At 31.6% G+C, this 60,471-nt stretch overlaps 4 protein-coding genes across 5 annotated transcripts; 2 read left to right on the top strand and 2 right to left on the bottom strand.

Annotated features, from left to right (window-relative positions):
* Positions 1 to 10,945: 10,945 nt before the first annotated feature.
* LOC132293607 (uncharacterized) lies at positions 10,946 to 14,675 on the top strand. Of its 2 annotated transcripts, XM_059791147.1 has the most exons (3): positions 10,946 to 11,276; positions 11,399 to 11,871; positions 14,118 to 14,675. In XM_059791147.1, exons 2-3 carry the CDS (start codon positions 11,414 to 11,416, stop codon positions 14,353 to 14,355), a joined length of 696 nt encoding a protein of 231 aa, XP_059647130.1. In that variant the 5' UTR covers positions 10,946 to 11,276; positions 11,399 to 11,413; the 3' UTR covers positions 14,356 to 14,675. The 2 variants fall into 2 exon arrangements, with proteins under 2 accessions (XP_059647130.1, XP_059647129.1); XM_059791146.1 differs by having other exon boundaries at positions 10,947 to 11,871.
* A 1,051-nt stretch (positions 14,676 to 15,726) lies between these two features.
* Positions 15,727 to 21,352, bottom strand: LOC132293605 (phosphatidylinositol:ceramide inositolphosphotransferase 1-like). The gene is made up of 12 exons (XM_059791145.1): positions 20,702 to 21,352; positions 20,492 to 20,581; positions 19,437 to 19,523; positions 19,225 to 19,293; positions 18,571 to 18,651; positions 17,369 to 17,440; positions 17,072 to 17,132; positions 16,878 to 16,980; positions 16,571 to 16,666; positions 16,415 to 16,461; positions 16,166 to 16,305; positions 15,727 to 16,055 (listed from the first exon to the last, which is right to left on the bottom strand). Exons 1-12 carry the CDS (start codon positions 20,732 to 20,734, stop codon positions 15,975 to 15,977), a joined length of 960 nt encoding a protein of 319 aa, XP_059647128.1. The 5' UTR covers positions 20,735 to 21,352; the 3' UTR covers positions 15,727 to 15,974.
* A 7,738-nt stretch (positions 21,353 to 29,090) lies between these two features.
* On the bottom strand, positions 29,091 to 34,911 carry LOC132293604 (uncharacterized). The gene is made up of 3 exons (XM_059791144.1): positions 34,656 to 34,911; positions 29,781 to 32,341; positions 29,091 to 29,679 (listed from the first exon to the last, which is right to left on the bottom strand). The coding sequence occupies exons 2-3, from the start codon at positions 32,193 to 32,195 to the stop codon at positions 29,389 to 29,391; spliced, it is 2,706 nt and encodes a 901-aa protein (XP_059647127.1). The 5' UTR covers positions 32,196 to 32,341; positions 34,656 to 34,911; the 3' UTR covers positions 29,091 to 29,388.
* Positions 34,912 to 42,764: 7,853 nt separating this feature from the next.
* On the top strand, positions 42,765 to 46,399 carry LOC132293603 (TPR repeat-containing thioredoxin TTL4-like). The gene is made up of 5 exons (XM_059791143.1): positions 42,765 to 44,248; positions 44,603 to 44,798; positions 44,877 to 45,043; positions 45,509 to 45,839; positions 46,014 to 46,399. The coding sequence occupies exons 1-5, from the start codon at positions 43,119 to 43,121 to the stop codon at positions 46,137 to 46,139; spliced, it is 1,950 nt and encodes a 649-aa protein (XP_059647126.1). The 5' UTR covers positions 42,765 to 43,118; the 3' UTR covers positions 46,140 to 46,399.
* Positions 46,400 to 60,471: the final 14,072 nt, after the last annotated feature.

Here is a 60,471-nt window from a genome sequence, read left to right as displayed (position 1 = left end):
GAACAGTCCATTTTGAACATTGTTTATCTACATTAAAAAAATTATTTTCATTAATTTGAGTTTGACCAATTATATGGATCGGAATTGCTTTCCAAATTAATATACCATCAGGCTTAATTATACTTGTATAATAGGTTTACATGCAAGGCTACACAACCTTAGAACTCTGGATTAGCACCGAATTAATTAACGAGGCGCGGACCTATTGTTCCTTTACCAACAATTAAAGTGATCATCATCATTAATAAGTAATTGAATTGTTCAACTTCAACCAATAATATCAACAATAATGATATATAATATAGTATAAATAGATAACTAAAGAGTAATTGAATTCAACGATCTAGCTCACAACGATTCAGCTACTGCCGTTTGGAAGTCATAGGGAGGACAGGCTGTTTCTTTTTCTTCTTTTTTTTCTTTTTTTTTAATTTCTTTAATTTTATTTAAGAAGATATATTTGATCCGAATAAGTATATCGATGTGTTTCTTAATCAATGTACGTAAGGACGTTGACATGTCAATGATATGATGTGGATGCACTCGTATTATGAAACAAATTTAAGCCAAGGAATTGAAAGCAACTTTAAGGAAAAATGTGTATTATTATAAATGGGGGAGGTGATATTCCCTTCATGTTAATTATTTTTCAAGTTTAAAGAAAATAACACTTCTAACATTAATTTTATTAATAGATGATTACGAGTAACTTTTTTTTTTTTTTTTTTTTTTTTTCAAATATTACAATCATACTTTCACGTACATATTGTGCTAACAAGAACTAAGCATAAATAACATTTCAAACTAAATTTGTATCCATATTTGACAACGTATCCATTTATTGTAATGTAATCACTCTTTCGACAAGAACTATGAACTCTTTTTATTCAACACAAGATTGAGATAATTTTTTTTTGGATTTGTGGAATTCTTGCCAATCCTAGAGTCAATAAAAATAAGAAGAAATTATGACATACTTTTTGTAAAGAGATGGGTTGATAACATTTGTCAGATCAAATATGAATAAAATCTGATACATTTTATTCATTAATAGGATATTGTTTAACAAAAGTAATATTAACCGCATGACGAATAACATAAAGCAAATGACAGGCTTCTGAAGTTCATTTATTTTATTTTATTCCTAAATTGGAAGTGTCACTCCTACTAATTAATTAGAAATATTAATGCAATTCTCATCCTTTCTTTTTCAAAGTCAATTAAGTAATTATTAGTTAAACTAGAATGTTTGAGCATTCAGTTTCGTATTGCATTCGTTTTTCAAAGTCAATTAAGTAATTATTAGTTAAACTATAATGTATGGCATTCTTCGGAGTTGGAATATGGTTGCACTTTCCTTCTGGCTAGCTACTCAACAAATGAAACCTCCCCATTTCCAAAAATAAAAAATAAAAAAATAAAAAAACTATCATAACGAATTAAACAAAATAAAAACTTACCTTACATACGCAAAGCATATATATATATATATATATATATATATATAGTATACTGAGCAAAAAATAATGAAATTAATGTTTTCAAAATCTCATTCTTATATCTTCACTCATTCCAAACAATATAATTATAGACAGAGAAGGAGGTGCTGAAGCTAGCTGGCAAGATTTGATATCTAGAATCCACAAGATTTGCTATTATTGTGGATTCATCAATAATTAAAAATGAGAAAATAAATAAATAAATATAGCAATACTTGTTCAAACACACTTTTTGGTTGATGACTATATTGCTTATAGTTTTTTTCAAATACTTCATTTGTCTTGCGAAACCACACTTATGTCCTCTTCAAGTTTGTTGGGTCTCCCTCTAATGAGGCCCACGACGGTCGTTCCTCCTTATACAATATATATATATATATATATATATATATATATATATATATATATATATATATATATATATATATATATATGTCCCTCTGTTATTGTTTTAAATAATACTTTCCTATGCTTAACAGAGAGATTAATTAAACGTTTTGGAGTTGTCTGTCGTAATGTGTTAGGTAGAAGTATAGTTGTATATCACATTCTGGTTGAAGATAGATGAAGGGTGGTGATCACTTAATTGCCTTGTGAATCAATGCCAGTACAGTAGTTAACATTATCACTTACCACTTAATATATTAGAGTAATTTAGTAGACCCTGAATACGTATTATTGTGATCATAAAATGGTGACATATTTATATAATGTCCATTTGACACTTTCAAAATTCACAAATACATGTAAGATACAATACAATATTCATAATTATATATATATATATATATATATATATATATATATATATTATTTTTAACATATACCTAATACTTTTAACGCGTATCCGATGTTGGAGAAAATTTTATATATTTAATTTTATACACAATATATGAAATACTAACAACATGAATTCAATAGATAATATTAACAAAGAATTCATTATCTTCAACAACCAAATTAATATATTCACATGATACAAGACTACTTCAAAACTAATACATGTAAGATACAATATTCATAATTTTTAGAATGAACATTAGACAAAATGCAATTAGATTGAAATTGCAAGAATAATATAAGAGAAACTATACGCTTACAAATGATACAAGAGTACTTCAAGTAACCAAATTGGTTGTAATTAATCTCAAAATAAAACATATTGTATAGAATAATATAATGAAAATGACAATAATAAAGTAAATAGAAAAGAGGTTGCCTGATACAAAGGTATTGTAAACATATTGACCTGCAGGTAATAATTTTTTCTTCGGTAAAAGTATAGATGACATTAGTCAGTTCCAAAATACATACGATTCAATTAGCTCACATCAACATTTACTCTATGTGCATGACTATAGGAATACTAGGTCTAAGTTTATACGTGTCTTGTTAGCCATAAACACGTAATTTAGATATACTCGTACACATATATAAGTATACAAAGAATATATATGTAAAGGAACAAAACAGTTGAGTATCATAATTCTGAAATTTATTGATTGTTGAGAGGTTATTTAGTTATTTATTTATTTTGGGGGAGGGGGTATACATAATGTAAGAGGGGCAAAATGAAAAGAAAAAAAAAAAAGGCAAAATCGAATTTTAATATTTACTTTCGCCAAAAAGTGATGGGGTTTGTACTTTTTTTGAAAAATAAAGAGCTCGGTGGGTTACGCGCGTGCGCGTGCGCGCACACACATATATATAATGTCTTTGCTGTATTCGTATCATATTCCTTAACAATCTTGTGTGAGTTAAATTGTTAAAAATGTGTTCCTGCAGCTTCTTGTATTATCTCAAATAGAGTTTTGCAAGAAATACATTTATTAAAATAAAAGGTAGATGGTTCAAGTATAAATTAGAAATGCAATACAAAGATTAACTGATTTTTTTAAAAAATAAAAAATAAAAAACTAGACCTATTCGTGTACAATATTGCAAGTGTTTATATATAAATCAGAACTGTGAATATTGGAAAATCTTTTGGATTGGTAGACCAGTGCGCTGCAAGGCCTAATGGGGTGTTAAAAAAATGGGATGAGATTTGGTCTCAATTAATATTTAAATAAGATACTATAATATACGATGGCCCAAACTCCGCGTTTTTGTCGACATAAATTGGATTCATTCTTAGTGTAAAAAAAAGAAGAAGCAATGGTGCTTAAATTCACAGGTTTTTAGACATTTGGGAAATGGTGGAAATTATTTCATATAAAAAGGTTGAAGAAAGCAAATCACATGGCATTTCTTTTGTTTTAAAATAAGTGTCTGTCTTAAAAATTGTGACAATTTTTATATCACCAAGTTTTTAGATAATTTTCAACACAGACACTTATTTTAGGACGAAAAAAATATTTATAATTATTTTTTTATAGTTAATTCAGAATATCCGAAAAATAACGAATCCTTAGGGTCCCTCAACCCGACTAATTTTCGAAAATTCAGAAGAACGTCTATCTCTACTCGGGCCGAATAAGACGTTATAAAGAACAATCAACTGAACTCGAATCCCATACCCTTATACCTTAAACTTGTTAAGTTTTAAAGTCCAAATAAATCGGCATATTTAATTGTCACTTTGTGCATGTATTTCAATAACCTGACGTGGGTGATATATATAATTGGGTAGTTTAAAGGTTATTGTAGCAGAAAACAACATGATTGAAAATGAACAAGCCTTCAAATATCTACCCCACGCGCTAAATATGGGCTGTAATAGTCGGTGAAAGTTAGGCTTATCGTGTAATCAGTATGACATTTGTCAACCATAAATTATCTTTCTCAACATCAACCATGGGGTAAAATTCAATTCTCAAATTACTTTTTGAAAACATCAGTTTGGGGTGTGTACGTTCATATTAAGCAAAAGGCCTGATGATGTCAGTCACTTAAAAATTAAAAAGACTATAATGACATTGATCTTATGTACGTATTAGGTAATATATATTGACGCGGGTCTAAAATTTACTTCTACTCATCTCATATTTTTGATGTGGCACAATTTTGATCATTGGATGAATACATACTTAGCGAGGATTTAAATTTCATTTTTATTTTTGCTGTCAGTTTTAACGCTTGAAAAGTGTACATAGCATATGACTTGATAGACCCATATAAGATTGGATTCTCTCCTGTCATGATTTGTAGTATTTGTCATGATGTAACGAACTCAGACAAAATAATTATAAATTGGTAGAAGTGCTCAGTATGGGATTCTTGAAAAAGGCGTATCCACTGATACAACGAACCACGTCTCCGGCCTTAAATTTTCAGCCTATATAATCATTAAGGCTATACAGTAGAAAAGAAAAGAAATGAAAATATTATTTACAAGATAAAATAAAAGAAAGAAAATGTGAGGATAGTTGTAAATACTTATTTTATTTGGTTGATTAATGAAGAAAAAAAGTATAATAATCATATTTGGAGAAAGAAATAAAGAAAAACAAATTATAAAATAAGAGTAAATTTGGTATTAACAAAGTTCCATTGAAAATATTAGCCGTTCATTTCATTTTCTTCCAGTTTTGAAAGAATAATAAAAACAAACTCATCAGGTTTTAATATATCCCTCTAAATCCTTTCATTTCCTTTCAAAATTTTGTACTTATCACAAAAAACAATATCCTCCATTTTTTTTCTTTTCTTTTTCTTCAACTTCATTTCTTTCCAACCAAACTGACCATAAATATTTTATCACCCACTATTATTTTTTTCTTTTCAAAATGTTAAACAACTGATATAAATTGTAAATATTTACAATAGTGGGCCTTTCCTCAAACAGTTCGGTGAACTGGAAACAAGAAACGAGCGTAAGCAGGCAATTACAAGGGAGAAGTCCAGCCCAGTGATACAAAATGAATATAGGACAAGCCGAATTTTTTTTTTACATACAAGTATATAAGTTGTAAAGTATTACTTTGTGTCTGGTAAAATTAAAATTAAATCTTGACTTCGTCCCTGTTCATTCATTATGGATAACATGAAACTATCACTACATTTGATATAAAATTCTTTTAAAAATCAAGTGTTGGTGAAGTTCTACAAATATACAAACCTACCAAACGAAACTATTGTCTTCTTGTTGTTTCAATACCTACACTCAAATCTAGGGGATGAGAGAAAAGATGGTATAGAAAATAAAACTTAGGATTAAGATAAGGACTTGATAGTCATTTTGTGTTATAACCCCTAAAATAAACGCAGTTTGCTTCAGGGATCAATGTGCTTCATCTTAATAATTTGAGAGTTTAATTGCTAAATTTTATAGATGAGAAGTGTATATTATTAAGTTGTAACTTGTAATATATTATTAGTTTAGGGTTTTTAGTGCAATTTAGTCCATTTATTTATTATTATTTTTTTTTCATTCACTACACCCATCCACTACATTCACTCACACACCCATCCACTTTGCTCTTTTGAAGATTCCAACCCTCACCATCTATTTTGAGAGATAGATGAGATACCAATGAGTCACAAAGCTCTTAGTTAGTCCATTAATATATATATATATATATATATATATATATAAATGCATACAGTTGGAAAGGATAACCAAAACCACCTTAATTTGGAGATGAAAGCGAGGAATATTGTGACATTGCAAATGTGAATAAACAAGTAGACATTATTGATTAGTTAAATTCCAAGATAAGTGAACATGGGTGTAACCGTGTAGGGTATAATCTTAAAGAAAAAAATGAGGTCCTTCTCTTTGTACCTTTAAACAACCACCATAAATTTAAGCTAAGAATGAAGAATTTGTGGACCAAGAGATGATGTTGAGTTACAACTAGTGCTGTCCGGGGCCACCACCTTAACATCTAGCCCATAGCCTCAAACAACACGAGAGAGAGAGAGAGAGAGAGAGAGAGAGCATCGTTATTGTATTTGAATAAATGCGTATTTGTCAAAATCACATATACTTTCTTCATTAATATGCAAAATATGAAAGATTAATGTTTGTTTATTTATACATATTTGGAATGTTTTAAACATCTTTACTTCGTAAGATGTGTTAGGTATAATATGTTTCACGGATCTGTTTTTCGTTATACTAGCTGATTCACCTAACTCAAACAACCCAACTAATTATCACATGTTTGTTCTTATTTTTCAAATTAGAAGTTTACCATGGTGCATTTTAACACAAGATAAGCCGTGCATAGTATTTTTTTTTAAGTTTAAGGAAAATTCGCATACATATTTAATATTATTCATGTTAGATTCGAACGTTCATTTTTCTAAATATATTTTTTAAAAAGAGAGCTCATATCATTTAAACTATTAGCATGTTTAAACAAAATTAATATGAATTAACAACAACAATATTATTTATTTATTATATATATATATATATATATATCCAAAACCGGACCAATATGGTTAGCTACAAGTTACAGAGTGAAAGATAGAATTGTAGCATAAAATAAACTCGTGTCTGGGGATGGGAGTTGGGGTTATGGTTGGGATGGTGGTTGGCTAAAACCGCGAGCAGAATGGGCCACTAGTGATGTTAAGTGAAAGAAAAAGTTTGTCTGGAGATCTATATATATACATATATATATATATATATATATATATATATATGTAATTTGTTATGACTATTTAAAAGGGAAGAGGATTAGATGTGACAATGAACTTAAGGGTGAATACTCAAGATTGTGGTCCCTTTCCATTCTGTTTTCTGAAAACGAAAATAATTAAAATAAGCAAAAAGAATGAATTTTAGCAAATTATATACTATATATATATATATATGATGGTTTCAAGAATTTAGAAAATGATAAGTAAATAGCTAGAAAACAAACAGTACTATACAAATAAAAAACAGAAACATTTGCATGTGACACTGAAGTAGGGCCCATATGATATAAATGATCATGTTCATAGAGAGAGGAGTGGGAGAATACTACTCAGAATCTGGCAAGGCCTTGGCCTACTACTTTTTTGTTAGTTTGTTGCCAAACAGCCCTCGTACAGGATGGAAAAGGCAGAAGTGGAAAAGGGCATTGACAAGACCCAAACAGATGATGATGATTCTACTGTGCTGCCTCTTCTCCAACCACTACAACTAAAGAATTATTAAATACCAGCTCCTCTTAAAATCCTTTAATGGATGAGAGAAAATGTCAGTGTTCACACCTTTGACATGTGAAAAGTGATCACTTGAACTTGACCTATCTCTCTATATGGGTTTGGTTGTTAGATATTTTTTCTTATTAATGAGGGAAAAGGAGTGGAATTGGTAATCGGGGGATTTGGGCCAGGTCTTTTTGTTTTGAAAACATGGGAAAGAAATGAATCTCACTAGTAATATTTAAGGTTGGTTGTTTGATGGAAATTGGATCTACAAAATGTGTATGGATTTGAGTAATAATGTTAAGTGACACTGGTGATTAATGTTATGTTCGTTTGGATGTAAAATATATTTTTTTAAATAAAATATTTTTAAAAGTTTTTATTTTTTGATATTTAACAAATGTGTAAGTCGAGATTGAATCTATAAGGCGTGTAAAATAGCTTGCTCAAAATTAATGAGTAAGTTATTTTTGTTAAATTTTAATTTTTTTTTTCGTAAATATTTTTGTTAACTTATAAAATTGTCTTATATCTTATGTGGCCAAAATCACTCCTTTTTGGTTTTCTTTTCTTCTTTCTGAAATTTTAAATTCTTTTTAAAAAATGATTTGCTCTCCAGAATTTGAAAACGAACTGTTTCCCTGTTCTTTTCATTGTACTAAATCTCTATTTGTTTTTTACGTTGTAGATTTTGTGTTCTTAACACAAAAAAAGCTGAGAGATCTGTTACATATTGCTCATATATGTGAATATGTTATGTTATATGTCACTGATGTGTCAAAATTCTCTCCGGTGACTGTATTTAATGGTGTAATGGAGAGAATTGTAATCTAAGTCGCATAATCATCCTTAATAGATATTGTTCAAATGCTTTAAACACGTTCTCACTCGTGCGACTTAAATTTTGTCATTTTCGTGCTCTCTCTCTTGAATTCACTCTTGGTCCTGCTCTGATCTTATGTGACTTAAGTTATAATTAATCTAATAATAAATAGCAGGTGCACCGTCTAAAATATAGGTGGAGAAACTATATAAATTCATTTTATATTTTTATAATGACATAATTATTGTTGAAAATTACTCTTATACTTCATAATTATAAATTATTTGAAAAGTACTTTATACTCCATTATCAAGTGGGAGGGATTCTTACTCTGGATGTACGTAGGTAGTTAAAGGTTAAACAAACTTGAAACATGTTAATAAGAGAATAATTTATGAAAAAACTAATCAAATTACTCAACACACCCAAAAATAAGGGCCAAAGATGATTTAGTTCCTGGGATTGCAAGTGAATGAAGTCAAGAAGGTTAAACAAATTTGAAACATGTTAATTAGATATTACTTACAACTTGCTTTTCTTAAAGAGAAAGTAGCCTTCTCTTTCTAGGAGTACTTCACATTTTGTTTAGAGTTAGTGTTGGAACTTGAAATAGAGAAAACGCTTTTATCAGTAAAAAATTGCAGTTAGTAAAAAATATGTTAGGCATTTGGTGAGACATTATAATTTAACATTATATTATTTATTTATTTATTTGGTAATAATATTTTTTTAAGCCCTTCTATTGATAATTTTACGATAATATTCTTTAATAAGTTGTTACCATATTTGATAATAACAACTTTATTAAACAAGAACTGTAATTGTCTTTATTAAAAATAAAAATGACAAAATTATTTAATTAAAATATTCAATCTATACTAGTGACTGTTTTGGAAGCTTCAAACTATAGTTTCATTCAAAAGCATTTTTAATGATTACCAAACAGATCTAATAATATTTTTTTGAATTCTAAAATAATATTCTTATTATTTTGGTTGTAATTTTTTATTTATTATTCTTATAATATTATTATTTTGAGTTCTAAAATAATGGCATTGCACAACAATTTAATATACTACAAATATGCATAGCATGTTAAAGCACACAAATTAAGTTGCATTCAAAACATTCGTATCAATATAATGCTCCATATATCACTGAATTACAAGATCATTGGACACTCCAACCCTCACCAATCACGGTATTTAATTGTCACAAAACAATGACTAACTTGACGTGGGCCCGAATTTTGCGATCTCTGCCGTGACATGCGAGGCTCAAAATTTTTTTTTTTTCAACCATCCATTGTTTGGCTAACTGGGCAACAGTTAAGGCTATGTTTGGCCTCCACCGTTACCCAAAACTTGGTTTTTTGTTTGTTTTTTTTTTTATTATTTTTTTTTGTCTGCAATTTACAGAAATTAAACGGCTTTTTAGGCCTAAAAAATTTTGGAAATTTTAAAATTTTATTTTTAGTTTTTCTGCACTTTTTACGGGCAAATAGGGTTGTTAACACTGTTTGGCTGACATAAATAGTGCCTGCTATATTGGCAAAAAATATGTATATATATAGAAAAATAGATTTTGAATTTTATTATTATTTTCCTAAAAAAATGATTTATTTATTTATTTTTATTTTTATTTTTTTTCCTTTTCTTTTCACCTCTATAAATACATCCCGAATCACCATTCACCTCACATCATTTATAATTTTATTATTAAAATATTATTATTTTTAAAGGGCAAAAGCACACAGTTGTGGTACATTCGGTAGCAAATATTTAAAAATTCAAAACACAAATGTGACTCTTAAAAACACTCACGTGTCATTTTAAAAATTACTAACGCGGTGTTAAATTTAGTGAGTCAAAATTTAAAATTGCCAATGAAAATGCTACATATTTTATGTCAATTTCTATGCTTCATAGACTTCTTATGAGTCATGAGGCCATGATAAGTCCCTCATAATACAGGGGATGTATTTATACTTATGAGGTTCAAACTTTAGTTGTTTTCAAATTAACTAAAACATAGTAGTAAAACACAAAAATTTATATTTGATAAGACGAATGCTAAGAATAGTCTATATTGGGACTTCTCATTCAGAGTTGATTTTCAGATTGGATGTAAAACTAATCATAAAAGAAGAATGTTAATAACAGTGACTATAGCGATTGTCTATCACAATCGCCTTCTCTAATTGGATATAAAATTAATCATAAAAATACATTAATTGTATCTTTCCTATTTGTTTAAATATTAAAAATTATAATTTTTTAAGGAAAAAATTACCTTTCAATATTTAAATCTTTCATGCGCCTTTTCTTTGTGAAAATTACTGTATTTTCAGAAACGTCTTACACAATTTCTGATAAATTATTGAAAATATTTTGAGCAAAGAGATCCAAAATTTCACCGTCTTAACATTCGTTAGATCATTATCAATCCATCACCGTCTGATCTTAATGGTTTCACACATCACGAACTGGACAGCATCGAATGGCACAAAACGGTGGTAGATGACGTGCTTCAAAAAGCTTCCACCTTTTTTTCTTCATCTATCATTACAATCATCTTTCTCAGTTACCCTGTCTAATCTCTCAAGCTACCCCGCCCGACACCTCTATCTCTCTCTGTTGCAGTGTGTCTCACTCCAAACACCTTTTGTATCTCTCTCTCAATCCACTCCTCTTTACGTCCTTAAACCCTTTGTTCTCTTCTATTCTCTATCCGCGTTTCACAAATAAAACACTATTAACTTTCACATTTTCTTCATCTCTCTCTCTCTCTCTCTCTCTCTCTCTTCTATACCCACTTTTTCTTTTTCCTCTCAATCTTTGCTAAATGACAGAAAGGTGGAGATAAAGGTTCACCGAATCCTCAACTCACCCATTTAAATGCCCTTTACTTAATCTCTATATATACATGTTTGCTCAACAAATTGAGATTATAACCTGCTCTTTACTTGCTTTGAATTGAATGTTTTTAGTTCTTGGGTTCTGAAATGGCGGGTGCAGAGACGTCTCACGTCGATTTAGAATGTGGTGATCGCCGCCGCTCCTACGCCGCGAGCGACGGAGGTAGCAGCGAAGACGAAAGCGTCTGTTTTTCCGACGCCGACGAGGGCTCCTGTTACTCTCAGTTCTATTCAACCCACGATGGTTCATGCGACGATTACAGTTTTGTTTGTGTCGCTGATCGTGAGATTGGCGGCGTTTCGGAATCTCGGAGAGCATCGTCGGCGGCGGAGTCGGATTGCTCGGTCGATGTCGAAAATGGGGTTCGTGAGGTGAAGGTGCATTTGGAGAAAGTAGAGAGAGATTGTAGAATTTGTCATCTCACTTTGGAGAGTACTAATTCTGAGTCTGGGATTGCTATTGAATTGGGTTGTTCTTGCAAGGATGATTTGGCTGCTGCACACAAGCATTGTGCTGAGGCATGGTTCAAAATTAGGGGAAATAAGTGAGTACAAAAACCCTAATTTTATCTGTTTTTTCTGCTGTTATCAACTGATTTGATGCTCAATATAGAGATGAATTTAAGAAACCCATCTCGTATTGCTTTGCATTATACAAATTAATATCTTCATAAATATTGTCTCAGAGATGCCTGAGTTTGTAATTATATCTTGTTCTGATTTTATTTGCTTGATTTTTTTTATCTATTGTACTGTTTAATTTTTTTAAAAAAATTGATTGTATGGATGCTTAAATTGGAGCTTTTAAGTTTAAAATCATTTTAACTAAGAGAAAGTAACAAGTTTCTAGGTAGAGTATAGGAAGTTGCTCTCTTTTAGTTTGGATGTGGATACAAAACTTTTGATTAATGGAAGGAAAAGCTAAAGAACATTGCACTAACTAAAGATGGTGAATGAAAAAAGCAAGATAAAGAGTAAAGCAGTAGGCAGGGTTGGCATACATCCAATTACACACCGACAATTCCTTCCTATTCATTTCTTTCCTGTTTCGAAGTTTAGAAATTTCTCCGTCTCATCTTTGAGATTCCCCTTTTCTTTATCAAAGTAGAGATTTGACCTTTTATTGATATATTCATTCTCTGGGTTGAAGATTGTAACTTGCTGCTATCTTTATTCCACATATGCAGATTCTGTTTTTCTGATTTTTTATATATGATAGCAACCTTTTTTTTTTTTTATGCGTACTCTGGGGTTTAAGTATCTTTAGATGCTGAATTTACAGTAAAAAGTGGTCTGATACTTGCTCTGACCATCAAGCTTTGTTTTGGTAGTGCCATTTGTTTCGTCTGTAATAGTATAAGTGTTGTGAGTCGTACCACTGCTGCTGATACCATTCCTTCATAAAATCTCCCAATGCAACAAAGTATGCTATCTCATTAATGAATGAGACCTTCACTATTAACTGGGAAGCTCTTAAGTCTGTTCTTCTAAATAAGAATGAAGAAGAAACCAAATGGACCGTACTTATGATCCAAAAAAAACTCAATTGCATCAATTCAGTCGCTTGTTTTGATCTGACAACCTGAAGAAATATAGACCCATTAGATTGGGTATTCTGTCAATTAATCTGGACCTACCCTCATCCGGTCCGGTAATAGTTTGATCCTTTTGAGGATTTTCAGATGACCTTGAACTCCATTCTATTTAATAGCATTTGAAGGTACAATATCCAACATCAAGAACGGGCCACTAAAAACATAGGATCTATGTCTACAACAAAAGGATACAATTTCTGACTTCCTATGATTTCTTTGTATGAGATCATGCCTTCATATGTGGGTTAGTTGCTGTTTCTCTGATGGCCCAATTCAAGGTTATGCATTTCCACTCGTAGAATTTACTTAAATGACATAAAGATTACCTGTAAAAATAATTATGAAAAAAAAAAAATGTTAAAGATAATTTGCAGTTAAGAATATAGTTTTCTACCGTGGATGAATTTGATAAGCATCCGTGGATTTACTAGAACTATAGAAGATTTCTTTTGCCGTCCATGTGTGTCATGATCTGCTAATATTGGCTTTTGATAATAGCCTGTCTCATTTCTTTTGTGTGTCATGAGCTGCAAAAATGGCTTTCGTACCTGGCATGTGTCTTTGTTATGTTATTTTTATGTTCTTAAAACATTCTCTAGCTTAAGATAGTTGTGTCATGAATCAAGTACCTGTGAGTTATTCATGAATGCGTATATGCTTTTTGGTTTTGTAATTTTGATAAATTATTCAAACTGGTTGTTTGAACTTCAGTCACTGTATTGGAAATGCCAGTTCCATTAGAATCTTTTAATGACTCAATCAATTTAAAGGATCTGAAGAGAGAATAATCTTGTTGGCAAGCATGTTTACAAAGTTTATAGACACTTCCTCTATTAATTCGTTAAACACCATGGTTCCTAGAAATCCGGAGGTTTGAGATACAGCTTTTTATCAGTAAAGTATCAGCCAATGGCCCAGTTCGTGAGTGTTTCGTAGTGCTGGTGGCTATTAGGTTGCGTTTTGGCAGTAGATGAACTAGGAGTGATTCACAAATAAAAGAATGCACGCACAGCAGCCTACGTGAGCTTCATTTCATTGTATATATTCCCAGTTCACCTCATTTAGAATCATTTGCTTTTGGAATTAGTTCCTTTCATTCTTTTTTTTTTTTTTTTTTTTTTTTTTTGGTTCTGAAGTTATACTCTTGTTGTCTTGATTATTTCTCTACTTCTCTGAGTCTTGCTTTACACTTTCAGGACCTGTGAAATTTGTAATTCAGTTGCACGCAATGTTTTTGGCACAACTGAGATTGACTCATTACAGCAGACACGTGAGGCTAATGTCACCACAGCACACGCTGTCTCAGTACCAATATATTCGGCTGTAGAGACCCGAAGCTGCTTGAATGGCCACCGCATCCTGAATTTTCTGCTTGCTTGCATGGTGTTTGCATTTGTTATATCTTGGCTCTTTCACTTCAACATACCGTCTTGAGATCCTTCACAAGAGTTCTACTGTAAAGTGGTGTGGAAGGATAGGGGAGAGAACTGTGAAAGGATTGAAAATTTCATTGACACGATAATGAGCAATGAGGTAGTTTAAAGCCTCCGCCATTCATTTAGGTATTTATACTGTCCACTGTTCCTCCATCTGTCTTGGTTAAATTCATATTTGCATGTTATAGTAATTATCTGAGTGATACCAGCCTTTTTTAATTCCTTCTTGTAGAAATGCTCTCTTGTTGTACTATAATATAATGAATGTATTGAATTACTGATATTGGTTTCTGATCATTACAATTGTTCTCTTGATTATATTTCATGTCAGTGACCAGTTGCCCAACTTGCCCTTATGATTTTTCCCTTCCGGGTTTACGATCCCTCCAAGTTATTCCATAACCTAGGTTATTAAAATATAATATAGAAATTTATAACCTGTAGCTGCTGATAATCTCTTGATTTCAAGAAATGCAGGTCAACATAACCGGCCCTTATCTACCACATCCGGTAACATTCAACATTGCACGCTGCATTTTTTCCCAGTTTGGATAAAACAAGGGGCTTGCTTACTTGGTTTGGAACTGAACATAAAACTGTTTGAATTCAGAGAACAAGAATTCAGAGAACATAAACTGTTTGAATTCAAAGAACATAAAACTGCTTTTAGATAACTATAAAAGACGGTTCCTTTGAAACAGGTTTTTTTATAACTGAATTTTAAAAAAAGTCTTTAGAAAATTGTTCTCAAACTTATAAACCAAGCACACCCATGATTTCACATTGATTTAATCCGAGGATAAATGTTCTTTAATATTGTTTTTCAGTGGAGTTGTGCTCACCATATCTTCCCCCACCCAAAAAAAAAGAAATTGTGAAAATGGAAAACAACCAGTCTTCCCTACTTTTAAGTACTGGTGTTGATGATGTTCAGAAAAAGGAATCACTGCATCAATGCATCTTGTTGACTAGGTAGAGTTTCACATCTAGTAGGAAATATACAGTTAGCCAAAATTTAATTGCATCAGCAGCCCGTATTACGGTTGCATAAAGAAAAATCACATGCTCCTCCGACACCCACATGATCCTCAACCAAACACCATCTGCAACCACAACACATTAAGATTCTCCAGTACATTGCGCAATCCTTCATCTTTCATCTTTCATCACCAAACCAATTCGTCTCTCTCACTTTCCTTTCCATAGACTCTCTCTTATTTCCCACTCATCATGGCCGTACTCTTTTATGATCTAACAGAGAAGTTCGAAAAACCCTGGATCAATGGCCCCATAAATATAAATATGTTTATATTACCAAGTTAAATAAGAAAACAGTAAGAAAAATTCACCAGGAACACAAGTACAGAAGTAGCATAATGATGGAAAATGATTATAGAAGCATTGAGAATTCCATGGTACACACTGATGCTGAATGGCTTTAACCATAGGAGCAAGACCTGAAATGTTTGAAAGCAAAACCAAACTCCATTTCCAGTGGATGGAATACAAATCAAATTACCATTTTTTTTCCCCAAAGAGGACCACTCCTAAAAACAGATTGAAGTAAAAGTTCTTTCCAGCATCTCAATCTGTCCCAATTGACATCATTCCTATTATCTACACACCGTTCATCCCTGCATCAACATGAACTGTGTTTCCATCTTCCAAAATTTTGCCATTCACTTGACTTCTCGACCTCTGGACAAACAGAGCAGTAAACAAAGTCAGATGCCATCTCTTCCAGCAGAATAAAAACTATGTTGTTGTTCAAATAACATGATGAAAGAGAATTCATTCAGTCATCGTACCCTATCTACAGGATCTCCAGAGTTTCCGTTTAAGAGCTTGTGATTCTCTGAAGGAGTCTTGTGCTTCTCTTCTTTCGTCCTACTATCCTTGGTCAACGGCAGCAACAATGCTCCAGCTCCACTAGTGCGGTCAGGGAGTTCTGTATTGAGACAAATCAAAAGTCACTATGCAGTTATAAAATGCAGCATGAAATTAGAGCAAATAATGAAGATATATAACTTTTAAATGGGTAAAAATAAAATCCAAACCTGGCAATTTCTGGTCGATAAAGAAAAACACCAAATTGACAGTGTACCTGCAGAGTCATATCGTGTTAACTACATGGGACAATGATGATAACATCAGATGATGGCAGAAACGTGGTAGTCAAAATTGGATACTGAAACTGAAATAAAATCCTATACCATGCCACAACGACATCGACAGTGTAATGCTTGCGGGATGCAACAATCAACAAACTTTGAACTACAACCATTAACCAAGCACACTGCTTTATAAACCTGCATAAGCCCATCAATATAGTACGAGGGTCAGAATAGATCAGGATGGGCTGAGACATTAAATCAAGTCATGATTTTTAATTCAAAATTTGACTAAATTGATAGCAGTCTCTAGATATCTTTCAACACAAATGCTTCTTGAAAACATGTCAAACATGGGTTTCCTTCCTCACATGAGCCACATCTATTGAGTTAGAGCTTTTAGCATTACCTCCATGTGCCGTACTTCTGATATGTGCGCACAAAGACTAGAGAAAAGATCATGTGAGATGAAAATATCAAATCACCACAACCATATAATACACCCCGAGGAACTGCACATTCAACAAATCAGATGAGCACACAATCGACCATTTGCAATCTACTATGCCACAGGCAAAAGGATTAAAAAACAAGGTCACACACAATTAATTAACAAAACTTCAAGTACACTATCTGGACGGGGCAGCCTAGCAAGCTTTGAACCCTGCATGAAGAATAAAAGATATTGATTTCAATGTGTGCATGAAATACTCAACAAATAAAATCAACAATTTCACTATGCTCAAAATAGCTCATAAAATGAGAGAAATTTTTTTCCTTTGATTACATTACATATATATAAATATAACTCGTAAAATGCCATAATTTCAAACAGAGTATCACAATGATATAACTCTTTCAAACACAGTCACATAATGATATAACTGTTCATAGAGTTACCTCGCGGCAATGATAGTTTGGACCAGGAAGCTGAGTAGAATAGAATGTAATGATCCGAAGAAATTGACAGCCCTGGAACAAAGAAATATACACAAACCAACTGTCAGAAAGACATTGGGTTTTTTGCTTCATTAATCAATAAGTCCATATGTTCTGAGAAGAATCATTAATACACAATAGTTTACTATCCCCCATACCCCACCATATATACATGTAAAGTAGTTTTAAACTTCGCCTGTACTACGGCAAGTTCAGTACAGATAGTGGTTTATAATTTCCACGTCATTGATTAATCAGTACACCTATCATAAAGTAAAAATCACAGAAATGTGTATTTAATTATTTACACATAACTAATTTATGTAGCATATTAATGCACACGTCTCACGTTCAATTTTGCCAAAATAATTTCTTTTAAAGAAAACTTGCTACTTTTTTACTCTTATCTCTTCCTATGTGTTTGTGTGTCAACATACAGAATAAAGGAATGAAGCTAGAATTAACTGGTTCTTCAATAACTAGCTTGAAATTTAAATACCTCGACGTATATACATGGATTATTTGAGCTAGTGGTATGCTCAGCCACATCACCAGCCACTTTTACCACACAAAACAACATTAAGAAAATATTTGCATCCGTGAAAAAGAAAAAAAAAAAAAAAAAAAAAAAATTTAATTAACCCACTGAATTTAACATGACATTTTATACAAGTATATTACGGTATGAAAACTAACATAGTCCTTTTTTTTAGCATTTCAATCAATCACTATCTCAGTTAATTCTGTGATTATAGTGTATCTCCTGGTTCAAGAGAAATGGCGTGTCCCAACATTGTGAGAAGAACATATCATATCTGACATGCAGTACAACAGAAGAAGTTCTAAGCTATAGATGGCCACAAACTTGATCGAAAAATCCATAAAAAACGAAAAAAACCTTTATTATAAAGTTCATCAAAATACATTCCAAGACACATCAACATATATAAGTTCATAAATCAAATAACAAAACAATAGTTCTAAATATGTGAAATTTTCTTTGTACTCAAATATCGTAATCATTGCTAGCTTCCATATTCTCCCTAGATTTTCTAATTACTCGTCCAAATAAGCCCCAATCCCTAATTACTTAATTTGCAAAATATTACAAACATAAGCTAATATTATAAGTATGAAACCAAAAAAATAAAAATGGCACTTACAACCAAAAATGCCAGAACCCTGCACCATAGTAGAACCGTGTAGATTTTTTTGCTCTTGAAAATGAAAGGATGAAAAGACCACTGCACCGAGACATAATTCATACAAGGGAAAACAATAGATTAAAAACCAAATTTAAAAAATAAATAAATAAATAAATAAAACAAAAATAGAGAGGCTATCCACAGGATAATATTCCAAATTGTTTTGCAGTCTGCCACTCTTACTGACTGAAACTCAAGAACAACTCCTGGAAAGTTTAGCCAATCTATCCAACAAGGGCTCTCCCACAATGACACTATACGCTGTGGGAACATATACTGACGTGTATTTGTGTAACCACAAACCACTTCAATCACCAGCATCAGCAATACATTCTCATTTCAGTTTGAATCAGTTACTACCCATGTCAAAAACTTCATTGGGTACTTTCTCATTTACATTTTATAATAACTCAAATTTTCATTCGATATAAACCAATCTACAGAGAAATTGAAATAAGCTTGTTCTATATAACAGTTATCACTACGTAGGACGTACAGGAATTCAGTGAAAATTCCCTCGTAAATGTTCCATAATCTAACTTTCAGGCTATAATCAATTCCCAACATACTTTCTCCAAAACAATAACTATTATCAACCCAGGAGAACCTTACCAAGACAAAGGATAGAAAGATGAAGGTGAATACAGTCTCACTGATGTAAGCATTGTCTTGTCCAAGCTCCTGTAATAACAAAAGTTCAAATTTTAAAAAGAATTGTGTTATAATTTTTTTTTTTTTTTTTTTTGATAAGTTAAAAAGGGATGTGTTATAATAAAAAGTGTATTTCAAAGCTAAGCATGGGGAAACAACAAAAATACACCAACCGGAAGAAGAAAGAACCCAACATCCTGAAGAGTTGGTCCTGGCCGATGAAAATAGTGAACTCCTCGAGCAGCCAGCCCATGGATGTACTGAAGAAATGAGAGAGAGATTTTACATCTTAGGCATCTAAAAAAATTAGCGTCACGAAGAAAACCAAGAAAAGCGGAATTAAAAAAATATTAATAGATATTTAATCAATTTTAAAACAATATATCTATGCAAGAAACATTCATAATACTGTAAAATATTATATAGCAATATGTAAAACAGTTAGAAACAACTAATGATCTTTCAGCCATTTTGAAATTGCACTTTGAGCTGTTACATTTCCATTCAACGGACAAAATATATATCAATGTCACTATGAAAAACTGGGCTAAAGAAATGCACGATGAAGTGTTAAATTCCACTCTGATGAAAGAATACTAAAAGGATCCTATCTAAATGCTTAAAGAGAAAATTGAAGATGTGATGTATTCAGCCCAGATAAATTCAATGTATGCAAACTAGTATCAAACACTCCGAAACACGGAAATGCAAACAGTAATAAAATTGCTAGTCTTATCGGCGAGCAAACACTACATTTTATGCATTATTTTGAAGGACAGTACTTTTGTAAAACAATGAATAGTTAAAAATTAACAACAAAATCACTCCAAAAGAAACTATTTAACCAAGGGCACCAATTTGACACTGATAAACCCAATAATACATGAACAAAACAACATAAGTGTAACCCTTTTAGGATGCATCTGATTAAATAAATGCTCATAACTAAATGTTTAGCAAAGCAAAATCTTAAAACACAAAGGGAAAAAAATAAATAAAAAAATCAATGTGTACAACTTAACAATTAATTTTCAGTCTAGGCGTCAAACAGAGAAAATTTGAACCCATGAACAGTGAACGCTAATCAACTGTTTCTAAGAAATGCTCTATTTAAACTAAGTAACTATTCTCAATCCAAAAATGAACTAATTAGTTTTTTTAATTTAAACAAGAAACATCAAATACTTGGGAAATTAAAAGATAGAGATATTTAATAGAAAATAAGAACCTGACAGATGAGACCAGCAAGAAGATACTTCCAATTTTCTAGAAGAAGGATGATTTCTGTTGTTATCTCTGCGCAAAATCTCTTCCATAGCTTCTCACCAGAACAAGAAACCAGATAGATCAACCAAAAAGCCACAAACAAAGTAGAGTAAAACGAAAGGCTTTACGCGTAAATCAAAATAAAAGAGGCAAATAGAGAACAGAAACGAACCTTTGAAGCCTCGCGACCAATGTAAAGCGACATATTTGCGAATGTCAACCAGTGCCATATTACATCATAAACCACCAGTTGAGGTCAACATCATTCATCAGAAATATTTGTTAAAACCAGTCTTCAATGAATATTAACACACTAATTACAAGTTCAAATCACTTTTCCTTCACAAATCACCAATTATCAGCAATCAAGGGCTCCAAGATTGAGGAATTCTTGTAACTCTGTAGTTGCAGAATCAACGAATCACCAAAGAAGTCTGGAACTTTTCTCTCGACGGTTCGAATCGCGATCAACTTGCGATCTCAATTAAACCTAATTGTCAAGATAAAAATATATTCAAAAGAACAATGGTTTATAATATAACACCAAGAATCTGAGATTTAGGAACGAAATCGTTCAAAATGGGCAGCGCCGAACGAACACTAGTTGATTATTCTACTCGGTTTCTCTCTCTAGAAAACTTTCTCGCTCTAAAACACGCTCTCTCTAGAAGTCTTTCCTCCTCTTTCTCACTCTTATTTGATTTGTCTTCTGTGTCTGCTAAAACGCGAGTTGAACACGGAGCAACGGTTGAGAAAATAAAACCAAGAGAAAAAGAGCTTTTAAAGAAAGAAAGAGAAATATCGCCGCCACGCGACTCCATGTGAAAATGTTAGAGAGGATATAGAGTCCCACCAAAATACTAATTATAGGAGGAAAAGTCCAATTCGGAGTTAAAAGAAAAAATAAAATTCTCAATTTCTGGCAAAGAGAAATTTCTAGAACTATAAAAAAAAAAAAACTACAGTAATAAATAGTAGTGTTTGTCCATGTGTCATTTTCACAATTAATTTTCAATTTAATATTGGTATAACGTTGTCATTTGCTTGCATTGTATCATCCATGTTATACCATTATTGATGAAACTATGGAAACGGGTGTAACTTGAGTTGGTAATCTAAACCTAACTTAAGTTTAGTTTAATTTTTTTATGAGTTTGGATAATTATTTTTATAATTAGGATTGAACTTGAATTGAAAAATCTCAACTCAAATTTAATTAGGGTTGGGCTTGGATTGAAATGCTAACAACCCGAACTAACTCGAATCTGAATTCTAATATTACTTTCACATATATTTTTACTTTTAAATACATTATATATAATATTTAATTTATGATTACTTTTTTTCTTTTCAATTTTTTTTTTTTGTTAAATCTTAACTTATTATATGTTATCATTTAGAAGATTTAATTTTCTAAAAATTTGTTTGTAATTTATTAAAAATCTACCAAAAAAAAAAAAAAAAGTCTTTAAACTTTTTCTTGTTTAAGAGTAATTTAATCTAAAGCTAATTCAAGATCATATTAAATTTTCGGTATAAGGATTAGCCATATGAGTAACCCAAATTAACCAAAACTTTTTACCCTGAATCTAAACCCAAGTTGCAAGCTCAAATTTAAAAGTAGAATGATGGGTTGGGTTTGGGTTGAGTAGTTAAGATTGACGATAGGGTTAGGATTGGGCTTGGGTTTAACATTTTAAATAGTGGGTTGGACTCAAATTATACGTCAAACCTGCTCAATCCGCCCGAGTTGCAGCCCTACTATGCAAGCATATGACAATGTAGATATAAATCCTGCCTATGTGCACATGTGGAGAGATATTAATGGCCAAATTCTTGATATGCAAATGTCTCAGTTGTGATTGTGAGGAGCACAACATTAGTTATTGTATAATTATATAAAAATTCTATGTTCAAAGTTTTAATTAGCTTTCACAATGAAGAATTTCCTTTTAATTCATGAGTTTTATAATTGAAAAATGTTGTTCAATTCAAAAACTACTTACAGTAATGATTTTTAAATATGTGTATAGACCATAATGTACAATCAGGTACGGAGCATTGTAGGTCCAGTGGGGACAATTACCCTCACTGAATTTTTTATTTTATTTTTTATGTTTTATACCTACTAATTTTGTGCTTTCGATTTATATACTTATAAAATTTAAATTTGGTTCTCCTAAAATTATAAAAAAAACTTCAATATTGCGCTCATAATATATTTTTGTTAAAAATCGCTCCCACTCACACTAGTCCGGCCTGTGCACAATGAATATGGTCCCGATTGTCTTGTGATTTCTAATTAGAAAATAGAAAATATAATTTTATTATTATGTTTAAAACCTAAAATTAAAAAGATAAGATAGTACACTTGTTTTGAACTTTTTGAATGTCACACTGTTATGATGGTAAGGAACTTAAGAATTCTAATTATAAAATATGAAGAAAAACGAAATTGTTTAAAACAAAATAAAGATAAACAAGAAAAATAAAAGATATTCTATTTATGGTTAATAATTGTTTAAACTTGTCATGTGAAGGGCGGGCAATGTCTAATAAAAAATGACATGAGGGAAGGTGGGTGTGGTGGACAGTTTGTAAAAATCTTTATGTATGGGCCAATCTCTCCACTTTCTCTCTCTGTATCTATATATATTAGTAGTAATATCTTATTATATAGTCTCTAATTATTTGTTGAACGGAGTCGTAAGTTGTTAGGGGCAAACAGTGTTAGGAGGTTAGAAAAGGTTAAAATGGATATTTTATTTTTTTCAAAAAGCATCCAATCTTTGTTGGAATATTATTAGTATTAATATCCAAATGACTGGAGTGGATCCAAAAGTCACGAGAGAGAGAGCATGGGTTATATTTAAAATTCAAATGTTTAAAGTTGGAAATTGGAATCTATCAATAGCAACAACCTTGCACGAAGAGACAACTGGACTTGTAATAATCAAATCAAACAAAGTTAATGGGGCCCACATGGGAGCATCATTTGCCTACATATTCTCTTGGATTAATCCTCTAATATATATATACATATATTAGTACGTTGTTTTGTTACTTTTGTATGTGTGTCCAAGGATTACAAATGCTAAACCTTTTCATAGCATTGGTTTGCATCACTCATTAGTTTGTGGATAGTGGATATTATCTATTTTTTGAACGGTTAAAAGAGTTTTGGTGTGACGTGTTTCGTTGAAATAGGTTAGGTTTGTTTTTTTGTAGTGATATTCATAATTAAACCTGATATGGTACATTGCATGTTATCATATGAGTGCCGCTCATATTTTTTTAAAATAGTGGTGGACTTCAATTGCAAAGTAGTCCATCAATATTGTTTCCAAAGTCAAATTGAGATTTGTGGCCGAGAGTTATTGGAGGAATCAACGGATCTTAGCTCAAGAATTTATAGAGCTTTGTTTTCTTGATTATTTATTATCGAATTTTAGAGTACTAAATCGAAGATTTAAAATTAAAATTATAGAATATTTGGTTCAAATTATTCTAATACATATTTTAGGGTCCAAACGTGTTCATGAATTTTAATACAAAATTGCTCTTGCTCTAATCTCGGCTCATGGGACTACACTGTGGATTGACAATTATCAAAATACATTTAATGTGGTGTTTGATAAAATTAAAAATTGAAAATTTTAAGAATTGAATTTTAAGTTATGGAATTTTTAGTAAATATTTGTTTAATATCTTTTTAAATTTTCAGTATTAAGTGATTTTCATGTCATTTAAAATTTTACTTCTTTTTAAGTGGCACTTACAATTTTTAGTAATATTCAAATTGCGTAATCAAACGCACTTAATTGAAATAAGTGTTAAAATTATTTAAAATTAAGTACTAAATTGGGTTATCAAAGTTCAAACAATACATTATTCTGTAATTAGATGATGAGCAAATGTCTCGATAGTTCAGCGGAGTTAGTATCTTTAGTGAATTTTGGAGTAATTTTGAACCCCGCTTATCCTTTATCATGATATATTTTAAAAATCTAAATTCAAGGTTGGGGCAATCTTTAAAAAAAAAAAAAAATTATTCGAGGAAATCCAATACGTCAACAAAATTTGTGCAGAAGTTGAAATGAAAAATTCAAGAGAAAAATAAATGAAATATATGAGAAATTATATTAAATCAACATATCGAGTTGGTTAAACTCTTAATTTTTTAATTAAATGAGTACGAAAAACATGCAATCCAAAGTTTCAGCCCAAAAATTTTCCATTTTATTTTCGAAAGTCTCTTGGGCTATCATCCCAAGTACTTGGCAGTTTCGTGACATTTGGCTCAAATTATATTTTAACATTTCTTGCATATAATTAAAAAGCATCCTCTTACAAAGATATTTTATTTTAACTTTACTATATGTGTTTGTTATTTTGTGACAATTGATGATTGAAACAAACACGAAAATAAGATATAAAATTCCTTTTAAGCGCTGATAAGAGTGTGAGTTATATGTAGCGGGATGATTTAAAAAGTTTTATATTTTTAAAAACAGATTTGTATTTTTAATTTTATTTATTTTAGCAATTAATTAATTTTAGAGAAAATTTCAATCGGTAAACAAATTCACAATGTTTAAAACAAAGTACATTGAATTTTGACCCTATCTTTCTACCAAATACCAATCGCTCACAATCCTATGACTTTGCGACGTCCGATCCAACAGCACTTGACCTCAGGCTTACTCCTAATCTCTATAGGGTTGCTGATAGATCAAACAACACTCCTCGAATATTTTGACTCTTTAAAGTGTGATCGCTTTTATGTCTGTTTTTCAATATCTGAATTCGATGTAGAAGTAGATCTATTTTTTTCTGATCATTGTAAATACAAGACTTTGATCACGATCAAGATTTGAACAACACTCACTCTTGTGTTTGTGTGTGTTCTATAAAGAATGACAGAAAAATCAACTTTGATTTTCTGCAAAAATATCTCTTTAAGACTTTTATGAAATATGAAGTTATAATGCAAAAGTCATACCAACCTAGATGAAAACCAAGATTTATGTAGAATATTTAAAGACCTAAAAATTACATTAAACTGTATCAGCAGTGGTACACTATTACCGATTGCCAACCTTTGAAATCAGTTCCCAAATGACAAAACTGAATTCTTCGAAGTTAAGGTTCTTGAACCGTTCCCAAACTTGGTATTGGTTCTCACTTGACAAATCCTGAAGAAGGGGTTGAAACCAACTTGGAAAACTCTGTTTTTGCTAACTTGAGGAATATACCATATAAGTATAGTGTCCTAACTCTTAAGCGGGAAATAACTTCCTAAAGTGTTGTTCTTTCCTGTTTCGACGATTTCAATATATAATCTTCGAACAACCTTCCAATTCCACAATCGATCTTAATCTTAATATGGTAACTTAAAATTACAATTCCATTAGACTTGTTTTGACATCAAAATTTACCAATTACAAAAATTATATCTCACAAAGAGTTCTTATTAGACTTTATGTATTGAGGTCGCTATTGAAGACACATTTATTTTTGTAATTACTCAAAGTCTTAAATTAATCCTAAAAAAAATTTCAAAATATGGTCCATAAAGAAATTTTATAGATATTATGATTTTATTTTGGGAAAAAATACATGCACTATTCAAATCAAGAATGTGATTCAAAAGCGAAATTTCAAAGACTTATCTTTCGACTCCTACAACACTGCTATGTCCATAAAAACGATATAATTTTTACATTACAAATACTGCATGACTAATACACTATAGTTTTGTAGATAAATAATTCATCCTATTCTATTAAGATATTTAATACAATTGTGTATATAATATATATATATAGACACATGTAGTGCCAATTGGTCAATGGTCGTTACTAGTTATTGGCAACGAACCGACAGAAGTATAAAACAAAATGAGGGAAATGTATGGAGTGAGGTTTGTAGAGGTTGACATAACATGAAGAAGGCGGGTTGTTCAACGTGAGAGAGGAGGAGGACGTGTCATGCAACTAACAACCACATATATATATATATATATGTATATATATATATATATCAAACAATAGTAACGGTCTCCAAATAAACTGTATATCAATTTATTATAAGACTTGACGCGTTCTGGGAACCACAAGAGTAAATTCTGATGGGCCTTGTTGTATCAGAGTCAGGCCCGTACATACCCCCATTTTCATTCATTTTTCTACCTGGGGTTTCTCTATTTCATCACTTTATTTATGTGCCCACCACCTCTTCTGTTTTTTAAGTACGCTTTTTATCAAACTGCATGTGCCTTGTCACGTGACACAATAAATGAATATCCCCAGACCTACAATAATGTCTCCACTCAACTTTTAAAGCAAGCCGTATGTATAACGTATGATACAGTATATTTTATTTGTGCACAAAACATTTGTCACGCCTTTGAGTCCAAATCTTCTTTAGTATAACTGTTATTTTGGACACATGTCTTACATTGATTGGTTCACTTCACCACGTTGAATGCCGTTCTTCCAACCTGATTTAGACGCAAATATTTTCCACATACATATAATCGTTTTGAACCTTATAGAATCAATCAAATCGAAAATTGTAAAATTCACAAAATGTTAATTGAAATTGATTGGAGGACAAATAGTGTGTTCTTGTGGGATCAAACAAACAAACAAACAGGGTTGTACCGGTAGTGGTCAATTTATTTAGAAGCGCATGGCACGAGAAATAAAAGAAAAAATGAAAAATTCTGAAAGCGAATCTGCAAAAAAATCCACCATGGTCTGTGGTGTAAGATCTGAAAAACACGAGGGCCCCTGCGAATATTACTCTGCTGAAAAACAGCCAATAAGGTTAGGTTACTACTCTCTCCTTCACTTACACACTAGATGAGCAAAATGTCAGCACTTGCTGCTTTCTTTAATCTCAATTTCCAACGCTCTTTTTGGGTCATTGCTGCTTGGATGCATGCACTCTCATCCATTCCTTATATGCTATTGCCACAAAATTATTATAATAAATGATAAAAGTTCTGAGCTGGTATCACTATTGACAAGGAATGGAAAGAAGAGGGAGGGAGGGAGGGAGTGAGGAATGGAACGATGAAGAGGGAGTGCTTTAAAATTTACTGTATGTTTCTTTCTTAATCCTAGGTAAATTATATTTGATGTATTTCATGTAGTAATAAACAACATTTTGTCTTACTTGGTCAAAATATTGGACCAACATTGTGAATGGCGTGGCCTTGGGCTGAAAAGGTGGGTTAGCCCGTGCACAGATTTTACAGGCACATCACATGGAGCTACCATTTCTGCATTTATTTATAGCAGAGGTACTTTCCATTATCCACGTGGCCCTAGCATGCTTTTCTATCACCTACCCTGGACCATATGATTTAACTAATTCTCCATTTTGAACTTAGTTATGTAAAGCGTGATTTAAAAATTGCAAATTTAAAAAAGACAAAATTAAACCATAAATAGTGAAAACGGGAGTTAAGAGTGAGATTGCGAGAGCGCATTCAAAGTAGTACTCGCTGAGAAGGATTGTGTAACTTAAATTATGATCATTTCTTAAACCCATTAGATATACTCCAACCTTTCTTTCTCAAATTATTTATCTCAATAGCTATCACATCAGTTTGTTCAAAAATTTATCATCATTTATATCATATACCTCGCTAACATTTTTTTTTTTTTTATAGGAAATGTGAAGAGTTGCGTTAGTAATTGGAATAGGTGTGAATTTTCAATCCATATAAATCTTTTTTCAATTGATTATTTAAACCGAAAATCATTTATATCATTTTTCTGCCTTGAAGGTGAGATAGTTTGCATAGAAGGAAAAGAGGAGAAAAATCTTTATTCAAATCTCTGAACTTTTTGAGAATTTCCATGAGTATAGAGTTTTGACTGTTGTAATCCGAATATTTTGGATGTAATTTCTATATATTTTCAAAGATAAGGAGATATCAAGTTGTTTGGATTTTACAATAATGCATCACCCCTTACATTTTTATTCTGGTCATAACTGTACAATTGGTTTTTTGGTGGCCCCCATGAGAAAGATGAACAAAGTCTGGCACTATATTTTTATTAACTATTATTCCCGTCCCAAAATAAGTGTTTATTTTGGAACACTTATTTTGGGAAGGAGAAGTAAACTCCTTCAGTCCCAAGCATGACTTTGTTTGGACTTTGAAATCAACCTCGATAACTTATGGAGCAACCAAGACAACTACATACTTTAGTAGCCCAGAAGACCTCCAGATTCACTGACCAGTCGGCCCAGGCCCATCTTCAAATTACCTTGAGAAGTTGAGTCCAACTTTCTTTCTTCCTCCGGGCTCTCACAACATGTAAATTGAGGCTGCGATCCTAGAAAATTCTACATGGTTGCATCAATCACAACTTGAAATACAAGTAAACGCATTTGCTTGCGGATGATTAAAACAAACAAAAAAAAATGTTCTCTCAAGTTGTACTTGAGTTCTATTCCTTTCTAGTCGCACGAGAGGTAGAGGAAATAATGGTTATGCCCGGAAGATGTTCATACATATAGCATTAAAATTTGACAAAGAAATCTAAGGAAGAAAAGTAGCCGTGGCTCATAAATTGCTAACTTGTGTACTTACATGTTCCCAATGATTGTATCTGGTACAAAATTACAATGGTCACAACTATTTTCTCCCACAACATGTGTGGTTCAAAGGTCGTCTTCCAAATATACCATACAACCAACCTTTTTTTTACCAAAAAACAAATGGTGATTGATGAAAAAGAACCCTCTTTGAGGTGGACTTGCTGCTTCCTTTGTTATTTCAAGAACTTTTAACAGCTAAATGCATGAACCAAGAACCAAACAGATCCCCTGTGCATGAAACTAGACTCTCCCAACAGGAGAAGGGGGTGGGCATGGGAAATATTTTGCCGGCACTTCCCGTTGGCCTATGGTCGGAGATTCAATTCCATTAAATCCACTCAAACCAGATTCCTGTGAAAGCTTTGTGTCAGACAGGTTATGCACTTCCATGACCTCGGATGATTTCTGACTACTCACAAATGCAATAGAAATGGCAAATGCTTGTAACAAAGAGACTGATGCATTAAATTCAACTGAGTAAATTCCTTCCTTGAATAATGCCAAGCTGAAGATTGGCCTGTCCTCTTGACCCTGTATGAAAACATAGAATAGACCGAGTATTTAGCAAAATAACAAAGTTAAACACTGAAGGCTCAGAAAGAGAGAATGCTCAGCCAACATAAAAGCAGTACCTGAAGGAAAAGATCAAGCTCCTCGTTGGTAGAGCAAGGTCTAGATGATCCTAAATGCTTGCAGCTATAAGCTTGGTTGGTGAGAATTCGTAGTTTGCAACCAACATCCCAACCCCCACAGTCACATGATCCACCAGATCTCCATCTGTTGATCAATGGTGAAGGTACTCCCCAATTTGGCAAGCCATGAACGCCACCAGGAAGAATAACTGTAGTACTCTTGGAGCTACTATTTGCTCCCGTTTTACAGGAGTTCCCATCTTCCTGCAAACAATAAGTTAACCCCTTCCCTGCAAAATTGTTTACTTTATTGCTCTGCTCTCCATCCTTGTTTGAGTTCTCACTTGGGATCTTGATGACAATGGCTGCAAGCTCCTTGTTTGGCATGAACTCTGGTGTTTCCTGACCCTTCTGTCCATGATCAACACTATACAGGACAAACTCTTTCACTGCAAATTGGTCTTTGGAGCTCTGTGTAGCCAAATCTAGAAAACATGAGCTGGAAACCTTCATTTGACCAACAACATCATAGCCAAAGCCACAACTTTCTCCTTTAAGCTCTTTATTTATCCACCCACAACCCTTTTTCTTAATTTCACGAACAGAGTAGAATGTGTAAATCCAGCTAGAGTCATCCTTCCCTGATGAGAACTTTTTCACAGCAGCAGCGAGAATGTCACTGTTCTTACCAACCACAAGTTTGAATAAAGGGGATCCTTTTTTGAATGTAAGCTGCAGAAGAGCTTCAACAGTTGATGCCTCATGCTTCTTCTGCTGAAATGATTCCGTACTATTAATTGGCCAAGAGGTACAAGAATTCAGATTTTCTTTCAATGGCTGAACAGACTCGGCAGAAAGGTGTGGGTTTACTACCTTGGGCTTCAGTAAAGGGTCCAGTAACCTTCTTAGAGGGGAGGTCCTGGCTCTGCTATGAGCATTAATCTCTTTTCCATTTGCGCTATCCAAACAATCAGAAGTTTTGGAACTCACTTGACCAGAATTGACAGTAGAATGTGAGGATTTTGGAACAGTTAAACCCTCCTTAAAACTAAAACTTCTGCTCATCCTGCCGAGGCTAAATGCAAACCGGCGATTAGGTGAGGGATGCCTTCCTCGGGCAGTCCCTTGTCCAGCAGTTTCAGCATCATATCTCTTGGAAGTTTCAGTTTCATTTGAACTTGAAGGCTTTATGTTTGCCTTATTCTCATCTAAAGGTTCGCCATTGGATAACATGGTTTGTGATTCAATTGAATATGGGCACATGTGAGATGCATTGGGTGGAAGATCCGTGTTCTGAGCACCAATCAAGCTACATGGCTTCATATCAGATTCTGTGTTGGCCTCCATGCCAGCAGACAGTGTGCTAGAGTTTGAAATTTCAGAACTGAGTTCTGAAGAGTGAAATCCCTCAGATGAAAAGTCATCTTGTGTCAATTTTTCATCAAATGATATTCTGGGTCCGGAAAGCTGAAATACCTCTGAGCAACTCTTTTTTGGAGAATGTTTGGGAAAAAAGCGAACAACACTATAGTGTTTGCCAGGGCAGTGCTCATGAGAAAGATTAAATTCTGATGCTTGCAACTCTGATTTCTGCCTAGTTTCACCATCATGAGCACTCATTGAATCCTTTGCAGTGTGTGAGGACCCATATTGTCTCAAATCAAAAGAAGAAGTTTCCTTTTCTGAAGCAATCAATTGATCTGGATCTCTTCCTTTGACCCTCTCCATCTTTATGGCAGAATTTCTGCCAAAATACTTCTGCGTCTGGAGGAGGTTTCTCTGCCCATCCAAGGTACTCTTTGGAGCAGTTTCGAAATCTTGAAGTTGAATGCCTTTCCCTTGAGAATGTTTGATGCCTTGAGAAAGGGCTTCTTCGTGAGATGAATTAAGATGAGAACCATCTAATGGGGTCTCCTTTCTTTGAGGAGCAAGAATCTTGGAATGATCTGAACTAAAAAGTGAAGAGGAGCCACTTAAAGATGTGGAATTACTGCCAGAGGATGGAGTATTCATGTCATTTCTTTGCAGGACATGTTTTTGGTTGCAATTCCATTTTTCTAGATGCTTCCAATCAAGAACTCCAAAATTCAAAGCCTTTTCTTGGTGATTTTTTCCTTTCTCCACTTGCTGTAAATAGCCAGGCAAATTTGACATGTGCTTGACCAGCTCATTGTCTTTATTTGCCTTCTTCCCAATCCGCTGCTTTTGGTGGTTCAACGAAGATTTCAGTTGGAATACGAGCCCGCCTTTTGCACTCTGTCTGAATTCACGATCCTGATCAAGGTTTGGTTGACCAGATGGATTATCTATTTCACGCTTGTCTTGAAACTTCAAACTAGGACTTTCTTGAGATGATACAATTTTGCCCTTCACAACTTTTGATGTTTCTTGCTGCCTTGAACTTGTTTGATACATTTTCCCAACGGGTTCCAAGTGCTAGTTATTTGATTCTATCTCAATCTGGAATGGTATTATGCATCCTATTGCTTCTATGACGTTTTTTAGCAGCCAAAGCATGTCGCTGAGAGACATCTTCAGAAATTCTGCTGAAAACTCACATTCTGATGCAAATTACACAAATGTGAATCTTCAGATTAATGAGATGGATGTAAGTTATCAATTGTCAACCAAACACAGCTTTATAAACTACTGAATTAAGAATTTCAGCATAGAAAATATTCCGTGACAGGAAAAAATTGCACTTTTAATTAATGAGAAATAGGAAACTATAAAGTACACAGGAAATGATATGTTTCTGCCGAGGACTAACTAAATTCTAAACCTGAAAGCCACTATTTTTGTAAAGTGTAAACAAAAGGACTAGGACCGGTGCTAGCAATTAACTTCCTCAGTAATCAGAAAGACATAAGATATGGATATTGTGCCACTGTCACTTGGATAGAAAGCTATGGTTGACAGGTTAGTGTAATCCCTTAAGAATTGTGTGATCTGGTGGCTGTTATATGTAATCAACTAAATTCATGAACATTTAATATAAAACACATGTGACAGCTATCCACCTTCCATAACTCCAGGCAATCCGCAAGCATTGGGATAAAAAAACGGAATTGAGACAGAATGTACAATTCCACTACGAACACAGTCAAAACAGGATTAAACAGAAGGCTAAACTCCCTGATTACTTGTTAACAATCTGTCGAGTCGTTCTGAAATTAAATCAAGACTAACATACATCTGATTGATTATGGCATTTTGTGGATTACATATTTTATTATTTTATTCTATATAGAGTCATTTGTGCAAACTCTATATAGAATGTTTTTGGAGGCAATCCCACATTATTAGTTCAGCTCTATAATACCAGAATTGGGAATTCCCAGTGGCAGCTCTAACTTTAAGAAAATAAATGCTCAAGACAAGGATCCATCTCAAAAAAATGTGGCAGAGGAGGAAATCTAGATTCACGAATGTAACAAAACCATATGAAACTTGTAACAAACTGATAAAAATGGTTTAGTTGACCATATTTGATATACTAGTACCTGTAATAAATGTATATGAAGAGCACCTAATTGGTACGGACTCGTGGAATTGTTTATACCCACCAAAATCATCTTCGTTGGACCATAAACAATATAAACTGTTATAACATTATGTAATTGGACATTCAATTGTCAGAGAAGACACACTCCTGTTGCCTAATATCAACCCTGAGGAAATTAAATTACGGAATAGTTTTAGTCACAGTTAAGTTCATATGGAAAGGTATTCGATTTCAATTCATTCAACTTTCTTCCTGCCTTTGGAAGAATCAAATCAGCATTCTCATCATATTTATTAATGGACAATACTCACTATTGATGTGGACCCATAATAAATTGACAAGTCATTTTTAATTACCAAATCAAATATGGTGGGGGTAGATACTCACTCACCAAATCAGAGATAGTGATTTGATTACCATCTATATTTGGTAATTAAAATAGAATGTGTCCTTTTATTATTGGTAACACTTAACATCTATACAACCATAGTAGATAGAATACGGAATAGGGAAAAACAGTAGAAAAAAAATGGTACTTAATGGGAATAGCATGATTCTTTCTTGGGAAAAAATATGATAGAAAATCCAGGATAAAAATATGTAAACCCTAAAAAATCCGAGTGCTAATAAAAAATTGTGGGGAAGAAAGGTATCATTTATATATTACAATAGTGATCATTTTTATACTAATTTATTATTTTCTAATCATAACCCAGTATTAATTTATTTGGTTTTTTCATGTACCATAATAAGCTCACAATATGCATTTTTGCTAACTATGTACCCAACAATTCTTAAATGAGTTAGGTCATTAGAAACCTCATAATTCAAGAATCCCAAGGTAAATTAAGGGACTTGAGCGATGTCAGTCTCTACTAAATTCCATAACATACAATTTGACAAACCAGTTAATAGGTCATTCAAGAATGAGAACAAGGAGACTATGGAATACACATCTCTATCTACGCAATTTCCCTTTTGTGTTGGAGACTGGAAATCCTATAAATTGTTCAAGATAACAGAGAAATTCAAGCAGATAACTAAAATCCAAATCCAATGTGAGATAGATCCAAACTAAAAAAAGCTAAATTTCTACACAGAAATAAAACAAAAATTGGCGGGAAATAGAAGCAGCAAAATGTATCAGAATACAATATCTGTGAATATGTAAGCGCCAAGAATTGTACTAAAACCTCTGTAAAACAAAAAAATTGAGAGCGCATATCACAAGAAATTGCAGAATCAAACGATGAGAAGAAGATGGAATACATAACCTTAATCAAGTGGGTGAAATAACTTTGAACCAACCAAAACGTACACTAAAGGAAAAGAAAAGAATCGCAGAAAATGAAGAAAGAACAGGTACTTACCTTCACTTCTTGTAGCAAGTAACAGTTATGCGTTTTCTTCAAAAAGCCGGAGAAGAAAGAAGCAGCTATCAGTAGCAGAAGTAGTAGGCAGAGGATAGAAATAGAGAGAAGAGGGACAACCAAAACGTGTTTCTTCTGTCTTTCGCTGCTGCAGCGATGAAAAGAGCGTTGTTTAGAGAGAGAGAGCGTTTCTTTCGTTTCATTAAATCAGATAGTTGAAAGCGATGGAGCGAAGCAGGAGCTAGGTGGGTCACCATCAAATAGGGAGCGGTGGTGGGCTATATGGGGTCCACTTGGAGACGCTATTTCTCAGTCGCGTTTTTCGATATACAGATATGGTGCCACACACTGGGTCCGCAAATGTGACGTTGTCAATCCCTCGTGATTGGGGATTTGCAGTTCTGGTGGTGTGTTGTAACTTGTGTCTTATGTGACCAAATCTTTGGATTTATTATTATAAATAAAGTCAGACTAATTAAATATATATTAATAATAATTAATTATTTTTATAGAGTTACTTTTTAAATTTATTTTCCTGATTTCTTAAGATATATATTTTTTATAACCATGATTTTCATATTTTTTATATGATTAATAATTATAAATTTAAGAAATCTATGCATTCATTTGTGGGACAGTGATTGAGTTGTGAAAGTAATTTATTACGGTAGTTTCAGATGTTGTTATGGATTATTTTTAAATTCATTAATTACTTGTTTCTTTATTTAATAAGACACTAAAAACGTGTATTTTTAAGACAAAAATGTCCTTCTTATATATATATATATATATATATATATATTTTGTCTTGTGTCTATATATATATAAAAATAATTAGGTAACTTTTTATTATAATATTTATTACTTATCAAACTTTCCTTTATCTCTCAATTGTAATTTTAATTACTATATTTTTCGTGGAAACCTACCATAGATTCAATTCCACGATTTTATTTGACTAAAATTCAATTCCATAATTTTACATTCAATTAAAACTTACATTTAAAGCGTATGTATGTATATATAAATAACGTAATATAATATAAAAAATACATACAAGGCCTGAATTCATTCATAGAGTAATGTTGCCTGAATCAATATATATATGGAGAAGAGTCTTTATTAGTTGCCAAAAAAAGGAAATTCAACCTTCCAAAAAAAAGAAAGAAAAAATAAAAAAGAGATCCCACGTAAGATTGGCTATATATATATACACACACACACTAATAAAAACCACGTGCACGTGATCAAAAGTTAATTTATAATTTTAATTAAAAATAAAAATTATAAAGAATTATCAAAATGAATTTTGTTTTTAAATAATTAATTAGCAATTTGTTTGAGTAACTCCAATTTTAAATATTAATGAAATCATTTATTTATTTATTTATTTTTTGCATATTCATGAATCATGAACAACAAATAGTATTATAAGAGTAACCATTAAAATTTAAGGAGTTACAAAATTTTACTTAAATAATTATTAACTCATATATATAAATACTAATTTTAGATAAATATTAAAATTTATAATTTTAAACCATTAGTCATAATTGTAAATCATAGTTGGTCAACAACATAAAATAGTAAAAGATAAAAAGTAAAACTTATCAAGTAACTAAGTGTGTAAAATAGTTCTAATTATTTTTTTTTTTTTGACTTTGGGTGTGAACCTTTAATAGATTTTTTTATTTTTTTGTTTGGGCAAGGTAATTCTAGCGAACTTTTTTTCACAATATAAGTTTAACAATAATATAAGTTTAACAATGGAGTGATATTAGTGATGATAGTTCAAACCCACTATTTGTGAATAAATTTTGAATAGCTGAAAAAATGAAGTATGAGACAAATATTGTGAAAAAATTACAAACATAATTGAATTTGTGACTTTGTGCACTTTGATTACTACATATAAAATGTAATTAGGATAGTATGATTCCTTTCTTTGGTTACAAGATAATTCGATTTAAAATATCATTATTGATTAAAATTTTTATATAAATTATAAATACATCAAATTAAAAAATAAAAAAAAAATAAAAAAAAAAAAGGTTCCAACACAAAAAATTTGAAGAATATTGAAAAGAAATATATTGATTTTAGTGAACTATAATTTATTTAGTGAGAGATTAAACTTGTAACAGTAAAAAATAACATTACTTTTTGGATAAAATAAAATAAAATCATATAGACATAAATAAAAACTTGTGCCATAGTTTAAAAATCTATATTTCCTTTTGAGTAAAGTAAGTTTATACTAATTCCTTGGTGAATGGAAAAATCAATGAGAAAATAAAATTTTAGAGATACCTAATATTTGGGAAAAGTAAAATTTTAGAGATACCTAATATTTGGGAAAAATAAATCAGAGAAGAAAATTGGTAGGAAGAGAAGAAAATTAATAGAAAACTTTTAGAAAATGAAATTAGAAGCTTCGGTTATTCTCTTAACTCGTTATAATTAGATATCTTTGTATAGTAATAGTATAGATTTATTTTAGTTATACTTTGCTTATTGATATTTTATTAAATTAATTATAAATTAATGATTTGAAATTCTCAAACCACCTTGTACTTTTAATAATAGTATATATATATATATATACAACAAACTTTCTAAGGTTTTTTTTTTTTTTTTTTACTATGCAAATTTATAATAAAAATAATATAATTAGAATCCTAGTCTAACCATGAAAGAGTTTAAATTTATAATAAAATAATATAATTAGAATCCTAACTTAACCCTTCTATCTCTTTTATGTAATATAAACTCTTTATTCTCTATTTATTTATTTATTATTATTATTTTTTGTGAAATCTTATTCTAAACCTTTCTCTCTTTTATGTGATATAAATCATTTCTTTTTAATTTTTATTATATATATATATATATATATATATATGTACCGAACTCTCCAGTTTTATTTTTATTTTTATAAATACTATGCAAATTTATAGTAAAATAATATAATTAGGATCCTACTCTAACCCTTCTGTCTCTTTTATGTAATAGAAACTACATATATATATATATATATACTGGTTATATGTGGTAGAGTTAACTCATAATAAATAGATAAATATAGGTTATATGTGATAGCGTTTTATAAAAAATAAAATAGGTAATTTGTGCTAGAGTTTTATATAAATAGGTAATTTGTGGTGGAGTTTTATATAAATTATTTTATTTTATTTAAATATATTTGTCTAATTAGATTTCATTTTATTAAAAAACTCATAATAAATAGATAAATAGGTAATTTTTGTTAGAGTTTTATAAAAAATATTTTAAAAACTATTTTTATATCAATTAATAAATTATTTTTATATTAATAAATAAATACTGAAATACTAAAAATAAAATAAGTAATTTGTGATGGTAGAGTTTTAAAGAAATTATTTTATTTTCTTTAAATATATCTTTGTCTAATTAGATTTTATTTTATTAAAAAAACTCATAATAAATAAATAAATACAGGTTATATGTGATAGAGTTTTATAGAAAATAAAATAGATTATTTGTGGCAGAGTTTTATAGAAATAGATAATTTGTGGTAGAGTTTGATAGAAATTATTTTATTTTATTTTATTTAAATATATACTTATCTAATTAGATTTCTTTTTATTAAAAAACTTATAATAAATAAATAAATAGGTAATTTGTATTAGAATTTTATAAATTTTTTTTATATCAATTAATAAATAAATTTTTTTTTGGATTACTTACTCTTAGCTACCGTCTTTGTTGTATACATTTTGTGTAAAAATATATTTTCCAATAACAACTAACTACGTATTATGTCCAAGACCTTAGAGCATCTCTAGCGGTATGTTAAAATACCTTTTGTGTAAAATATACACAGCCACGATATGCAAATTTTTTCCATTTTCAGCAGTCTGTTAAGATACATTGCCACATTACCATTGTGTAAAAGGATTGTGTATTTTACACAACTTTTTACACGGCCAAATCAACATATTTCCTTTTTCATCCTTCTTTCTCATTTCATTAAAGAATCAACCATGTATTAAGTAAGTTTGTAAAAATTATGTAGGTCCTAGCATGACACATAGTTGATTGTTATTGAGAGATATATTTTTACACAAAATGTATAAAACAACCGTTGGAGTTAAAATTAAATAATTCAAAATTTTTGTGTAAATCTATCGTTTACAAAAAAAAAAATATGCACAATGGTTGAAAATACTCTTACATAATTTTTACAAACCTACTTGATTCACTTACTTTTTCACGTTTAAAGCTCACCTCTCAATCCCCTCAATTAGAAAGAAATATTAAATAATAATTTAATTTGTATAACTATATCAAACAACAATTATGCAAAAATGTGATTTAAAAATATGTATATAATCTTTGGCTGGTATATATATCTAATATTATGTATATAAACCCTAAAATCTAAATTCATAAGAAAGTGATGAATCAAAACGAAGAAACTATAAGAGGAATGAGACAGAAGAAAGAAAATTGCGAGTGGGAAAGAGGGAGGAGAGAAAATATGATGATGCGGAAAGGGCAGTGCAAAATACAATAATTTTATACATTAGTTATGTGATAACATATTGCAAAAGATAATTAAAAAATAAAAAAAATAGTGTATATTTAAAATAAAAAAATAAAAAAAAAAAAAGAAAAAGTTCCATGACGCTAAAGATACTCTTATGTTTGCTGGAATCTTGTATCACTTTTCTTTTATCAACTTTCCGTTTTTAGGCTCGTTTTATTCCTATCTTGCCACACATTAATGTCTTTACTTTACACAAACTAGCCTTTGTTAAATAAAGAGGATATATCTTTACAAAATCAGGAAAAAAAAAAAAAAAAATTTAATAAGAGAGCGGAAAGAGTATTCTTAGATCTTCTTGACATGGCTGGATAACTTTAATGAAGAAAAAAAGAAAAGAAAAAAGAGAAGAGTATTCTTGGATATCTTTGTCCCATTTGGGTGAATGATTTTTTTTTTTTTTTTTTTTTTTTTTTTGCTTGAAGATAAAGCACCTAATATAGAGATATCAAGAAAAACTGAACCAAAAATCATTGGCAAATTAATATCAATGAACAACTTGTTTTTAGTAACTATAATTAACATTCAAAAAAAAAAAGTTAACCATAATGACAGTTCGCATAATTCCTATTCAATCCGCTTGTTGTACTGCCAAAAGAATAATTACTTATTATATCCTAATAATTATTTTCCATGATGGTTAGATTATATTGTCAATCTATCTATCTCATTTCCTAATACAACAAATTGACAAATAATATATATTGGAGGAGCTGTTGTGCAAAGTCTTTGACATATTTTTTTTTAAAGAATTTTCAAAAATTATCATCAATTACACTGTTGATGAAAATGATTTGAACAAGGTCGGTCAAAAAGTTGCTCTCATGAAATTTGCAATTCAAATTCATACATTTTTCAAATATTGTAAGTGGGAGACTCTGAATCCATATGAAGGAGTTTATGCATCAATTTCAGATACAATAATTGACATACATAACCTCTATACGCACAATCCCAATTAAACAACATAAAAAACAATCATTAGTGTAACAAAATAATCGAGATCTAAACAGATGCACCAAACATTGTGATAATAATATGCCCCAAAAATAAATTAAAAACACTGAAAAATTCAAGAAGCTAATTTTTTTTTAATATTTTTATATTAGAATCCAATAATTTTTGGGGGTAAGCAATAAAAAAATAATAATGGTGATCGAATGATCCATGTTTGAATGGGCTTCCATTAGCTGGTTTGAGGCCTTGTGCCATGTTGTACACTCTTTCTTTTCGGTCCGTTGGGCCTTCACACTGGGCTTCTAGTATTCATCTTGCCATCCTAATAAGCAAAGTTTCTGGGCGATTCTATCTTTTGTTACATAGAGAGAATATAAGGGCATGTTTGTAATTTTAAAAAATATATATTTTTTAATTTTGAAAAAGATAAAAATTAAATTTCTTCTACTTAATTCAGCTTTCTAAAAACTCTTTCATAAAAAGGTCCATTTTTGAAGAACTCTTACCATGCCTTGACCTTCAACTCTAGAGATTTTATCAAGACACATTCTCATGTATTCCACTATTTTACCATTTTTGAAACTTTATACAAAAATGATTGGTCCTCAAATGATCAGACTCACCAAAATATACACGTTACTGATATTTTATGTTTGCGCAACCTCACTTTTCTTTCTGTCCTATAAACTTTGCAAGTAACACCTTTGGCATAAACAAATAATACAATGGCAATTTATGAAAATAATAATAATAATAATAATAATTCAGTGGCATGATTTTTTGAATTAGTCTCACTTTTAAATGTCCAATCAGCAGATACAACATTTTTGGAAGTACCCTACAGATGTCCACAAATGCATTGCAATTTGAACCCTACTTAATAAAAGAATGGTTCTTGTAATTAATCAGGAAAAAAATAAAAATAAAAAGAAATAAGTAGATTTGTGTTCAAATTTTGAAATTATCTTTATCATTGTTGTCTCACGAGAGTTATTCATATAATAATCGTATTGTATTTGTGTCAAGCTCGTTTAACGATAGAGAACACAACTTATCATACGAATTATCACCCTAGATTCATCAATACAGAAAAGGGCGAACATTTCATTCTCCTGGTCCAAAAGCAGTGCATGAAAATTGTCCTGCCAAAAACGCAATAAAAGAGATGGCCCTAAATGAGCTAGCACTAGCAGCTCATTGTCTCAATTGACTCACTCTACAACACATGTTTTGTTCCTTTATGTATGTGATACCATTACTCAATATCACTTCGAAAGCAACACATTTATGTTTAGCTGGCAACCTCTCAACCATGCCTGCCTAGATCATGACACTACATTCTAATCAAGCTGGCCGCCATCAAAGAGGCCCATCTCATTAACAATTATGTATTGTACCTCTCTCTTCAATGGATATATCTTTAATTTGGACATCAATTTAGGGCATGTTTAGGTAAGTAACAGTTTCACAAATTCACGTGTTCTCTATTTTTATCTTTCAACAGTAAAGCTTTTTAAAGATGACCTAAAATGTGCCTTTATGTAAAACACCATATGATGTTTCTATTGCTATACATGCGTGTCTCTATACATATATACATATATATATATTTGTTCATATCATTGCCAAAAGAGACACATTTGTGTTAGCTGGCAAGATATACAACAGGCTGAAGATGACAGTGCATGCTTATAATCAAGCTGGCCTTTTTCAGGGGGGTCCTCTCATCCTCCATCCACACCTTCATTAAGAACTATGTAGGCGATATGAACAATTCCACATTCTGAAACACTACATTATGATGCTACAATAATGTATTGACATTCATCACTTCATGGAATTTGCTAAATTTTGAAGTACATGAAATATATGCTTAAATTATTAAATCGATTGTGAAAGGACGTGTAAATTTGCACATGGGATGCATAAAATTAGTTTAATCAACTGGGTTGTAATCATACCATCCAGAAAAACTAATGGAAGCAAAATTATGTTGGACTGATTAAACTAATGTTGTGTTGGGTTGCATAGTTTAACTTTTAAAATAAGTAATTTTTTTTCAATTCTAATTTTGATACACCAATTTTATGCAACTGAACATAGTGTAGGTTAATAAAGATCAGATCCGAATCCTTTATGGGATATACCAATACTTAATGATTGTGCAGTAATGAATTTGGTTGGATTTTTTTTAACAAAAAAAAGAATTTGATTGGATTGGACGAAAATGAGAAAGAAAAATTAGAGATGAGAAGCAATTGATATTGAGTTTCACTAGATGAGGGAACATGAGAACGTGAATGTTTGCTGGCTGGGCAGAGTTGAGAGGATCGAACTTTTAAAGGCTCAAACTTGTAAACGGTCGTTCTCTTGGTGACTAATAGGCTTAATTATTAGGGTTTTTGTCTGAGCTGAGCTATGGATAAAGACACGTCTGAAAGGGAAGGAAATCAACAAAGAGAGAGAAGAGATGGTCACGACAAATGCCACGTGGAAGCAACCCACGTGGCCAGCTTCTTCACCTCCCAAACTTCTTGGTCCTCCTTAAAATCAAATTCAATTTTTCTTGAAATGGGGGCATCAGTGGATTAAAGAGATTCTCAAAATTGTCTACATTAGAATTTATCTACATGATTTACATCACATCAAATATTTTTTGCTTTTTTTTTTTTTTGTTTTTTTAAATTTCCCTTTTGCATATAAGCCTATCACCTCTGTATATATATTCAATTGAATCCCTCTACATTCTTCGAAGTATATGCTAATGTGGTTTGTGTCATTCCTATTTAATTTCAAACTGGGGTTTTGATTTTTCAATTGGGTTCCATCTTATTTGGGTTTTGAATTGTGTTATTGTTCAATCTGTTGTCAAATTCAGTAGAGTGTTTATCAGGGTTTTGGTATTTTTCTTTTCTCAATCAATGGGTTTTGATTGGGACAAAGTGCTTCAAAGTTCCAGCAAATTCTCTGTTTCCACTGGAAAAAAGCAGCACAGAAAAAACGTAGTTGCAGCGACAACAACAAATGCGATTACTGATAGCTTAAGCACCATTGCAGGTAAAGTTGAAGAGAAGATTCCTGTACGCCCACTCAAGTGTTCCAAGAGTGATGGGTCGATGAGGAATTTGAAGCATGAAAATTGCGGGAAGGATATGTCCGGGTTGAAATCAATAAAGGTGGGTTCTAGAAATGGCAGGCATTTGAATGTGAAAAATCAAAGGGTTTTGATCCATGAAAAAGAAAGAGTAATGTCAGGTGTGAAAGGTAATCCTTTGCCTAATCTCACTCCTAATCCATCTCCTTCTTCTTCTTCCCGCAATTCAAGAAAACGCTTGCTTCGATCTAACTTGTCAATTGACGGGAGCCTGAAAACTGCAAAGACAGAAACTTCAAAGCCCCCTGTACGCATAGATAACAGAAGTGTTGTCAGTGAGAGTTCTGGCAGTTCGCACCTCGGACTTCTGACACCCAAGAGTACACATGGTGGAGACATTCTTTCGTACGGGAACATATACAAGGCTTCCAAAAATTCAATCTCCGAAAAAGATCCACCACATTCAAAAAATGTTCAGGTAAATGACATTGTGCCTCAAGGTAATGGTGATATGTTTTCTGGTGTATTTTCACCAGTGCAGAGAACAAATAACAATGTTTTCGGCTTTGGTGGGCGTAACTATGGTCATGGAAGCATTATTAAAGGTGTGATGAATGTGGAAAAACTCAGAAGCAAGCGCGAGGTTATTGACATAAAGGGCATGACAGATAAGCAGAACAGCTTGATTCCGAAATCAACTTCGCAATTTGAGAGTGTGGAAGAACTCAAGAATGCAGGCAACGAGAAATACAGGAGAGGTCTCTTCATGGAGGCAATATCCTTTTACAATAAGGCCATTGAGTTGTGTCCTCAAAATGCAGCCTGCCATAACAATAAGGCTGCAGCATTGACAGGCCTTGGCAAACTTACGGACGCTGTTGAAGAGTGCCTGCAGACCATCAATTGTGATCCATCTTACTGTCGTGCTCATTTTCGGCTCGGAACTCTTTATACCAGGTATAATTTATGATCATTTATATAAAGACTATATTGTTTCTTCCATTTGCTGTTTATTGGAAAGATAAATTAGTAGTTTTAATTTGTTTGTGACAGACATTTTTGTGGTTCATCATAGTAAACTGAATCTACTTGATTGTATTTTGCTATAAAATTTTGATAAGTTGTTTTGTAGTAGAAATCATTCACTCTGCACTCCAATGCGCTCATCTTTCTTGTTTGTTACTTGGACAAACGGAAATTATTAATTCTTTGGAGCAAAGAGGGTTTAAAAGCATGAGTTTTAAGTTGCTCATGATATCTATCATTCCTTCTATACTGATTTGAATAGCTTCTGACCATGGAAATTTCCAGGTTGGGCATAATAGAAAATGCAAAATGGCATTTCAAATTATCAGGACATGGTCATGGTTCAGAAGTTATGCAGCGTCTACTACATCTCGAGGATCATTTGAGAAATATGGAAAAGGCCCAAAAAGAGGAAAACTGGGATAATGCTTTGGCAGAAAGCACTCTATCCATACAAGCTGGAGCTGATGCATCAGACCAGGTTTGTAGAAATGCGTGCGTGAGTGTCTTGTCTGAGTGAGCCAAACATATATGTATCACTGAAAAATTCCTGTGACAGGTTGTTGCTGTAAAAGGTGAAGCTCTGTTAAAACTTCATAAGGCAAAGGAAGCTCTTGAACTTTTGATGGGATTCAGAAATTCATCAGAGTGTAGATCAAGAAGAGCTTACGAAGAGTCTTCGTCCTTGCTGTTACTAGAAACTCAGGCATATTTGTATCTTGGCAGGTAAATGGTCCATGCAATCTAAAAGCAATCTAGTATGTACTTCATCAAAATTAGCATAGTTGCGTGTGTTAGGAACATATAGCAAACAATGAAACTACCGCGGCTAGGTGATATTGTAGATAAATGTTTGATCCAGTTAAAAGAACTTAATCATATTTAAGCTTTGAACAATGAATGAGTAGTATGAATACTCAAATGATTGCAATAAAGTTCCAAGGAAGGTGAATTTCTGGTTTGGGGAATCCCCTAGGTATTCAATTATTGATAGTTTGGAACTAGTAGATTCATCAATTATTCAAGCTCGAAAATGATTTGTATGTGAATAAATTGCCAATAACTTGCTTATTGAATTATGCATGATTGAACTGGAGTATGTATGATTTTGTCTCACCAGACACTATTACAGTTATTTTGTCTATATCAAAAAAAGTTCGAACTTTGTCTCAAGTCATGCCTGAATTTCAGGTTTGAGGAAGGGATTGTTGCTGCAGAACAAGCTGTCAAATTGGACCCCAATTCCAAGTCATTTTTGTGGCTGAAAATAGCTACTTGTGTTGGCGATGCTCGCAAGGCTGGAAATGAATATTTCAAAGCAGGAAAGTACTTGGAGGCGCGAACAATGTATGACAAGGGTCTGCAGTATGCTCCCAAGAATAGCATCTTACTTTGTAATCGAGCAGCATGCAGATCTGAGCTTGGACAGTGGGAAATGGCCATTGATGATTGCAGTGCTGCATTGAGAAACCGGCCTAACTATTCCAAAGCTCTTCTAAGGCGCGCGCGTGCTTATGCCAAAGTAAGTTTCCGTGTTCTCTTTTCTTTTAATTCAGTGAAACAAGACAGACAGACATGTTCTTGTGCTCTGGTCTCAAAGTTGTGATTTTGCACATTCTTTGTTTCTGTTCCATTAGGACTTTTATTCTATCCAAAATTAACTTCTATGGTTTAATTTATTTTTTTTCCAAATCAGCTTGGACGTTGGGAAGAATCTCTCAGGGATTATTTAACATTGAGCAAGGCAATACCTGAAGATCAAACCATTTACGATTCGCTGCTTGAAGTACAGATGGAACTGAAAAAGGCCCAATATTTGTAAAATTTAGGTGGAAGAAGGAGAACAATAATGCTCCATATTTAATAGGTATCAACTCAAAAGGTACAGAGTGTTGGGTTTATTGTAGGCGTACACATGTATAAGTAAATAACATCGAGTAGTATCTCTCCTCTACTTTCTAAAGTGAAAGTTGAGGGATCGAGTCTCCTTGACAAATGAATGTATGAGTTTCTTGTGAAATATAAGTATAATTTTATTGTACAAACTCTCCTTAAAAAGTAAAGTTTCTTTTTTCTTTTTCATATACCAAATTCTTCAATATGAAGGAACATACATGATACAATTTATCGCGAACTCCTTGAGAATTTGGTAAGTGAAATCCATGATCATCCCAATTGCCAATGCAACACTACTTCAAGTTTTTAGGTAATTCCAGTTAACTGATGATTTCTCAGCTAAGTTGGGCCGGAATTATATTTTTTTGGTTTTATAATCTTGAATATAACACCAACATCTGGCCCAAAATGAAGGGCATTATAGGATATTAAAGATGATATAAATAGCCCAAGCATAACATTCCTCTCTTAGATTTTCTAGAATTGGGCCACACAGTCAGGGACTGGACCAATCGGATTCTTCTGATGGTATTGATCAAATGAAAGGACCCAACTTGTGGGCCTTGGCAGGCTTTTGGATTTTGGTTTAGGCTTTTGCGTTAGGAATACTCTATACGATCTTGTCCCGTTTTAAGTGTCCCATTTTATGGACCTCACCTTTTAAGATGTAATTGTTAGTATTTTTTTTTTATTGTATTATTTTTTTCCCAGAAGTTTCTTCTTCTTTTTTTTTTCTTTTTTTCTTTTTTTTTAATTTTATTGTATTGATAGTAATTAGTGAGTGAATGCAATGAATCATCAAATCTAATTATGGTTACATTTAATTATAAATTGAGAATGTTATAAAATATGACTAATACGTATAATAATTTTTAAATTAAGACAATTATTTTGAAACAGCTAAATATAAAAAATTAGACATTTATTTTGAGATATAAATCTTTTGTATTAAGATTATAATAATCCTTTTATTCAAGGAATCTCTAGACTTTAGTAATGCCTTAAATTTGGAATCATACTTCTTTCATTCTTGTTCAAATCAATTAGTTGTGTAAACTTAATATCAAAGCCACATATATCTTGAACACTATGAAAGGGACACTATGACGAATAATATTATCATGAGAGTGTTAAGCTCTTCTTATTTAATTAATTAATTGAAATATTTATTAATGACCCATTTGATTTTTTACATGAAAACTTCAAAATACTGTTCAATCTAATGTTTAAGCAAAAAGAATTCATCCGATTATATATAAATACACTAAAGGACGTGACTGTGAGATGCTATAGTTGTAATGAGTTCAGACATTGACACGATTATATATAAATACACTGAAGGACGTGACTGTGAGATGCTATAGTTGTAATGAGTTCAGACATTGCCGTAGGGGTGCACACAGTTTCAGTTCTTACTGTTTCAGTTGAAACCGAAATCAGAACCGAAACCGTATAACATGGAACCGAACCGTAGAAATGGTAAGGTTCCGGTTCGGTTCCCATGGAACCGTTAACTCTCAGGCAAGCACGGAGTTTCAGAAAGGGTTAGGACCGTTAGGTTTCGGCATCGGAAAGAGATGAGCTTGAGAGCTTCGTCGCCGATGCTCGCATATTGCAATCGCCTTTCAGAGAGAGTTTAGTCACCGCATTGAACCTCGAAAACAGAAACGGAACCACCGAGAGCAGATCGGTTTGGGTGTTAAGAGAGAGACGGTGACGGCTCTGTCCCTCGATCTGAAACCACCGGCGACAGACGAGAGGGCATCGTTTCTGATTACCGGAGCCAAGCGACTGGAATATGTAAGCTAGGCACTCGTCGGGAAGGTTGGAGATGTAGTCGGGGAAATCAGGAGCGTCGGATAATGATGTCCTCAATTGACCAACATGCCGGCGTCGGTTAACTCTCGGCAAGCACAGAGCTTCAGACGGGTTAGGTTTCGACATCGGAAGGAGCCTCGCACCCAAGAGCTAATCTATCAGTATCATCTCTCAAACCACTAGATTTTGTAGTTTACATACAGTTAGTTGTAGAGAGAAAGAGGGCAAGTTCAGAGTCAAGAGAATACAGATGGAGATTAGAGGCGATTGGGGAGGCTGAGGCTCAAATTAGGGCAAAAAACTAAAAAAAATAGGTATATATATATATACACGGTTAATTTTATATAATATATATATAATTATATATTATAATATATATATACACATACGGTTCCGGTTTTTACCGGTTCGGAACCGGAATGTACACGGTTCTTAAATTCGGAACCGGAACCGGAATGTACACGGTTCTTAAATTCGGAACCGGAACCGTGAGAATCGTGAAAAACGGTTCCGGTTCCGACAGTTCCGGTTCCGATTCCATAGCTCTGATTTTTTTGTGCACCCTTAGACGGGTCGAGCCTCGTAACCACCATTGCTGAGGCCTTGAGATTCCCCTCCTCCATATGCTTCCACCATTCTTTCTCCAATCTCCTTCCCCCACTGCAGTCGTACTCATTTAGTCAAAGCAGGACTGCCTTCGGAACTAACTCATACACTTGTAAAGCTATTGTGAGTATAAAATGTTTTTTATATTTGTTCATACGCTAGAGTGGCTTATATCATTTGTAAAATAATAAATATAATTTTATAAGTACTAGACAATGTGTTTGAATTATAACAAATCTCATTTTTTTTAGAGAGATACACAATATTAGTAATAATTAAAATAAAAAATTATATTATATTTTTGTTTTTGAAGAATTGCGATTTTAAAAATCTATATATTTATTTTAGATTATTATTCAGTTATTAAACAGAGATTATTTAAATTTTCATACATATGATTACTTTAATGTTGTGTTTGTTTGGAGGGAAGGATTAAGGAGGAATAAATGGGAGTGTGGATAAAATAACATTTTTGTGTTTGGTTGAAAAGAAGGGAAAAGATGGAGGAAGTAAGGAGGGATTTGTATTTTTTTATCCGTCCAAAATTGGGAGGAAGAGGAGAGGGAAGAAACAATTAACAAAAATTTATATTTTCCATTTCTAACTTTTCTATAAACTTAGTATAAATATATAACTTTTATAATTTTAAATAATGAGGGTATATTGGTAAAAAGAACATAAAAACCCTCTTTCCTTTCCTTCTAATCAAACAAAAATAATGTGTTACCTCATCTATTATTTCTACTATCCATTCCATCCGACAATACAAAATTTGAGGGAAACATCTTCCCTTCCTTAGGATGCCTCATCCATCCCTTTTCCTCTCTCTTTCATCAATTTTTTCATTTCTTCAACCAAACGAAGCATAAAGAATTATAAAATAATAAACTACTTAAGTAAATAAAGCAAAACTAAAAAAGTATCTATTTGACATTTTTAAACTTAAATAACAAAACAAAAGTCATCAATGTAAAGCCGACATCAATATGACAAGGATTTATTAAAAAAAAATTGGTGGCTTATATATAATATATGAAAATAAAAATTTTAGGGAGTAACAATATATAAGGAAATAATATATATATTTTTTTTTGAGTCATTTTATAGAATTGGGTCACACAGTAATGGACTGGACCAACAATCCGTTTTGGTAGTCGGGCTCGTTAAGAAGGCTTCAGATAAAATTTCAGCTGTTGCAGTGCTAGTCAAATGAAAAGACCCCAACTTATGGGCCTTGGCCTTGAATAATGGCCTTTTGGATTACTTTCGTTTGTGGAATTGGAGGAATCCTTGATCTTTCTTTGTATACGGAGTACATAATTTTCTTCCCAAAGAAAAAATAATAATAATAAAAAATAATAAATCTTATATTTGATACTTTCTTATAAAGATTATGATCACTCTATTTTAGGAATCCATGATTTTAGGAATCCCTTAATATTTGCAATCATAATGGATTGTAACTTAGTATCAAAGCTATATGTTGCCACCTGTTTTTTTTGGTCAGCTTTTTCATTACTTGTTCCTCCTTGCACATGATGAAAGTTATTTAAAAATCCATTCCTCACACATAATTTATGTCAAGAGTAATGATAGAGAGTTTAAAAGGAATGACTTCATGTTAAATTGCTAATGTCAACTCTCATTTTTCATAAATTAGACAAAAATTTTTGGATTTTCAAACTTAAAATCATTATCTTTTATATCAAACTTGATAACGGAAATTGTGTACTTGGGTTAGCTCAATTTCTTCTTTTTTTTCGAAACTAAGTATTAAATGAGTTTTAACTCTTGTCCAACAGAATAATGATTTAACTATGTGTTTACCCAATTCAATTTATTTAAGTGCGGTAATGAGTCCCACTATATGATGTCATCTTATGTAACTTATCACCATTTTTTACATAAATTGAATTAAGTGTCGAATTCAATTTTTATATCATCACCACTCTATCCAAAATAATTCACCAAAAATTTGATAAATTAACGACAACAATCAACAAAGTCTAACACGAGCGGGAATCTCCCTTTAGCCTTTTACTAATTTCCAATAATTTCGTTTTCGTTGTTGCCAGTAGCAAAGAAAAGTTAGGCTATTCCACCAAAAAATAACAAACTCTATCTCAAAAAGAGAAGAGAGTTCATCCTACAAGAAGCTGACAAAAGTTTTAGCCTTGAACCACATGAGATCCACCCATCCCATCTATAAACAATGACTTTTGTGTTTACCCATTACATTTCATTTCAATTTCAATTGTAGTTTATGTCTAAGAAAACAAAATACAATGCATGTGGTTCGAGTCTACCCAATTCTCACCATTTTGACTTATTTTCTAATAATTAACAAAAAAATCATTTCGTATTATTGTCATATGGTCAGTCACTTTAGATCTCTATATATGCCAACCTAACATAGCATCACGACAAATGAAAATATCATTAGTCATTACTTGTCACAAATTATCCAAAAGTTGTACCATTAGAGAGTCTCATGATTCTTTTTCTCACAATTGAAAAAAAGTTGTTGAACTACTAAAGCTAGCATCCAAAACAATCATTATCCAAACGCAAAAAAAAATAGCAATTAGTAACATTAACATTTAACACATTAATTTAAGATTGTTCGTATTTTGTGGACAAAATTGTATATCAACAATAATAAACAATTCCATTTACTTTGTTTAATCATGATGTTTTTTATTCAATTACTAAATATATTTAATTTAAGTGTCTTTATATATCAATTAGATAAAGCTAGACCTTTCATTGTCTACCTCTTACCTTAATACTCTAAATTTAGTTGTGGAGTTAATACGTAAGACTTGCCGTGTTATGTGCCAGGGGTCACGGCCAGTAATGCTAATTTTGAATCACGACATTGAAACATTCAAAGTTTATTCTTTAAACTACTATTTATTAATACTCCACTACGTAGTCATAACTTCAAGCATTATTATTTTTATATTTTACTTCCTATTATTGTTATTATAAATTATAAATTATAAATATCATATTTTATTTGTTTTCATATTTTGTGATGTAACAATCTTAATCGGCGGGTTTGGTTAATTGGTTGAGCAACCGTTGAATGTAAAGACTAATTCTTATAATAAGAGAGATATGTTTAACACAATGAAAGCGACACAATGAAAGCGCATTCTAGTGCTTCCAATTGGCACATGATAGTGACACAAATACAGTTGTTTATGAGTTTTACTTTATATTTAGAATATCACAATTACAAAAAAGCGTGCAGAAATGACATAATTATGCTACTTGGAATTGAATAATCTTTTTAAATAAAGCTCAAACAAATTTAGCCAAATAATTTGACTAAACTATGTAGTTTTACTTTAAAGCTAAGGTAGCTAAAGCAAAGTGAAAATGACAACACGAATAATAATTTTCAAAAGACTCTAGCTACTATTAATAATTGTATTATAAAATAAATTTGAAAAAAATCAACTAGCTAGGTTTCATGATATTTATTCTTATCCTATTAAAATTAATTTTATTTTTTGAGTTACTTATAATGGAATAAGTGCAGAAAATACTCTTAAAGTATAGTCGCGTAGAATTTTTACTTCCTACTTAAAAATATATGCAAAACACACCATAAATTTTTTCACATTGTGCAAAAACATCTCTCAATAAAAAATTTGACATAAATTAGTGTTATAATAATCATTTTGCCCTTTTACTCTTTCAAAAATGTCCAAATAGATATATATGCTACAAATCTCATGGTATAGGGGTTTTATGTGCACGTTACCTTATTATTACTATTATTATTATTTTTTATAAACTCTTTTCTTTATATTTATATATATATATATATATATATAAACTTTTTTTTAGAGAATTTGTAGAATAAGGATTTGAATTTTTTGACATTTCAATTTATTATTTTCTACTATTTTCTTTATTGATTTTTTTCCTTACCAACACTGTTAAGAATTTTTTTTTTTTTTTTTTTCCTTCCCAATTTCAGTGTGCACTGATTTTTAGAGTTTGGAACATATTTATTTTCTTTAGTTTGCACTTTATTTTCGTTTCTTATTTTTTATTTTTTATTTTTATCTTTACTTTTATTTTTATTTTTATTTTATAGTTTTATCTATACTTGTCCATTGTCGGTATTTTCTAATAATGTCATTTTCAGTTATTTTACAAAATTCTTTATTTTTATATATTTTATAAAATGGTTCAGTAAGGGTATTTTTATCTTTACTTTTATTTTTATTTTTATTTTATAGGTTTATCTTTACTTGTCCATTGTCGGTATCTTCCAATAATGTCATTTTCGGTCATTTTACAAAATTTTTTATTTTTATATATTTTATAAAATTGTTCAGTAAGGGTAATGTAGTCAACTTAGGATTTAAATTTGTCAGAGGGACTTATTTGCACCGAATTGAAAATTTAAGGGTATTTTTTTGCACATGAGAGACGTCCTCCAATAATGTCATTTTCGGTCAGTTAAAAAAATTATTTATTTTAATATTTTTTTTATAAAATGGTTCAGTAAGAGTAATTTAGTCAACTTAGGGTTTAAATTTGTTAAAGGGACCTATTTGCACAAAATTAAAACTTGAAGGATATTTTTGCAATATGAGGGGTGTGACATGCACTGTAAGCATACTTTAGGAGTATTTTCTACATTTAACCATACTCACAATAGTCATGTAACAATGAAAGAAAATGAATATCATATCATAGATGCTGCATTCAAACTCCAGTGTTTAAGATTTTCACATAACGCAACTACACAATTATAACATCCACAAATATAAATGTTCACAACTTCTTTCCTTACCTTTTGAACTTATGCACGGTTTTTAAATTTATAATTGAGTAGACTGGGTCGGTCCTAGGATTCCTATAATTTTGAGAGGCCTGAGACGAACTTTCAAATGCGAGACCCTTTATACATAAGGTTTCACACGCACAAAAAATTTAGAAGAGTGCAAAATTTTCATTAAAATGAGACGATAAACACATAAAATAAATTAATGTTAAAAATCCACAAAACAAAACCGATCTTGGTGCTGTATAATTAGCATAATCCAATTTAAATAAAAAATTAAAAGAAAATATTCAATTCTACTTAGTCACAAAAATCAAAATTCAACTTTATATTAAAGTAAATGGGATTGTCTTGCATTTTGATCTGCAAAATTATCAATTAACGTATTTCAATAAAGTTTCTTCAACATATCTTTTTCAATATATGTTGGAAAATTATATGTTTCATGTGACATTTAAGATATAATCATCCTTATACTAATATGCTATGAGATAATTAACAATATGTTAAGAACTGATTAATTAAATATGCAAATATATATTAAATTAAATATGCAAAATAAAACAATAAATTAATAAATAATAAATAAATAACTTGGATTGAGACTAGTATTGAAAACTATGTCCTTAAGATAATTTACGCCCCGCATGGTGCTGACGAACTTTGTGACGCTTGTCTCCCAGGATACAACGGTTTACTTCCACTAGTAGCAGCACTACAAACTCGTGGATACGGCGAATCTCCTCTGTGTAATACTCTCTCTGACTTAAAAATGCATCTATACTATATAAATGCTAAATTGGATGCAATCCGAACCAAATGGTTCAGACCAATCTTAATATTGTTCGATGAAATTGGATTAAGGTCTAAGTGGCTCGGACCACTTGACTTATGGTTTAAACCCACTTGGGTTAGGTTCAAGTCTAGAGAGGGAGAAAGAAAAAATTGAATTGAACGAATTGCAAATGGCAGCCTAAGGGGGTATTTATAGAAATAGAAGTGTTTTTTAGGATTGGATGCGTTTCTTTATCATTGGATACAACCATTTATACGTGTCTTTTCATTGTAGGACACAACTATTTATATGTGTCTCTTCATCACTGGACACAACTATTTATATGTGTCTCTTCATCACCGAACACAACCACCCCAATTGGTTGCAATGGTTCACATGGTGTCTGTTCACCACTAGATACATCAACTCCAATAGTTTGCAATGGTTCACATGGTGTCTGTTCACCACTAGACACATCCACTCCAATAAGTTTTGTCTGTTCATTTTAAGTTACATCTTTTCATCCCATAACTAACCAGTAATCACACATGTTCAGTCAAAGACATCTATTGATGACTAATAAAATAATTTTCATTCACAATTTCTAACAATCCCCCACATTAATGGAAATTGGATGCTTAAATGTAGAACATGATCATGTAGACACTAGAGAGAGTATAGTCGAAAAGTTACTGCATCGGGATAGGTAGTTTTTGGCCTTGAACCTTCCCTAGTGTATTATTATCGGATTTACTGGCTAACCAGTGAACATGATGTCTTGAACTGTTCAGCCGTTGATATAAACCAAGACAATAGCAAACATATAGTTCCCTTCCTCACATAATTGGTTCTCATTGTTGTGTTCATTTTGGCCCTGAACAACTCCTGGTATTCAATGAGTGCTCTAGAAAACTTAGCCTTTATAATTCTCATAGAAGCGGTCCCACTTCACACTCATATGTGTTCATTTTGGCCCTGAACAACTCCTGGTATTCAATGAGTGCTCTAGAAAACTTAGCCTTTATAATTCTCATAGAAGCGGCCCCACTTCACACTCATATGTGTTCATTTTGGCTCTGAACAACTCCTGGTATTCAATGAGTGCTCTAGAAAACTTAGCCTTTATAATTCTCATAGAAGCAGCCTCACTTCACACTCATATAGGTGATTTCTTATTAAGAGTATCCTACCATACCCCACTTGAATTTTCAAGCTATAAGAGTCATTAGAAGCATAGTTTATCCTAATCCTCGCAGTAGGTAGCACTATCTCATTATAAAAATGGGTAAAAGATTTATATCTTCCCAGTGCTTTTGGTGAGTCATTCAGAATTTCTGTTGTCCCTTTGAACCTAGATCTTGGGATTTTTAATCAGTTAGGCTGGGTTCCCATTAAAATGACTCGTTAACTTTCGGCTTTTAATCTCATTCCCCTCGATGATCTATACAATTGCTCTCTAGTACAACTTTCAATTTTATATGTGGCCACAAGGTTTTGTATAGAAATATTACACTCTGCAGAGATTTCTCCAGTTGAGAGCAACTGTATACTTTGTGTCCTAAAATTGCTCATTGTTAGCAATATCCTTTTCTTTAGTGGCACAGGTGTAGACTTATTTTGAAATGTCCTCTAAGTTAAGTATATTGACTTTTCTGTTTGATTTATTCAAAGTTTCTAACTTTGATTCTTTAAAAGAACATACAACTATACCTTTAATATTAAAGACAAATCAACTCTGGGATTTGAAGTCTTTAATATCTCACATCCGGATTGCATCACTGTTATACCTCAAATTTAGTTAGATACCTCGATCTATACAATATTGGACTTAGAGTGTATCTCAACTACCTAAATTTTTATTTTTATTTTTTTTTTTCATTTTTTTATTTTTTTCCCATTTCAATGATCCTATTCTGAATTGAAAGTGTGCAGTTAATCATAATTATTAAGACATCTTACAATCTTAACCGGTGATATACTTAGACTAGTATTTATATTTGAGATTTGCATCTACAAAAGTTAGTTAGGTTTTTGTTATCATAACTAGTATTATCTCAATCTCATTTTATTGAGAATATGATATGTTATCAGATGTTAAATCTTTCATATCAAATATTCTAATTAGTATATCATTAATTTTTTTAGACATACAATGACTTATGCATCACATTTATGTCATTGTCTCGGTACCAGCTTTAATCCACTAAAGGACTTATAAGTTTGCACACTTGACTCTTCAACTAGAACAAATAACTCAGCTCTTCAGCTAGAAAACGAACTCTTCTAGTTGTTCCATAATATTTTCCCCATAGGAAACAGCATACACTATTGTTATAATACTATAAATGATTTTTGGTTTTATCCTAAAGCTCTTAGGACTCGGAACCCCCCATATTTATAAATATTTCTCTTAAGATGAGATGTCTCGTAACAAATTTCATTTATGGATAGTATCACTTCCACGATTTTGGAATAATCCTGAAATTGTATTTATTATGGTTTTCTAACTCTTGAAATACCATATACTAAATACTTCACCTCATCCACTTTTCCATATTCGCCTATCAATAAGCATGTATAATAATCTCTAGTGCATATATACTCACTTTATCACTTTATCTCTACCTTATTCTTATAATAATTCACCGATATTACTGTTAATTAATGCTAGAGATATTGATTAGATGAGGCTCTAATTAAATATTTGTTTCTACATTTCTCATCTTTATGACTTGAGTTATTTATATTTATGTTCATGTTAACTCGGTCATATTAATATTTCATAACATTTTAAGTGTCACACATCACATAACTCAATCATTTAAGTAAATAACTCGCTTATTATTTAAGCTTTGGATACATCACCACATAGTAAACACTCACTTTTCAGCTATCATTACTAGTTAAAAGTGAGTTCTTAGCTAGCATTTCTGGCTTAGATTAAACACACTCTTCTCATATCTCATTACTAGGTTATGATGAGCACCCACTTCTCTGTTATTACCACTAACTTGAAGTTAATTTTGCTCAGTTATCAATTCTAGTAGCTCTTAACTTTAATACACACTTATCTAAGTAGTTAACATTGGTAGTAGAGTAATTTATTTTGAAGAATATTCTTCAAAAAATACTACTCCTCAAGTAGTATTATTCTTTTCTACATGAGCAGATATGATGTATAGTTCAAATAACTTATGGCTAAAATGGATACTCATCACCCTTGTGTTTTTTACTACCAAGTTGAGATCGAGAACCAACTAACAAATTTTCATCTTCCTCTTAGGTTATGTGCACATCATTAATCATTTTAACTTATACTAAGCTAACCAGTTTGTAGCTCAGTAACATTTTAGTTTTTAGCTAAATTGTATATTATAGCTAACTAACTTGATTTAACTTGTCTCAGTGTACTAGCTTAGTATATCTATAACATTTTTCATTAAATTCTTTAGAGTTATCGAAAAATCTTCTCTTATTCAATCCATTCACAGTTATACATGTCTTAAACATTAGTATAAATTTTTTTTCCTTTACTATCGGGAAAATTGTTATAGCTAGACTAGTGAATTTTTTTCTGTTGTATTAAATACACAAACTAATTATGAACTCATAGAAAATTAATAATATCACACATTAAATAAACTATATTGTAAAATTGAATTATTATACGAACTAAGTAATTCAACTACATAACTTAATATTATAATCTCAAATAAAAGTAAGCACTTATATAAGTAATATTGAACACACATAAATAAAAAAGTTTAATATTATATCTTATGATTAATTATATCACATAATTAATCTAAGAAATAATAATATTCAGGAGAAGACTTTGCTTCCTTTAAACTTTGTGGTTCATTTTCTAATAAACATGCTAGAAAATCAGGATCAAAAGATTTAGACGTTTTAACTATCTTGCTACGTCTAAGCTTATCCTTATTTTCATTGTATGATTTATGCACAAGAAAACGATATACACCACTGTTATGAGCATAACCTATCAAAGATTTTATGTAACGATCTACTCTACCACATGGTATGATATTGTCCACTTTGGGTTTTTATCCCAAAAGGTCTCATACCAATTGGAGATAACTCCATCACATAAAAACACTTCACATTTCCCTTACCTAAGCAATGTGGGATTGTGCACCTGTAACTCACCCAGTGTGGTAGCCTGTCGGTGACTCTTGCACACGCCCACGGCATACCCACCCACAAGGTTGACACATTTTAGGTCCCACTTTATTCTTAGGAGTGGGAACTGCAACCTTAGTTAGACACCCACACACTTCTAAGAATTTATAGAATGTTTTTTAACCTTTCTATTCTTCATATGATGTCACATTAGTTTTCTTTTGAGGTATTTTATTGAGAACATAATTTGGGGAAAACAAAACTTCCTGCCACAAATTCTGAGTTAAATCAGAACTTGTTAACTTAACATTCGGCATTTGTTCATGAATGATACCATGTTCTAAACAAATATCAGCAAATGATACTTCGTATTCACGAACACCTTAATTTTTTTTGCCAAGTTGATTTTTGACCTCATTTTTGTAATATTTAAACATTTCTAAGGCTTTATCTTTACTTCCTAGCAAATATAGATAATATCATCTTCTACAATTATTGATAAAAAGAATGAAATACCTTTTCCTACCTCTAGTTGGAACAAATTTAAGATAAAATAATATACTACATAATATTATATTGCAAAATTTAATATTAAATTATTTAATAATTCAATAATCTACTTATATAACATACTTCAATTTCATATAATATTGAACACATCAATATTTAACGTACAATAATGTATATAACATTACTTTATTATATCTCAATTATTAATATAATTTTAATGGTTTATATCTTAAATAGAAGCATATAATAAAATCTACGCAAGGAATAAATTATCTTAAGATTGTTGCAAAATTATATGTTTCATGTGACATTTAAGATATAACAACTCTTATACTAATATACTATGAGATAATTAATAATATGCTAAGAACTTATTAATTAAATATGCAACTATATATTTAATTAAATATGCAAAATAAAGCAATAAATTAATAAATATAAAACATGGACCGAAACTAGTATTGAATACTATATCCTTAAGACAATTTAAGCCACGCATGGTGCTGATGGACTCTGTGGTGCTTGTCTCCCAAGATACAACGGTCTGCTTTCACCAGTAGCAGCACTACAAACTCGTGGATACGGCGAATCTCTTCCGTGTAATACTCTCTTTGACTAAAAAATGCATCTAAACTATATAAATTCTAAATTGGATGCAATCCGAACCAAATGGTTCAGACCAATCTTAATATTATTCGATGAAATTGGATTACGGTCTAAGTGGCTCGAACCACTTGACTTATGGTTTGAACCCATTTGGGTTGGGTTTAAGTTTAGAGAGGAAGAGAAAAAAAATTGAATTGAACAAATTGCAAATGGCAGCCCAAGGGGGTATTTATAGAAATAGAAGTGCCTTTTCGAATTAAGTGTGTCTCTTCATCATTGGACACAACTATTTATATGTGTCTCTTCATCACTGAACACAACCATTTATGTGTGTCTCTTCATCACCGAATACAACCACTCCAATTGGTTGCAATAGTTCACATGGTGTCTGTTAACCACTAGACACAACCATTCCAATTGGTTGCAATAGTTCACATGGTGTCTGTTAACCACTAGACACATCCACTCCAATAGATTGCAATGGTTCACATGGTGTCTGTTCACCACTAGACACAGCCACTCCAATAGGTTATGTCTGTTCATTTTAAGTTACATCTTTTTATCCCATAACTAACCAGTAATCATACATGTTCAGTCATACATCTATTGATGACTAATAAAACAATATTTATTCACAATTTCTAACAATAGATACCATAATCAATCCATTCAATCTCTCTTCTTATACCGTCGACCGTAGGTAAGATTTAATCAAATTTAATTTTGAAAGCGGCTCTCTGCAGATGCAAATGTAACTGAGATAGTCAATAATGCTCTATATGCAATCCAAGCACTTGAAAAACAATAATCTAGCCTTTTAACAAAATTCAATATTTCAATTGTCTTTTTTTGTTCGTCTTGGCAATGTTTCTTTTAAGACTTCTAACTTTGAAAATAATTTTGTCCCATCAATGTCATCAACCATGCCATATTTTAGGAGATTTTTAAGGTATTTTTGGAAAATGTAACACTCAATTGCACCCGTGAGTTAAAAAT

This window comes from Cornus florida, unplaced genomic scaffold (genome assembly GCF_030987335.1).
Source record: "Cornus florida cultivar Cherokee Brave unplaced genomic scaffold, ASM3098733v1 CherokeeBrave_3.0.0_Hap2_Chr02, whole genome shotgun sequence".
In the NCBI taxonomy this organism is placed as follows: Eukaryota; Viridiplantae; Streptophyta; class Magnoliopsida; order Cornales; family Cornaceae; genus Cornus; species Cornus florida.
The sequence above is the reverse complement of the archived record's forward strand: the minus strand, read 5'-3'. Positions and strand labels throughout refer to the sequence as shown.

What these genes read in the sequence shown, in the direction of transcription:
- LOC132293607 (XM_059791147.1), top strand. Translation starts at nt 11,414, where the DNA reads ATGGCGGGTGCAGAGACGTCTCACGTCGATTTAGAATGTGGTGATCGC. An exon ending in TTCAAAATTAGGGGAAATAA is followed by an intron (nt 11,872 to 14,117) that starts GTGAGTACAAAA and finishes TTACACTTTCAG; the next exon opens with GACCTGTGAAATTTGTAATT.
- LOC132293605 (XM_059791145.1), bottom strand. Translation starts at nt 20,734, where the DNA reads ATGTCGCTTTACATTGGTCGCGAGGCTTCAAAG. An exon ending in TGAAGTTTTGTTAATTAATT is followed by an intron (nt 16,981 to 17,071) that starts GTGTGTGACCTT and finishes TTGAATGTGCAG; the next exon opens with TTCCTCGGGGTGTATTATAT. An exon ending in GTCGATGTCGTTGTGGCATG is followed by an intron (nt 16,462 to 16,570) that starts GTATAGGATTTT and finishes ATGACTCTGCAG; the next exon opens with GTACACTGTCAATTTGGTGT.
- LOC132293604 (XM_059791144.1), bottom strand. Translation starts at nt 32,195, where the DNA reads ATGTATCAAACAAGTTCAAGGCAGCAAGAAACATCAAAAGTTGTGAAG. An exon ending in AGCTTGATCTTTTCCTTCAG is followed by an intron (nt 29,680 to 29,780) that starts GTACTGCTTTTA and finishes GTTTTCATACAG; the next exon opens with GGTCAAGAGGACAGGCCAAT.
- LOC132293603 (XM_059791143.1), top strand. Translation starts at nt 43,119, where the DNA reads ATGGGTTTTGATTGGGACAAAGTGCTTCAAAGTTCCAGCAAATTCTCT. An exon ending in GAGCTGATGCATCAGACCAG is followed by an intron (nt 44,799 to 44,876) that starts GTTTGTAGAAAT and finishes TTCCTGTGACAG; the next exon opens with GTTGTTGCTGTAAAAGGTGA. An exon ending in GCATATTTGTATCTTGGCAG is followed by an intron (nt 45,044 to 45,508) that starts GTAAATGGTCCA and finishes CCTGAATTTCAG; the next exon opens with GTTTGAGGAAGGGATTGTTG.